Genomic DNA, 71,246 nt, shown 5'->3' with positions numbered 1-71,246 from the left:
ATCAGATCAAAAGTTATGACTTTATTGAGCTATCATTCTAGATTAACGCAACCAAACTTTCTCTTAGACCTAAACCTATCTCATTGATCTATAAATGCATTTGTTAAGCTATCCACATCATCTATTTAGAGCAAATCATCATTTAATTATGACAGAACCACATTTGACTGTTTAAAATCACTTATTGTCGCAAGTCTTACTACATCATTGACATTGAAAAATAAAGGATAACTACTGTATAAATAATAATTTTTTAAGATTTTAATTGGAGTTAATTTTTTAGTCTACAAGTTAAAAAAATAAGTATATTTTAACTAATAAAATATATTTAAAAAAATTCATAAAATTATGGTTTTTATGTGAAAGATCAATCGGGTCATATAATTAAATCAACTAGTTAACTAATTGAACCGAATGATTTGAGTTTTATCTTTTTACACTTCAAAATCTTAATATTTAAAAATATTATTATTCTAAAATATAAAAATTATCTTGTTATTCTTAAAAATAATATCATTTAGTAAATATTATATATTTAAACAGCTAAAAGGTTTATTTCATCGGATCTTTCTTAAATAGTATTACTCTACTAAAACTCTTAAAAAACTGTTCTAATTTTTTTTTTAAATAAAATATCCAAAAAATAGTGGGGGACAGATATGCCAATTAGCGGAATCGAGGCACTTCTATGCTATATTTTACAGTATATTTCTGAAATCCGGTCCTGTAGCTCTACTGTCTGTCCGACACGAAATTCGACCAAAGCGTCCACTCCAACTAAAGCTTAGTTGCTCTCTCTCTGTTCACGATCTCAGAGAGAGAGAGTCTCTTGATTCCTGTAGCGTTCCATGACCGTTGCAATCACTGACAAAAAGAGTAAAGTAGAAAACAAAAGAATCTCTTAAAAGCATTTTATCTAAACGAAAACAAAGCTAGTTCACTTGCAGGGTAATGGCGAGAGGAGTCGAGCAGCTTATCTTCTTAATATCACTGTTACTTACTCTTCTGGGTATGTGTTCTTCTTCTTCTTCATTTCTTTGTACTAATCATTGTACGATGTTTCTTTCAATGTATGTACTGAAAATCCTACCTTTCAATGTCTGTACTGAAAATTTACCTTTTCTGGTTTTGAAGAGCCAATGTGTATGAAGTCTCTTCTTTTTATAATGTGACTTGTTCATTTTTCGTACTGAAAACGGTTTTTATATATATATGCTTTTATTTAAAAAAGAACAAAAAAAGAAAAATTGGGTTGGTGTCTGTTTGTTCAAGTAATGCCAATCAAAACTAGTGTTTATTTATTACCAGGAGCTGTATTTGCAACATTTTCAGCCTAGAAGACTAAATATTTTAGTGTGAATGTATTATTGATTCATTACTATTAGGCACTAGATATGATTACAGTCAATCGAATTTATTTATATCGTGAGATAGATTAGCTAACCATGTGAATGTGTAATTGACTAAATGAATTAGCTCAACGTTATGTGACTGATCATGTTTTAGTGTGTTAAGGCTCTCATCTTTGGGGTTCTTGTGTTATGTATAAACTTGATTTCTTCATAAACTAAAAATGATCAACTCCTCAAATAAGCTACTGTTCTTCGTTCTACAAATTAACTTTCTTTTAAGTGAATGGACCAAGTTATAATGGAAGAATTTCAAAATCTTTGTAGGTTCACCTTTGTAGCATAGTATCCATTCAAGAGTAAATGGAGCTTGCTGAAGAATTGGTTCTAACAATGAGTTGCCACTTTATATCATTACATTTATTTCACCAGTCTACCTGCATTTAAGAGAAAGCTATAATGGCTAACCAGATGTTGTACTTTACTTTCATGCATTGAAGAAGAAGAATCATTTGGAGATTTATTATTTAAGATTTTTCCTCTTGTCCATCAGTATCAAGATGGAGTTTTTTAAGGATTCTAAAGTATTAAATTCAGTATTACCTTCTTATAACCTATATTAAGGAACAATTTTTGTGATTGAGGATAGAGAATTAAAATTTTTACCGATGTTGTTGTTCTCGAGCATTTTGAGGTGGATCCTAATGCTCTTTTGTTTAAGAAGTGGATTCCTCTTGTTGATCTCTCATTTGTCTTTCTTCTATTCTCTTCCAACTCGTTCTACATTATATAGTCAAGTTTTAGTCATAATGGAGGCTTTGTCTATATCAAGTTCATTAAAGATTTTGTTACTAGTGATAGGATTCCCGATACTAACAAGTTTGTGATGAATTTATATGTTAGGACAATATGTGAAAATATTACATTACATTTTTATTTAAACAGTAGTTGATTCTTAAATTATTTTCCGAATTGATGTTGGAGATAACATATGAGGACAGTGTGTCTTCAGTGCATTTAGTTTCATTTCATCTTGGTGAGTATCGAATAAAAATATGCAACCCCTACGGGACTATCCATTCTGGCAATGATGTGAACCAAAGCCCCAGCATATTTAGATGCCTGTCCCCATGAAGTAATAAGCATATTTTCCTGCCTTCCATTTTTTTTTCCATCTCCAATTTCCCTACATTAAAGCCCCAGCATCTAGTCATTGTAGTGTTATGTTGATGAGAAGGGTAATCCATCACAGGGTAAAAGTAGTTTGATCGATCACCTACAAGATGAAATCAACACAAGCAATTCTTTGCATTTGGCAATGTGTTTGAGACTGTTTCAGTAATTGCACTGACTCCTTAAAGCTCCCATTGATAGTTACAATAAATGATGTATGGTTGATTGTTTCAGTAGTTGTTAACATGTTATAGGAAAATATCCATAACTTATACTGTTGCTGACAATTTTGCTTTTATTTACATGTACGAGAACTTTCCAGCTTTGCTGTTCTAGCTTGCTGGTTGTACTTTCATTTCAAACACCTCCACAAACAAAAAATTTCATTTTATTTTGCAGTTTTGTGCAGAGGAAGCACAATTGGAGTTTGCTATGGAAGAAATGCTGATGACCTCCCAACTCCTGATAAGGTTGCTCAGTTGGTTCAACAACATAAAATTAAATACTTGAGGATTTATGACTCTAGTATCCAGGTTCTCAAGGCTTTTGCAAACACTGGAGTTGAACTTATGATTGGAATTACAAACTCCGACCTACTACCATTCTCTCAATTCCAATCCAATGTAGATACATGGTTGAAAAACAGTGTCCTTCCTTACTACCCGGCTGCAAGGATCACATGCATAACTGTTGGTGCTGAAGTAACAGAAAGCCCTGGTAATGCCTCTGCCCTAGTTGTACCTGCCATGCACAATGTCCTCATGGCCCTAAAAAAAGTTGGTCTGCATAAAAAGATCAAAGTTTCAAGCACCCATTCTCTTGGGGTTTTGTCCCGTTCTTTCCCTCCATCTGCGGGGGCTTTTAATAGTAGCCATGCATTCTTTCTGAAACCCATGCTGGAATTCCTCGCTGAAAACCAATCTCCTTTCATGATTGATATTTATCCTTACTATGCTTATAGAGATTCCCCAAATAATGTGTCTTTGGATTATGCTTTATTTGAGTCGTCTTCAGAAGTGATCGATCCAAACACGGGTTTGCTTTATACAAACATGTTTGATGCTCAGATTGATGCCATTTATTTTGCCCTGATGGCTCTGAATTTCAGAACAATTAAAGTAATGGTCACTGAGACAGGCTGGCCATCCAAAGGGTCATCAAAGGAGAAAGCTGCAACTCCTGATAATGCCCAGATTTACAACACCAATTTAATTCGTCATGTCATCAATAACTCTGGTACTCCTGCAAAGCTTGGGGAGGAACTAGATGTTTATATTTTCTCATTGTTCAATGAGAACAGGAAGCCTGGTATGGAATCTGAGAGGAACTGGGGATTATTTTATCCAGATCAAACAAGTGTCTATAGTCTGGATTTCTCTGGAAAAGGTGTCCTTGATGTGCCTGCAAACAAAAGTTTGACCAGTTTTAATGGCACAACTTGGTGCATTGCTTCAAATAATGCTTCCCAACTTGACTTGCAGAATGCCTTAGATTGGGCATGTGGCTCTGGCGATGTGGATTGCTCTGCTATTCAGCCTAGTCAACCATGTTTTGAGCCGGACACTCTTGTCTCCCATGCATCGTATGCGTTCAACAGTTACTACCAGCAAAATGGGGCTTCTGATGTTGCATGCAGTTTTGGAGGTACAGGAGTTAAAGTCAACAAGGATCCAAGTAAGTATCTAACATTCTCCATTTTGGTTCAAATCTCACTCCTTAGTTGGTTTTTCTTGTTTCACGTGCAGGAGTGCTATCCCTGTTTGCTTGGAAGTACTAGTGTTTCTCAGTTTGAAATAGTATGAATTGGCACTGTCAAATTACCCTTCCTTTTTCGGGGATTTGAGTTAGCAGGAGCATTAAAAGGCTTCTTCACAGTGCTTCAATATGGCTATCTTATTTATTTTTTGTTAGCCCAGTAAACCTCTACGTTTAACTCATAACTGCCTTTGGTTTGCAGAACTTATTAGCAAATTACATACCTGTGATTTATGTTTGACGGGTTGATATTTTCCCGGATCGTAAAACTTTTCTGCATCTGTATGCCTTTGTTGGATTGTCTGATTAGACTTCGATGTTTGTTTTATCATCTTTTAGTCAAGAGTCTGGATGAACCTTGAAACACTCACTTGAAAAACTGACTGTCTATTTTGCAGGCTATGATAATTGCATGTACATGATCACTGGGTAAGTTTGACAACCATCGTTTTGATTTCAACATCACTCCTGTTGTTATAACGTGCCAAAAATATTTTGAATTTATCACTCAGGACCAACAAAACAGCGGCAAGTAACACAACAGCCATTGCCTCAACGTCCTCCTCCGCCCAGAATGAAGCCTGTGCATGGATTTCTAGTTTTCTTCTAATGACCTGCGTTGTGTATTTTTTATCTTTTGAACATTAGTAATGGACATGGAAGCAGGATCATGTAGGCGCAGTGAAGTCGACCAGAAAAAAATGGACCGTTTGGTGAGGCAAGAGGCATCGTTTTGAATTTTATTTTTTTTGTTTTTTGGCTTGTGTATATCCTGAGAAAAAACGCATCTGTCAAGGAGCTATCCGCCATCCTAGTTTTGTATGATTTAGTACTTGTTTAGAGGAATGCAAGACTCATCCATCTTAACCCTCTGTTGTATGGTTTGTTCTCTTTATCATCTTGCAAGTTTGGATCAGTCTTCTTTTAACACTGCCAGTGTTTGTCAGATACCAGCTATTGAATCACAGAACCTCGCAGATGAAGCTCAAATGACGATGAAAGAACATGCAGTTGGTTTCTTTTTTTATCCCAATTCCCATGGCTGCAGGAGTTCCAGCCATTTCTTATCGACCCTTTTCCTGGCTGGTAGAAATACGTTTTTTGCTAAACTAGAAATACGTCCACATGGACCTGATATGTGGTCGAAAACGAGCTGGAAGCTACATGAAAGGTGGCGAAAAGCTCATCAAAATTAGCATCGATACATGATTCAACTCCACATATCAGTAAGGATGATTAAAGTCCATAAATCTGAAAGGAATTGGGGTGTCAAACAATATGCACGTGTGCGCTTGCATTATTGGCATCAAACCGACATTTATTCGCACGCTCGGCAGGCATTATTGGCATCAGACCGACATTTATTCGTACAAACTAATAATAGAGCTCCATTTTCACTCATGATGATAATTTAATTCAAAGAAAAAATGGATGTTTTTTTTAATAATTAATATAGTATAAATATTATCAAACCCAACCTGAAACATATACAAATTTAACTCAATATTTATTTATATTATATAGATATATTTGTAAATCATTTAAATTTTTTTAATATATATATATAAACACATGTATATATATACTATTCATCATTTAATATGCATATACATACTTCAAATATTATATTAACTATTTTCATTTTTATTAAATAATAAATATTTATATAAATATTCGAAACCTAATAAATAATTTATAAATATCTAAATTTTTTATTTGAAGTATAATAAATAAAGTATAAATATATAAAAAAAAAAAATCTCAGCCACAGTACAGCATTGTCTTCCCTGAACCCAGGCTCTCGGTAAGAGAATAATTGATGTCCAATAACAAGAAGATCACGTCGACATGCAAGAGAGATATATATAGATGTTAATTTCTATAGGTAATTGATGAAATTTTGGGTGTGGCTCGCTGATTCATGAATTAAAAACATTCAATATATTCCAAGACAGTATAACTTGGTACAACATGACATTACACGAGAAATATCTTCATGAGTGACTATCTTGGGTAATTCACAGGAGGTTCCAAGCTACCAACCAAAATTCCCAGATCAATGTCTTTGTCTTCGAACTTTTTGATGAAAGGGTGACTCTGGAAGCATAAAAGGAACAACAATCAAGATTCTGCTTCTTTTCCTCTTCGGTGAAAAGTTCTAAAACATGAATTTCCAAAATAGAGGAAACAATATACTAAGTTACTAACCAATAGGTCCAAAGATGACAACCTTCCCTGAGGATCCTTTTGTATACTGCAAATACCATAAAAGACACGATCAGGAACATTAACAGTGAGTGCACTTCGAGATTTACAAATAAAAGACTTTACGAAAAAGAAAATGTTAAATGTTCTTATGTATGTGAAGCCGATTGGTACGGTCTATTTTAGCCAATGGAACCGTGATATCTATTAGTTCAACCACATGAGCCATCCACAGTCCATGTAAAATAATGAACTTCAAAAGCTGAATTATAGAAGCAGATAGAATCCAGAAGCCACATAAAAGGTACAATAGATAAAATATATAAGACAGAGTCACGGCATGCTCTTATAGATTATTAAACTGTGAAATGAATTTATACAAGCTGTTACCAGGCTGATACAAATGAACAGAACTCAGGGGAGAACTGATCTGCTGGGGCAGATGGCGGTGGGCTGTGCACAATGGCTTCTAAAAGCTCGTAAAAGCTTGGCCAGCCTTGTTGATCTTCAGATTGCATGTAAGGAAAATGTCCAATTGCACACTCAAGTACTACCAAGCCTAAACTCCAAATATCACTGCTATAGTCATAGGCCCTCCCGCTGATTCTCTCAGGCTATCAAACAACAAAAGAAGAGGAAAGACTAGTGATATACAAATTACATCTCGAATCAGTGGTGTGCAGGAAAAATATGAAAGATATAGAAACCAATACAGGTGATTAAATGAAAATAACAATAAGATAGTAAACTGATCAACATAACCACCAAAAAAGAAACTTAGTGATATGAAGCAAGAACAGAAAATTAAAACCTATACATACCGACATGTAATTATAAGTACCAACAAAAGTATCCCTTTGGCCCATAGAGCTAGCTAGCATTGCACTCACACCAAAATCAGTTATCTTCACTTCCCCCTTTTGGTTTACCAACAGATTGGATGGTTTAATGTCTCTGTGTATGACATGCCGCTCATGGTGCAGGTAAACAAGACCCTGCAAAACCTGAAATGCATACATAAATGTTGAGCCAGGGGAAAAAGAAAACATAAAGCAAGCGCAAGAACTTTTATTTCGTGGTCAAATCTCTAAATTCCAAGAAAGAAGAATCAAACCTGCTTACAAACGACAGCCAGATAAGGTTCAAGGATTGTTTTAACTTGTCTGATCACATCTGCCAGCGACCCACGATCCATGTATTCTAATACAAGAGAAATGGCCCCATTGTGATAGAAGGAGTGGTAGCAAACAACAACATGTGAACACTGTGAAGCTTGGTTTATCTTAAGCTCCTGAACAATTTGCTTACGAATTTCTTCTTGTATATTCATCTGGATAACCTGTGAAGACAGATATGAGTTGTCGTTGATTTACTTTTTTAAGTAAAAAAAAAAAAGGAGCTGTGAAGACACAGAGATTTATGTGAAATGAAAAAAGTGAACAACCATGATTTCAAATGTGGAGAAAAGGTAAAAAAAAAAAAATAAGAAAGATTGTTGGGGGGACAATGACCTTCAAGGCAAATAGTGAGCCAGCCCATTTATGGCGAACCAGCTGCACAACACCTCCACTACCTTTACCAATGACTTTGATGGTCTCAAGGTCTTCCAATGAGAAATCAAAATTAACTTCTTTGCTGTCGAAAGGCTGCACAAATAGATGATTAACTTAAAAAAAATTAAGAAAAGATTAAATGATAGATCAAATCAACTGGAGAAAACAATTAATTACAAACTTACAACACGGGATTCCTTTATGTTTTCTTCAGAGATGAGACGCAAACCTTTCTGATTTAATAGCAAATCTCCGTCATGAAATGTACCACTTGCGGTCCTGATATTTTTAATTTAATTTAAAAATATCGAAATTAATACTATATTTATCATCAACAACAAAAAGAAAAAGAACGTTGATACTTACAAGAAGGAAGCGATTGATGTTTCTTGAGCTGGAACGGTCAGCTTGAGTTGCTGCAGTGGCTTCTTGCTCTTCATCTTCGAACTTAGGGTTTTCTTTCTTAGTTTTTTTTATTTTCAAAAGACAAGAGCGCTCCTCACCCTAATTGTGTCTACACAATAGCAGGAGGAGTATGTATCTATCAAATTCAAACAAACGGAAGACCGCGCACTGAAATTCGAAATTAGCTTCAAATACGTGGCTATTGCTGAAAATTTATTATTATTATCATTAACTTTTCAAACTTTTAAATTTTACCTTCCAATTACTTCTTTTAATATTTTATTAATTTTAAATTAATTATTATTATTTATTTTAATTTTTTTATAAAATTATCATATTCTCAAACAAACATCTTAGCATTTGATTGATATTTAATTTTTACAAGTGTCTATTTATATCATATCATTAAATAAAAATTAGTTAAAAAACAAAGTTATTAAACTCAGTAGAGTTCATAATCTGGGTCACTAGTTTTGCAAGTTCAGCCGCTAAACTTGGGTCGATTAAATATCTCTTCATCTCAATATTAAAAAAAAAAACATGTCATCTTGAAAAAAAAAATAAAGTCGAATTATGTTTTTATTGGTCGTTTGAGTTGCCTTTGAACCTGCCAAGTCAACTGGATCACGTAGAGTCAACTCTCATACGAGTTAATTATAAACTCGGGTTAGGCAAAAAGTTGGATCTGGAGGTTTGAAGGTTGACCGGTTTAATAACCATATCAAATAGTTTTTTAAAAAAAATTCCATCTTCTAATTTTTTTTTCTTTTGATTGAATTCTTTTTGGTTTTTTATTAATTTCATTCTTCAATATTTAATTAATTTTGAATTGGTCTTCATATTTTTTTTCAATTTGCTTTTTTAAGGTTATTGCAGTCTTAAACAAACATCATGATGTTTGGTTAGTGCTTAATTATATGAGTGTTTATTTCTGTTATCATATTGTTAAGTCAAAAATAGATTTTTTTTAAAAAAAACAAAGTTGTTAAACTCAATGAGTTCATGATCTCAGTCACGGGCTGGTAAGTTAAGTCGCGAAGCTTAAATCAATCTAATATGTTATCGTCTCAATAATAATAATGATGATAAAAGATTTCATCTTGAATTTTTTTAAAGTCAAACCACACTTTTTATTAGTCATCCGTGTTGTTTTTGGATCCGTCAAGTTGACTGGGTCACATCAAATTGACTCTCACAAGGTTAATTCTAAACTAGAACTAGGCAATGAGTTAGGTGGAGAGAATTGAAGGTTGAACCACTATATCAGATTTAATAACAATGACAAATAATTTCTTGGGATCTAAATATTTTTTTAAGGTTCAAATTGTTTTTTATCCAACCCGCAACATTGTGTGGGCCAGGAAACAAGTTGAACTCTAAATAAGTTAAAACTTAACTTGATTTATAAATTGAAGTTGAGCTTGAGATTAAATAAACTTAGCTCATTAAGGTTTATGAGTCAATTTAATTAAGAATGTTATTTTATTGTAAATTAATCATAATTAATATTAAACCTATGATGAGGCACTAGCAACCCCATTCCTCTACAAACTTGTGAGCCCTCAACAGCACTAGTCGTGACCCTTCACTGGTAGTTCTTGATCATCATCGTTAGCCACAATAACACAACAACTTCCTCTTGTTTTTCTCTTCCTTATAGCAGCGTCGTCAACCTCCCTCCACTCACAACAACCCTTGTTTACAACAAATAGAAAGGAGGAGATCTGATGATATAAGAACAAAAGTTATAGTAGAGAAAGAGAGAGGTAGATTTGAGAAAAAAATAAAAGCGACTGTTTGTGGGTTTTTCTTTGTTTTATAGGTGGCAGTACCCCTCACCGCTAGTACAGACATGAAGAAGAATAGGAGATCTACTTGATCCACCCATTTTTTTTCCTCCCCAATGACGGCGTGTGAACCCACACGCCGCGGGTGGTGACGACGCGGAAATCCATATGCTGTAACTATTCCAGCAGTCCTAGAATCTTTTAATATGCTTCTTGAGTTCCCATTAATCTCTTCAACCTGTTTGCAACCTTTGAAATGATCATTTTGCAAGTTTTTGAATTTTTATTGTGTGTTTAAATTATTGTTAAATTTTGAATTTTTGTGGTTTATAAACATGTACTTGTGGGGTGTGTAAGTAAAATATACTAAAAAGAGAATATGTGTGTGTTGCATTTTCTTTTTATTTTGCATTAAGTAGATGGTAAAAAAAAAAGGGAAAAGATAAAAAGTTTTAATTAACCCAAATGTTTTAATTGAATACGACCAAATTCTAAAACAATTTCATGCATAGTTTCTAAAAAAACAAAATACATTTTTATCATGTTTTAAAAAATACAAAAATATACTAAAAAGAGAATGTGTGTGTGTGAGTAAAATATACTAAAAAGAGAATGTGTGTGTGTGTTGCATTTTCTTTTTATTTTGTATTAAGTAGATGGTAAAAAAAAAAAGAGGGAAAAAATAAAATGTTTTAATTAACCCAAATGTTTTAATTGCATACGACCAAATTCTAAAACAATTTCATGCATACTTTCTAAAAAACAAAATGCATTTTTATCATGTTTTAAAAAATACAAAAATAGATATTGTAACCAATTTATGATCATCCATTAGGATTTGATCAAAATTTCAAAGATACCACAAAAATTAGTTTGTTTAGTTAATATTTGGGATATCAATTTTGCAACGTAACGTATACTCACGATATTAAATTAAATGAATTAATAGTAATAAATGTTAGAAATTAGTTGTATCCAGTAAATAATTATGATGCTAAAATTTGGGTCTTAGAACAGTTAGATTTAACCTGATAAGGTAGAAACCAACATTAGATGAGACCAACAAATAGAATTATGTCTTAGATTAACAATCAATCAATCATGCAAATTACTATAGATAAGGTGCACCAAGGGTGGTGCGTCTTCTCCTTGCACAACTAGTCCTCTTACCCAGACTCTCGCAGACCATTAGGTTTTTTAGTGACCATAATATTAGGTAATGACTCCCTCAAATTATAACTTCATGATTAAACCCAAAACCCCCTTCAATTTTATGAGGCAGTTCCACCATTCGACATCGTGCACGTCACGACAATGGGTATAATGCACGTGATTAAACCTTGAAGTAAAGGGATGGATGGTTAGGTCGGTGTCTCTCTTATCTAGGGTCGAATCATCTTATCATTCCTAATTTCTTTTGGGATAATGGTTTGTTATGGTACTTTTATCCCTTAAATGATTAGTGAATTGACTTATCTTTTAGTATAGCTATAGGAGATATGTATCTAATCGATGCTTAAGCAATGATCTTTTAAGCAACAAGGCATGCATGTGTGGGGTACTGTTGATCTATCCCTAAACCTAAAAGGGATGCTAAAAACTTGTTTATGAAATCAAGATTCCAGGATAACAACTGGTGATGATTCATTTATCCTCGATGAAAGATCATACGTATTTTGTTAAGTGATTTTTAATACCCTAGTTCCAAGTATCAAAATAGAGACTATTGACGGTTTATCTACTTGAAAGTAGGATCTAGAGGTACCTAAAAAAATAAACACTCTTATTGGACCAAAATGTATACACTATCAAGATAATGACCTATTAGGGTTTATTTATCCTAAAGCATATTAGTGTATTTACATACTTATGATTTATTTCTTTTAGCATATTGTCTTTGATCAAACATGCACATAACAATATGCAAAGACTCATTAATCTATATGTATGATCAATGGACAATCTTGAAGACCCAAGTATTTATGATTATAACTACTGTTATTATTTACATCATAAGTAAAACTTGACAACTTATGCATTCTTACTTTGAATAAAAAACTTTTATTTTTTTAAAACCAAAGTATTTTCATGAAAAAAAAAAGTGTTACCCCTAATATACCTAAAAGTAACAACCTATTACGGTTCATTTACCTTAGGAATTATCGGTGGATAACAAAATGAAAAATCATTTATTTTATTTTATTTTTTAAAAGAAAGGAAGCTTGAAAATTGAAAATTGAAAATTGAAAATTTTATGAAAGAAATTAGAATTTTTCCTTTGTTAAGCAAGGCGTTGTATTACAGGGTAAACCTTATTTATGATGTATCTCATAATCAAAGTTATAACATACATCACATGATACACATACATGCAATGAAATGAATCTGCTTTTTTTTGGATTATTCAAAATAGTGAAAAGTGTCATGCATGTTAAGATTATAAAAGGAAACCCAAGATGTTTATGTTTGAGAGTATGCTAAAATACCAAATATAATTAAAAAAACAAAAACAAAAATTAGAAGGAAACTACAAGTTTCAATTGTCGGCCTCCAATGGTAATCAACATGAACCACCAATGAGAAATCTCTTAAATTTCTATTTAGGAGAGAGAGAGATTTACTAAGCTTAAAGTGCTAACTCTAATTTTATGTTTACGTAGTTTTTTTGTAAAAGTTATCTAACATAACTTTTATTTCTCTACCAAAATAATAGGCTTAACTTTATATTTATAGGGAATTCTAAAAACCCTATAAATGATAAAATATCAACTTTCCTCTTAAATAATATCCATATATTATTTAAAGATAATTTTAGAAATTTAATCAATCAAGTCCCTACTTTATTATTCTATAACTAGAATTATAATCCCTGAATTAAATATATTCTAGCGCTTAATTTCTAAAATTATTTTCAATCAAGTCACACTTGATTAATTATCTAAGTTTGATTTTTGACTAACGGTTCTTAATATGTGTGACCCATTAGGTTCCTAGTATGTTAGCTCAGATATAAATTATAATTCTAAATAAATAGAATTAAATAAATTAAACAATTTAGTTTATTATCAATTCAATAATTGATTAATTTATATTTGAAGTGTACCCGTCTAGCAATGTGTCATGATCCTCTAAATATTAGAAAAGTTATAAGTGGTTTGACTTAACTTTTCAGTGACCAGTTTCTCAATGTAATTATTATTCATTCATCAATAATGTTCTAATTTAAATATTTTAGCATGAAGCATGTCTGCCATGTTAAATCATATTTGTCCATAATATTATAGTCATTGATCATTTGAATAAGATTTGAAACTCTTTTCAAATCTCATTCCACCTTGCGTAAGAATTTAACAATTAATACTATTTGAGAACATGTGGAACATTTTCTCTGATTCACCTAGAGTGATGAATCATCTCTTAATCACTCAAATACCTTCATATAGTTTATATTATATCCAATGTCCCCATTTATTACATTTATCAAGATAACGTGTAATGAGATCAAAACATAGCACTCCCTATATATAAGATAACTTAGTAATCTTAAGTCTAAAGATCACTTACACAATTGTCACGTTAGTCTTTCTATAGACATAAATGATATATCCATATGGAATTCTCATGCGGGTCAGTTCAGTGTGCATGTCATCTGACAAGTGCCTATTTATTAGTTCTAGATATCCCTCATACATCAGCTTATGGGATCAACTGTTTTCTTTCATAAAAGAAAAAACATAATATGTATTAGTCTCAACAACTCTAATAAATGTTTATTATTAAGAGTGAATTGACCAGGAACATTTAAAAATAATACTTTGATGCAATAAAAATCTCATAATTATAACATCTTTATAATTTCATTTGCAAAGTGTTTTTGTTCCATGAACTTTATCTTTACTCTAGATTCATTTATCAAACATCAAATTCATAAATTAAATATAAATGAATATTAAAGATAAATAATACCTTTATTTAATAAAATTAAATATGTTCTACGTGAATAAAATAGTGTCAGATATAACCAACTGATTGACTACAAGACATATAAATTAACAATAATGTTATGTTAGTTTTGATAACGACTTAATATAACATTCCTTATATATGCTTTTCTTTTTTGGTCACACGTTCCTTTTCCTGTATGAATAGGAAAACAAAAAAGATGCCTCATCATAAGAATGAGGTTATGGCTTATAATGCCTAATATTGACAAGTGGGGGATGTAGATAAATGTTCTATAAATATTCTCTTTAGAAAATAGAGTCTAGCTTTATCAAGATTAAGTTTGGAGAGGGAACTTAATCTAGAACTCTTATTTGAAAGAGTTCTAATAAGTTTATGATTCTCCATCAAAATAAGTATAAAATGATTAATAGGAAATTAACTCTTTGATATTTTTTCTATTAGCCAAGAAAAAAAAAATTTCACACAATATCTTTGTTCGTTTTCAACGACATCAAAATTCTAGGGATTTGTAACATGTTATTTATTTAGGTGACTCTGGTAGCCATCTAAAAAACAAGATTGGTCTAGTATACGATAAATTTTATTTTCAGTGAAAGTTTATGAAATTTACTCTTTGGTATACAGAAAAATTACATCTTTCTTATTGTAAAAATTAAGATCACTTTATTTTATTACTCTTAGAAAGTCATCTTCTTCTTTTTAATTTTCGTTTTTTTTTTTCCATAGAAGAGGAAGTGGCCTCTCTCTTTACCAAAAACCCAATGTGCTTGCCATTTAAAAAAGTTATCTCGGAACCAAATGTCGGAACGCCTCTCCACGCTTTTAATCAATTATTACTTTTCTACGGGCAGCCGGATTGATCTGAACCATACAAAGTGCTCAAATTACGATAATATGCTTAATTATCCTCACCTTTTAGTCCAATTAACTAGGTTTTATTCGTGCCAATGTCATGATACAGATAGAGGCACCTAATAGCCCCAGAAGAGGGTATGCAGGGAAACAAAGCCCATCATTCCATAACGAATATTCACCTCCACACACAAACAGAAGCTCAGGTTCACGAGCACAAAAACAAGAAGAAAAAGAATACGGGCTGTTTGAAATCGTATCTGTCCATTTTTTTATGACAAAAAGTGCTACCATTTGTGGCCTAGATTGTTCGCTCCTCTCTGTCTCCTAGCGGAAGCGCCGCCCGTGATCTCTTCCCTCATGTGTATGATTGTGGACACCCCTTTCCACGTAAAGTAAAACTAGTGGTGCCCTCCATAACAAAATAGTGGTTTGGTTTGGCGGTGAAAGAGCATAGATTCAAGTTATGGCACCATGTTATTGGCTGGTAGTAGTTCTAGTTCTAGGTATTATGTTTTCAAATGCAGAGATTCCTAAATGGCGTGGAATAGGCTACCCTCCTAGAAAACAAATTAGGTATATAAACCACACAGCAGCACCACACAGCGACAGCGACAGCGACAGCCACAGCCAGCATTAATATTCTTGCCATTGTTCACAGCTCACACTCTCTCATTCTCATATGCAACAATGTCAAACTGTCGATACAACTCTGTCCACCTCTTCGTTCTTACTATTCTCCTCCTCAATTCCGGCCAAACACTATGCCACACCAAAGGGTTAAGAACAAGAAATCCTCGGGGAGTGCAACCGATGATGAATGCGAGCAGAGTTCAATTCTCGGAGCAGCAATTCATGAAGTGGGTCACGTTCGTTGGTAGTCTTAAACACTCTGTTTTCAAAGCAGCAAAGAATAAGATATTCCCTTCTTACACCCTTATTGTCGCTAAGAATCCATCCGCCGGAGACTTCACAACAATTCAAGAGGCAATTGATTCTCTTCCCTTCATCAATCTTGTGAGGGTGATCATAAAAATCCGTGCAGGAGTTTACAAGTGAGTTTTAATGGGTTATGATAATAATTTATTATCTGTATCTTAATTTTCCTCATCGCGTCTTCTGCATTAGCCTTTACAAACTGGTCTGATTCTGCTGAAACATCTCTGGAGTTTGCCTGTGTATGTTCTTTCATGTTGTTATACCTTTTGAAGCGATAGGAAATCAATCCTTGTTTTCGCTTAGTTCTTTCTCCAAGGCAGATTTTCTCTCAAATACCAACATTAAATCTGCCTAACACTCACCAGGAAATCACTTATAAGAAACCCTCATGCATTGAATTGATGGTTCCTCCACAGCTGAATTTCTAAACACAACGGCTGTTCAAAGAATCGCTCCCTCAACCCACTAATTCAAACTTTTAGCAGGCTTCAGTTTTATATTTCTATAGAAAAATGATTTTGAAAGGTATCTTATTAGAAACTAAAATAAAACCATTTTTATAATATTATTTAAAAGCTTAAGTTTTTTTTTGTTGAGATAGTTATATTATTTAGTATTTAAGTGCTCATCAATATCCTTATTCTTTCTTGTCAAATTAATAAAATTAAGTAAAAAATAATAAAGGTCTATGAAAATTCTCAAAAGACTTTCATTCAAAACTTTATATTAAAAAAAACTATTCATCAAATCTAATCCAGTAAAAATTAAATTTTTAGATTTAGATGACTTTTTTATGTGTTTTTTTTTTTTACTGATTTTCCTAATTATTTTTTATGAAATCACTTCAAATTAAAACATCTCATGATAAATTATTTTTTTTTTACTAAAATTGACATTAATTATGTATAAAGATTATTTGGTATGAAATTTTTAGATATCCTTGTGGAATATGATTGTTGGACATGTGATTATTTATGTTTGGTTTCAATTACCAATTTTTAGTAATATGTCTTTAATTGTATTTTATTTATGTAGGAATTTGACAAGGAATTTAAACAAATTTACTATTTCATCCCAAGATTCAGAGTTCTAAAATCCAAAAAATAAATTTTACTTTATTAATTCATAGCTATAAAGTGAGATAGTAAATTCATCAACAAATTACATAATATATATAATCTTGAATTTCATAAAGTCATTAAATACATATTGTTGTTCGAATAAATTATAAGCCTATAACAAATGTATTATTTTCAGTAAAAATAAGTATATGTCATTCCACTTAGAATTAAAATAACAGAAAAAAAAAAAAAAAACTAACAATGTCAGTTACCAGGGAAAGTGAGATTCACCTAATTTTAGATGGAATATTGTTAAATTCTTTGTAATTTTAAAGCTATTGTCAATCTCAATGATTGGAATAAGGCCACGTGGCATGGGTCCCCCACTCTATATCTTGAATAATTATTATTTTTTATGCCTAAAGAATTTTTTAAACTTTATGGTTTTCCTTGATCAATATATTTTCTTACACATGTCCAAAATGTTAATTGGTATTTATTTTGTAATTTAATATAATTTTCCAACCGACTAACTATTAATATAAACATAAAATAAATTTTGATTAAATCATTTGTAAATGATAATTGGATAAATTATAATAACCCCCTTAAGCTATCATGAAATTTTAGATATCATCCAAAGTTTTTAGACTCAATATATATAATGTTTGATGTTGCTAATTAAAAGTGCTTGTTTATAAATGAAAAATATTTTATTATTTATCTTTTTATTTAAATGTAAAACTTGTAAAGAAAAATTGCGGAAAATATCAAAAATATATTCTTTACTAGAAAAATATTGTATTGAATAGGAAACTTCCATGTTTTTTTTTTACTTTAATTTTCTAGAAAATTATGTGGTTAACAACTCTTAAGCAACTATAAACTACCAGCATAGATATATAATAGTCTTCTTTTTTTCAAAATTGTCGGTATGAGTCTTGTTGGATCAACCAGGCACTGTAGCTTGTTTTAGCTGACAAAACTCCCCTTCAAAATTAATGAAAATTGATCAAGGATAGATGTTCTTGCATGCTTTTACAGAGAAAAGGTGAATATACCTCCATTAAAATCCTTCATAACCATGGAAGGAGCAGGAGCAGATAATACAATTGTTCAATGGGGAGACACTGCTCAAACACCAGGGGCTAGAGGACAGCCTATGGGAACCTACAGTTCGGCTACTTTTGCTGTGAATTCCCCGTTTTTTGTTGCCAAGAACATCACGTTCAAGGTAATATATATTTTGCTGTGAACCTACAAAATATATATTATATTTGCTCTGAGTGCTTCATGTTGTAAGGGAAATTGCGGTGCAGAACACGGCGCCGCTGCCGGCACCAGGAGCCATGGGACAGCAAGCAGTGGCATTAAGAATATCGGCAGATACAGCAGCTTTCCTGGGGTGCAAATTCTTGGGAGCGCAGGACACACTATATGATCATGTGGGCAGGCATTATTACAAGGATTGCTACATTGAAGGTTCTGTGGATTTCATTTTTGGCAACGGGTTGTCCTTATTTGAGGTTAGAATCATTCATTACTAATTAATTACTTTTAATTGTGATTTATTATTATTTTCTGAGGAAGGAAAATAGCTATTTAATTACAAATTAATAAATCTATATATATTATTCCAATTAAATTCGGATGAAATAAAATAATGAAAACTATAACTTACCATTTACAACACCAATAGATATCATTTCTAATTGTGATTCAAAACTATTGAATGTTAATTTGCTTCATAAAACAAGAAATAATCTTCAATCCTTTATTAAATTGAGAAAAATCATGATGACCAGAGGCAAAAAAAATAATAATTTATGGATTGTTTTAGATTTGGCGGTAGCTATGACTAAAGTCATAAAATATTGTCTTGAAAGTTGAATAAAGAAGAAGAAAATCATTACAACCTCTTGACTGAAATTAAGGATGCAAGGAGTTGTGTCGTTGATGTAACGTTGTCCTACATGGCAGTATTAAATAATTAACGATATCATATGGTGTGAATGAAGGGGTGTCACGTGCATGCAATAGCTCAATTCACTGGGGCCCTGACGGCACAAGGCAGGAGTAGTCTTCTAGAAGACACGGGCTTCTCATTTGTGAACTGTAAGGTCACGGGGTCAGGCGCTCTTTACCTTGGGAGGGCGTGGGGCCCCTTTTCTCGGGTCGTCTTTGCTTACACTTACATGGACAACATCATCATTCCCAAGGGCTGGTATAATTGGGGAGATCCTAACCGTGAATTGTAAATCTCTCTCTCTCTCTCTCTCTCTCTCTCTCTCTCTCTCTCTGCATTTCCAACTATAATTCAGTAAGAAATGCTAAGGAATTCACCACATGCATGGCATATATTTATCCTTAATCATTTAATTAAAAACGTTAATAAGTGTATATTATTTATGAGATATGACTATATCTAAAAAATAATATAAATCATATCTTAAAACATTACCTAATAATTCAAACTATTAGATTAAGATGGTTCTTTTATATGGTATCAGAGTTTTGATAAGCAAGTGGTTACAAGTTCAAGTCTCATTATCTTTATTTATTTGATAAAAATCAAGGATAATGTAATGTAGACTTGTGTAAGTTTCAAATTCAAAAGACTTTCAATCATATCTTGAAATTTCATTTAACAATTTAAATTATTGAATTGAGATGATTTTTTGACAAATAGAACAGTTAAAATCAGCAGTAAAACCTTATAAGCCATATAGAGAGGACAATATCAAACTTAACGTTGTAAGAGCTATTTTTTTTAGAAACCGTTTGGGAACGCGGTGCAAACCGCGTTCCCAAAAAATTTAATTTTTTTTTTTTACTAAAATTTAATATGGTTTGTATATTTTAGATCGTTTTGATGTGTTGATGTCAAAAATAATTTTTAAAAAATAAAAAATATCATTGACATGCATTTCAACACGAAAAATTATTTAAAAAAACATCATTAGGATGTAGGATGTGTTTGCGAGAGGCTGAAAGCCTCTGGCCACCGTGTCAGGGGGGAGGGGAAAACAAATGAAAGGGAAGAAAATGTTTATGCTAGCTTTTCTTGTTTGCCCATGTATAACTAGATGGTAATATGCGATAGAGTGTGTGTGTTTGGAAGCATATTGCTAATGACGTTAATTATTCGGGTTCCTTGCTATAATTTGTTTCTTGGCAGGACTGTGTTCTATGGGCAATACAAATGCACAGGGCCTGGAGCAAGCTTCGCAGGGAGAGTGTCATGGTCGAGAGAACTCACTGACTCGGAAGCTAAGCCCTTTACTTCACTTACCTTCATCGATGGTTCTGAATGGATCAAAATGTAATTATCAATATTATATACCTTTTTTCAAAAAATGTTACAAGCGATTTTTAGGAGAAATCCCAATGTTTTCTCCCATATTCAAGTCCCCTCCTCCCTATAGAGTCCTTGTCCGTGTCGGGTTGGTAGGCTTTACTCAAACATTAATCAAAAGCAACTTTGCTGTTGAGTTATAGTTCATCTGTCATCAATATACTCTTTTACTTCAAAATTATTTCTTATAGCAAAAAAAAAAAAAAAACCCAGATTCAACTCTCTAATACGATGATTTTTTAACATGTGCCCTAAAAGCACTTGTTAGTCATTCTATATATGAAAAAGCTATCACAAGAAGGAATTTATTCAGGCTTAGCTTAACTATATATCATAACTATAAATTTCTTAAATCTTAAAAATACCCTTTAATTTTTATCACAATAATGTGGAGACTCTTTAGCATACATTGATTCTAAACTTTTGAGACAAAAGCTGCCAACAATGAGGATTTTCGTAAGGAAAGATTACTCATGTGTATGAAAAGATTTGTATTATAGTTGTGTGCGTAATCGTTAAACTTGATATCAACAACTTATCTTATATAAGAAGTACTATGTTTTGACATTGACTATATGTTATCTTAATCAAGGATAACAAATGAATATATATTGGACATAACATAAACTATATAAAGGTATTTAAAAGATCAAGAAAAGATTCATTTGTAAGTAAATATGTCATGTAGCCAATCGGTTGGTTACACGTAATACTGATTTTATTCATGTAAAATATATTTATTATTAATAAAGGATTTTTTATCTTTAATATTCATTCATATTTTATTAATCAATCTAGAGTAAAGATAAAGTTCATGAGACAGAATGATTTGTAAAGAAAATCATAAAGTTGTTATAATTATGAGATTCCTGTGTATCAAAGTATTGTTCATAAATTTTCTTGGTTAATATGTTCTCTTAAAATTGAACATTAATTAGAATTGTTGAGACCAATGAATATTATATTTCTTCCTTGATGAAAGAAAGCAGTTGTTCTAAAAAACTAAGGTATGAAAGATACTTGAAATTAATATGTAAATGTTTGTCAGATAACATATACATTGAACAAACCTGCATAAGAGTTTTATATGGAAAGATCATTTTATGTCTATGAAAATGTTCATGTAATAGTTATGCAAATGATCATTAGACTTGAAATCACTAAGTTATCTTATATAGAGAATGTTATGCTTTGATCTTGATTGTATGTTGTCCTAATAAAAGGTAAAAAATAAGAAGATATTGGGTATAACATAAACTATCTGAATATATTTGAGTAATCAAGAAAGGATTCTTCACCCTAGGTGAATTAGCAAAAATATTTCAAATGTTCTCAAATAGTATTGATTATGAGATTCTTGATCAAGATAAAATGAGATTTGAAAAGAGTTCCAAATCTTATTCAAAGAGTCAATGACTATAGTGTTAAGAAAAAAAATGATATAACAAAGCGAACATACTTCATGCTATAATGTCTAAATAAAACATTATTGGTGAATAAATAATAATTACACTAAGAAAATAGTAACTGAAATGTTAAATCAAACTACTTATAATATTTCTAATATTTGAGGGATCATAATAGGTTGTTAAACATTGTACTTGGTCTTTAAATATAAATCAGTCAATTATTGAATTGATAATAAATTAAATTATTTAATTTATTTAGGATCATAATTTATATTTAGGACAAATTATCAGAGAACCTAATGAGTCACACACATAAGAACCATTTGTTAAAAATTAAAATAAGATGATTAATCAAGAGTGACTTGATTGTAAATAAGTTTTAGAAATTGAAGACTATAATGTAATTAATATAGGGGATTACAATTCCAGACCTAGAAAAAATCAAGAAGGGACTTGATTGAATAAATTAAAAAATTTTTCTTGAAATAATATATGTGATATTATTTAAGGGGAAAATTGATACTATATAATTTATAGGATTTTTAGGTTTCTTTATAAACAAAATGTCATACCTCATTTTCTATGCACTAAACTCAATAAAGAAAACCTATGTTAGTTACATAAACACCTGAAATAATAATAATAATAAAAAAAAACAGAGCTAGCACTCAATGATATAAGAATAAATATAGTACAAACTCAACATGGACTTTAATGTTTACATTAAAAAAAAGTTTATTGTTAACATGCGTTATAATTGTTATCTTAATTTGTGGTGAGTCTTGATTAGTGGTGAGTTTTGATTCGTGGTGTATAATTCTTAACACAACAAATACTTTATTCTTTCATAGCCTATCGTATAGAGAACCGACATTTGTGCTATGAAAAGATATTGATTTGTTGTTGACATAAGTTAACACCATGAATATTTGACAATATTTATAAGTGTTGGTGTTACTTAAATAAGATAATTAAAGATTATTACAATAATCATGTTAATAACTTAAACCGAGCCAATAATGATAAAACATCCATTTAGATCCTCATTTGCGAATGATTTCCAGTTGAGTAATTCTCTAACATTAACAATTGTTTTATCTCTATTAAATCCTTACATTAATATCAGATATTTTAGATCCTTTTAACTCTATTTCTTTTATTATTTGTGGTTCTATATCCTTAATCTCCACATGGATCAACCCCAGTCTTGCAAAGTTATTTATTACTTTGACACTCCTTACTTGAAAGAAAACATTAATTATTTGATTGTCAATTCTCCAAGGCATGTTCTTATTAAGTCAAGTTGCAAACCATTCAAATCTAATTTTAATGTATCTTAAGAGGTGTCTACATCATTAGGTCATATAAATAAAATAAGGATCACTAAGTCATATAAAAAAAGATATTTTAATCTATTTTATTATGAATCATATGAAACTTGTTTATTGGATACAATTAACACCCTTTATTAGAAATGATAAAAGATCTAATAAATTATTAAGTCTACACACACACGCACACATGTTTTTGTCAACCACTAACATTTATTGATAATCATTCTAGATATGATTATAATAAATTGTTAAGTATATATATATGTGTGTGGATCAATAACAATTCATGTCTTGAAAAAAATTGAATTTTTCTTTAACATTAAATTATTTTTTTATGTATTTTTGGATTGTTTTATTGTATTGATATCAAAATGATTTTTTATAAAATTTTATTTTGATATATTTTTAAACAAAAAATACTTTAAAAACTAATCTCTACTATAATTTCAAACATACTCTAGGTTTATAATGAATGGCAAGTGGCTTCACACTACTTGGCGGGCAGTATTTCATTTTTCTTTGTAGTTTTATTAATTAAAACTCTGATATTTCATCTATTCATCGATCCATTTATTTTGGTTCATAAAAATCATTTTCATGATATTTTTCACTGTTCATACTTAAGTTTATGGTAAAAAGATATATAGATAATACATCAATTAATTCCTAAACAAAATTTTCACATTTAATAATTATAAATAAAAAGAAAATTTTGAAAGCAAATTCACTTGAAAAAACCTGAAAAATACGAGGAATACGCAGTTCATTGATAGAAAATTAAAAAAGTCAGATTCATTTGTTAAAATATTCAATCAATAAAAAAATGGGTGAAAAAACTACAAAGCAGATTTTGGCTGGTGGATTAAAAACTCAAACGACACATGTTTCAATCTTGTAAACGACGCCTTTGGTTTTCAGGTTTTTTTTTTTTTTTTTTTTTTGTTGGGCCAATGAAATTAGCAAGGAGGGAGCCTTATCTGATGAGTCCCTTCCCTACCCTTCCCTTCCCTGTTCTTTCACCAAAAAAATAAATATTTGAAAATTGAAACGCACTTTCGCAAGAACTCTTCCATCTCATCCTCCTCGATAGCAATCTCTTCAGAATGGCAACCGTTGTGAATTCAACACCTCTTTGCCCCTCTGTTTCTCTAAAACGTCCAGGCAACTCTCTCTCTCTCTCTCTCTCTCTCTCTCACTCTCCTCCTCTCTCTTTCAAATAAACGTTGACAGTATTTGGGTTTCTATCATGCTAAGCAGCATTCATTGGGAATTCGGTTGCTGGGAAGTTTCTTCGGGCGAAGCCAGTGTTCCATACCTGTAGATTTCCATCCTTGGAGGTCAAGGTGAGTGTGCTTATCATAATTATGCTTTCTTTTAAAGATTCCTGTGTTTTATTTTTCTAATTTTTCATCGAGTGCTCTGTAGGGTAATTGCTATGTTAGAGCCTTGAAAGAGTTGTTATTGATCAAACTTCATACATCAAAGTAATAATCCCAAGTCTGATATAACTTAGCGAGTGTAGTTGGAGTTAAATCATCATTTTTGCTTTTGCAATACTTTAACTTGCTGTCAGAACCGCGACAAGTGCTTGTTGGCTCTTAATGTATATTAATGGAGAAACATGAGAAACCTTTTTTGGACAAAGGCCTTTCGGGGAACTATATTGCCATGTTTTTCTGCCAAGCATAAAGATTGAAACCATTTATTTTCTTATGGACTGGTTCAAACTCACAAGATAACAGGAGGTCATTTTTTCACTGGTTTCATTCAAACCATTTCAAAGTGAGAGTTTGTTAGACTCAATAGTATATTTTGGCATATCATGTCTCTTTCTCTTTATGAATGGAACTTTCCATTCATCTCAATTTAATTGATCAACAAGAATTGCTTGTCTGTTTTTATTTTATGTGTTCCCAAGTGTTCATTTTAGGCTTATCTTGTTGTGCGTATTGCTCTTCAACTTCACCTAGGAGTGCAATGCCTTTAATTTATCATAAAAAGCATCACCTTTTCAATCCACTTTGTACTGCATAATTTATAGGTCGAGCATTAGGGGTGGGGTTTTCTTCTTCTCTAAACCTCAGTCTGGCATGTTCGAGGATTTATCGTTGCCTTCCTAAATCTTCATGTGGGCTCTTATCAAATCTTGCTGTTGCCAAGTTTGATTAGTCTGACAGATCTTTAATCAAACGATCCTTAATGGGTATGTTAAAGTAAAACTAACAATGGGGGGAATGTGGGATGCTTTTACAGTAACATTGCTATCCCTGTAAAGAAAAGAAATGACCACTTGTTCAATTTAAGTTAAAAAGTTTTTTTCATACTTGAAAAAAGAAGAAGGAAGAGAGGCTTCAACCTGACCTTTTGAGGGGACGGGGGACATGGCTGCCAACAAGTGGGCTTATAAAGATTCAAATTCCTGAAAGAATATGCAAAACTAAAAAGATTCAAACACTCTAAAGTTAAAACACTAACACCAAACTGATATGGAGTTAAATGACTAACACCATGTTGAAATATATTTAGATTTTAGACATTTGTTGTAATATTTCCATGGCCAGCTGCCAATGTTAAATGCCTATGGTTCACATAATACTTTTCATGGTGACAATGTGTGAAGCTTGATTGTCTTCTCCTACTCTTTTCTTTTCTATTTTGAGATACTCTTTTCCGGAAAGTCACTTCAGATTTGTTTGACAGGCTACAGATGGTAGTAACAAAAGCTCCAAAGGCACCAAACCAAAAAGCATAGTCTGTGCTGATTGTGATGGAAATGGTTAGTTGTAATTTACTCCCTATATCTACTTTGTGTTTTCTTTTTTCATTTCTCCTTTATTGGATTCTTATATTTTCAGTGTCGTGTCTTCTTGTCAGTTTGACAGCTCGGCTGCAAGTTTCTTGCAATTGTACTTGCTGTATGTGGCCCTGTAGAAGTAGAGCTTCAATCTATGCATGCTTGTCTTATGATTTGCTGTTCTTAGAATTTCATTCTGTTTTAGCATCGCTTTCCTTTCCATTCCTGGTATGCATGCTGATGCTGATTTCCATACAAATTGGATGGAGCTTTCTTGGTCTTGATGTCTGCAATAAACCATTACTGATTGTTTAATGTGATTACAGATGTAAATTATCTATTGGATTTCCTGCTGGCATAATTAATCCTTCACAAAGTTTTTGGTCAATGAAATTACAAACAGAACTTTCCCATTGATCCAGACGGTTCCATAGTTCATTTAGAATATTGTACATTGGGATCTTGTCTTCCCTTTGATACCCTGCATGAGTTTTCTGTGAAGTGTCATCTTCATTAACTTGAGCCAAAAGCTTGTAATCGCTTGTTAATACTATCCTAAGAAAGTTTTAGCTCGTGTAACTTTATACCTTTCTATCACATTACCAGGTGCAATATCGTGTACTCAATGCAAAGGTTCGGGAGTTAATTCTATGGACCACTTCAATGGACAGTTTAAAGCTGGTGGATTATGTTGGCTCTGCAGGTAAAGGAAGCAAGTTGTCCTCTCACAATTATCTGCTAGCTACATAGTGATAAACCAGTAAAAGTACTACTAACAGTAATTGCTATATCATTCCGTCAAGCTTGACCACATTAATGTGGTTCTTTCAAAATATCTACCATTTTCAAAAACTGTGTAGGCTGTAGAGTTCAAAACATTTGCTTTCACTGAGAAAGAACCTTGAGGTATTCACGAGCTGGGTTCATAAACACCTGCCTTTTTTGCTTGCTAAACTAAATATAGGTGCCGATAATTGGATTAGATAAGGAAATGTATCATCTCATGCACCCTTCTCCCTGGGTGGATATGGTCCAGCCTGTATTTAACAAGATTTAAAACATTGTAGTCTTAGCTAGCTATTTTTCAAATTTCTGGTTTGACCAATCCACAAACAGATGAGCTTCCTCCATGGCTCTTAGTAAGCTGATCTCTTAAACGTGTATTTCCTTGCAGAGGTAAAAGGGAGATTTTGTGTGGAAGTTGTAACGGAGCTGGCTTTCTCGGTGGATTCATGAGCACATTTGATGAATAAAGTCTTGTGGGAATTGGATGTTGAATTATGCTGTGTGTCATTTCGTTGATTTGTTTGGGTTTTATCCTGCACTCCTTAAAGTTTTGACTGAGTCTGTGTTTCGTTTTAACCGAATTCATGTATTTATTCCACGTTTATAACTTGGCCCTCTGTCCAAGATGACTGTCACGAAATATTTGTTTTCCTTCTCTTTTTATTTTCTAGTCCTAAAAACTATTATGTAATCAAATTCTTTTTCTTATTTATGACTTTTTATTCGCCACATACCATATTATTGAGATGTTTTTAATTGTATCCTTGCATGTACTGATTGTGATGTTTTTAGTTTATGGTATGATCTATTTGCATATTATTGAGAGTTAAATATTTTGATTATATTTTTGAACTTGATTAGGGATAAGAGCTTATGTTTGTCCACATATTATTCGATGACTCTTTTGTCTTTTTAATTTTAGCATTTTATATTTTGATTAAAAAATTTATTTTGTTTATGTTTCGATTCTTGAGTTTGAGAGAAGAAAAAAATCTTTTAAAAATAAAAGAAAAGAGTGAAAGTTGATGGTAGAAACATTCTGACAATAAGAAAATTGATTTTGGTGTTGATGAGTTTCATGATTTGTTAACTTGAACCTTTTCCCTATGTTCTAATTGATTTTGTTTTTTTAATTTTATCTTTCAACATCAGATTGATTGAGAATTAAGTTTAGTGATTTATTTCGGTTTGTTTTCTATGAGGTTATTTCTATCTCATGAATTGGGTCACGAGTTTAGCTAGTTAATTGGAGTTAACTTGAGTTGTTTTTTTGTGTTTTTTTTAATCGATTTTTTAATTTTAATTACATTCTTCAACATTATGTTTATTAAATATTGAGGTTTATAATTTGTTTTTTTTTCTTTTTCTATTGGGTTATCTCAGTCTCATAACCTGGGTCGCAGGTTTAACAAGTTAACTCGAGTTGATTTGATTAATTTTTTTGTTCTTTTTTTAATTGATTTTGTTTTTCAATTTTACCCTTCAACATTGAGTTTATTTTAAATTGAGCTTTATAATTTGTTTTGATTTTTTTATGAGGTTCTTGTGGTCATATGACCTGTATGTGGATTGACAAGTTAACACAGGTTATCCCGAATCAATCTAATATGTTACCATCTTAATATTTATAAAATAAAATATTATCTTGAATATTTTTTTGAGTCAAATTATATTTTTACCAGTCACCTGTGTTATCTTTGAATCTGTTAAATTGACCGGGTCACATCTGATGAATTCCCACATAATTTAAATTTGATAAGTTACATGAATTGACTCGAGTAATTTTTTTTTTAATTGATTTTGTTTTTCAAGTTTATCTTTCAACATTAAGTTTATTGGAAATTGAGTTTCATAATTTATTTTGATTTCTTTATTATGAAGTTATCATGGTCTCATGAACCTGTATGTGGATTGACATGTTAATTTGGGTTATCCCGAATTAATCCAATATGTTACCGTCTTAATTTTTATAAAAATTATCATTTTAAATATTTATTTTAAGTCAAATTATGTTTTTACCAGTTATCTGTGTTGTTATTGAATGACCGAATCATATTGAATCAATTTCCATAAAATTTAAATTTTATTTTTTTATTAAAAATAATAATAAGAAAATCTAGATATTTTTCATATTAAAAAAACAATCCAATTCGTAGCATAACACAAGTTAATGATTTAGTTGAATACTATTTTGCTTCGGCGCTGAATAGATAGAAGTCGATAGGAGTCATATAGGAGTATTGTGACCAGTGGTGGCAAACTGGCAATTGTAGTTGATTGTAACACGTGGAAAGTTTTCAAAGCTAAATGGGGTACTGGTTTTTCCCATCTTCCTTAATTTTGTAATTACTATTTGAAAGGTATTATTAAAGAATGATAAATAAAAAAACTCCAACAAAATAAAAGTTCAAAAAAATACACTATACATTAGGGATGCATATAATTATCAATGTGATATAAATATTAAGAGAAAATTACCTTTAATATTTTATAGTTGATTCGTAATTGTATTTGTTTACCAAATCTTGAAAAATTACAGTTCGTAACTTGAGTCAAAGAATTAGAGATACTTAATAACAAATCATTTCTTCATCTTTCTCTCTCTAATAAATAGTGAAGAGAATATAATTTCTCCCAAATCAAATAACAAAATTACTATTAAATTGATTTTATGTATTGGGTATCTCCCCACCTAATCTCTTTCTCTCTCTCATTCTCTCTCTCTCTCTCTCTCTCTCTCTCTCTCTCTCTCTCTCTCTCTCACACACACACACACACACACACACACACACACACACACACACACACACACACACACACAACTTCTTTATTCTTTTTCCTTGCCAAAATACTTGACAAATTTATTTTCCTTAATATTTCTGTCAACTTCTCTGCTTCACATTCAATTTTTCATATGGGTTTTTGCTGTTTTTTTTTTTTTTTTCTCTCGTGGGCTAATTTCTGGCCAAAAGATTATATTTTTCATCTTTTCATGTTTTTCTTCAAATTCTTAAAAGATTGATCTTTTTTAGGTTCTTTAATTTATGTTGTCAAGAAAAGTAGATTCTTGATTCCTTGCACATGATTCTTAGACTTATTTAAAAAGCTCAATATTTACATATACTCTATATTTCTTCTTCTTCTTCGCCCTGCTCAACATCTCTTGATTCCAATAAGAGATCATATCTTTCCAAGATAAGTTTCCATGTCAAAGGAGATTTTCTAGATTTCTGCTCCTAGACTTCAAGGGAAAAATGGGGTTTCATCAAATTTTTCTCTTTCAAAGAATATGTATGGATCTGTTTAGCGAGGAGGGGACTTGAATATGGGAGAATTAGGAGCTTGAATTGTGTATGAGAAAGAGAGAGAGAGAGATACAAGGATGATTATATATATATATTTTTAATTTTTATAATGTGAAGTGTTAATGTGTAGATATGGATGGACGATGTAGATTTAGATTTGGGGTGGAGGTGAAGTATCTATTTTTATTATTTTAATGCAATAGGACCTCTTTAGTTATTAGATGAAATATAATGACAAATATGTAAAAACTTAGATAATTTTTGTTGATTTTTTTTTTGTTGCACTAGGTATAAGATGTAAACTATTATGCAAACATCAAAGTTTAGGTTGGAAATTATAATTATCCAAAACTCGATAAGTTCAATTCTGACTAAATTATAGGATGTTAATGGTAATTTTCTTAAATATTAATTTATCATGTAGGTTAAAACTTAATTATTATCTATAAATGATATATCTTTGTGTCATCCCATATGACTGACAGTATTAAACATTGTAAAAGTTTAAATTGTTAGAAAAAATATGTAAAAAATTATTATTGTCGCACGTGTGCGGCGTCTTGGCGAACGTCCTCCTAGTAAGTTCCAAGTGTATATGGTGTGGGGAAATGGACAGAATAATGAATTCTTGTCCTTTATCAATGGAAAGAGGGAATAAGAGTCGTCACCTAATATTTTGGTCACTAGGAACACTAACTGATATCAGAGAATCGAGCACGAAGACTAGTTGTGTAAAGAGAAGGTATTAGCACTTCTAATACGCCTTACCCAAGGTAAACTGCATTGTTTATTTATCTAATTAAACTAGTTCTCTAATTGTTGGGTTGTCTAAGGTTGAAGACAAATCCTTCTCAGTAAGTAGATCCTTATATTATCGGGTAAAAATTTAACCGTTCTAATGTTAATAAAAAAGAACTATCTTTTTAATATCAAGAATACATCTTACGTATAAGTTTGTAATCTCAGATACTAAAAGAAAACAAAATATTTTTTTGGTATTTTTAAAATATAGGCCTAGTTCTCATTACTTTAATAAACTGATTATTAAAACCCAAAATGCATGCTAACACATTTTTTTTTGAATTTTATTTTGTATGAAAATACGATATGAGATATTTTTATATTTTGAGAGACTTTGTCATATGCATGAAAACATGCTATATGAACAGTGGAGAGTGAATTAGAATTCACTGTTCACTGTTCACTAGTAGAACACTAGAGAAGGAACAAGAAGAAGAGGGGAGGCTAACCTAGTAGTGGCGTTGAGGGTGGTGCTGGTGGTGACTAGACAAAATAACGACAACGGTGTTTCAAACGGCGGAGAGAGAGATAGAGAGAGAAAGGTTATTGTTTTTCTTCTATTCTCTTATGTTCTCTTCTTTCTCTTATCTTTAGTGCTTCCTTTTCTTTTCTTTCTTATTCCCCTATGGTTCCTCTGTTTTTTTTTTTTATTATGTTTTGGTCTCTTTCTCCCCTGTTTTTCTCCTCTCTTTTTTCACTCTTTGTTTTCCTTTCTTCTTTTCTGTTTTTTTCGTCTCCTTTCTTCATCTCTCGTCTTCTCATCCCCCTTTTTCTTTATTCTTTATGTTTTTTCCTCTTTTTTTCGTCTCCCTCTTACCGTCTAGTAATAAGGGGTAGTGGGAGAGGGAGCTACCCTACCCTTGTCCAGTCATTGTGAAAGGGTAAGGTGGGTGGGTCTCTCTGTGCAGCCACTCGCAGGGCTTGTCTTCTCTGCCCCTTTCATCGTGGTGGTAGGCCATGAGGGGGTGTGGGTTGTGTTGGGATTTTTGGGCAAGTGAGAGGGAGAGATGCTGCAAAGGAGGGGAAGGAAAACCTTTTTCCCCTGCTTTTGCGCGTCTAGGGGAAGACGATGGCAAACAGTGCCATCAAAACGACATCGTTTGTAGCTCTTTTTTTTAATGAATAGTGGAAATGGCGTCGTTTCGAACAAAACACGCTGTTTCATTTTAAAAGAAAAGGGCACCAAAAAGTTTTGTTTTCAAATCAGTCAATTTTCGAGTTGTTCAATCAAACCCTCAATTGAGATTTTGATTTTAAGAATCAATTCAATTGCATCCCTGCTAAATTCGAATGTCCGCCTTGAAGTTGGTCGTCTTTTTCACTTTGGTCTTTGGTTTTGAATCTGTGCATTTTAACTCTTAATTGATCAACAAACTTCCAAATTCTTCAATTTAGCCCTTGATTCGATCAATTTCAGCCCCTATATTCGCGCGTCTTTTCCAATCTGGTCCTTAGTTTTGGATTTCTTCAATCAAGTCTCTAATTGCCCATCAAACTTTAATATTTATGCAATTAAGCCCATGATTTGACCAAATTAACTCTTAAAAATTGTATTTCGACCCCAAAATTTATTTTCTTCCAATTAAAGCCTAAATTGACTTAAAAATCAATTTTTCTTGCAATCAAACCCTTTATAAACTCAATTAATCTCTCAATAAAATATAATTGAGTTCTTAAATATCTTATTTTGAATTTTTCTTCCTCAAATTGAATTTTGTTTTGTCAATAAGGCCTTTATTAGTCAAAAATATATTGTCAAATTTCAATCTTTGTATTTTTGAACTTTCTCAACTAATCTTTGACTATTTTCTGGGCGCTCCTATATCTTCTTCTCACTGCTATATATTTTTTGGTTATTTTTTTTACAATTTTTTTTTCTTTTTTTGTGGGGACCTAAAAATAGGTAACAATAATTATATTATTTTGTTTTCAAGTTGAAAGCCATTCCATCAATAAATTCTCAAAAATGTAAAAACAAATTGAACAATTTCAAGGGAATGGAAGATTTGAAGAATAAATCCTTTTCCACGAAAATATAAAGAAGAGGTTACAAAATATAAATTAAAAATAGACCACCTATCAAAGTATTTTAAATGATCCACGTTCAATTAGCAATTTCAACAAGTGAAAAAGTTTTTCTTTTGGGAGTGAAATATTCATTCTTAGTTTTTTCCTAGATGACTTCATTGAGATTAGAGAAAGTGGTAGACACCTTCATTTTTTGGTATGCATAAATCTACTTCAAATTCTGCAATATGCTTGCACTGATTAGAATACACGACCTTTGAAATTTAGCAAATAATGGGCCAATAGCAAAAGCTAAAATGATGGTAATAAAGTGGGATTGATGATCAATTCTTTATAGAAATCTAATATTGAGAAAACTACATAGACAACACTACTCTACATGGTGGATTCGATGCAGCTCTAACATTCGAGAGGGTCATATGCTTATGTGATTTGTACGTCATCTCGTTATAAATGAGCTCACACAATGATGATAGTCATGCTAGACATGTTTGTACTCAATATGTGGTTGGGCATGGTATGATAATTACTTTGAATACAATACAACTATTGAAATGGTATCGTGGGCTGATTGTGCTTTGTTATTTATGCTACATCCTCCTTGCAAGTTGGTGAGTTTTATAGGTATAAAATCCACATAAAACACCAAGTAAAAAGAGAACATTTATAAAACAACACGCAATAATAGTATATCCTTTTTGATGCATATCAATTTATGACATCAATGAATCCAATTGAGGTGTTGATCAAGTCCATTGCAAGTCTGTTGGCCAAATTGACTAAAAAGGTTGCTTTGGGTTTAATGTTTTCTATCGTCTGGTTTTATGATATTGAGTATAAATCAAAATCTGACGGTTGGATCGACCTGAAACTTTACCAGGTGATTCCAGAGGTGTTCTATGTTAAGGCAAATTTCAGGTTAATTAAAGTTAGGTAAGGCTGTCTGATACATGTTAGAAGTTATTGTATGAAAATTACATTATTTTTCTAATTGATTTGGGATTCTCTTTCCTTATGATTTTTGGATTCTTTGATTGACAAGTATTCCTTATTTTATTTGGAGATATATATGGCATAATATTACTTATATATTTTTTAAGAACCAAACCTGAGTCTATCCAGATTATCGAACAAATAATGTTGTAAGGTGAAACTGTTAAAAAAAACAAAAAAATCCCTATTAAATTAGGTAAACTTGAAAATTTCATTTTCATTGGCATAATATTGAGATAATCTCATAGAAAAAAAAAGTTTGAAATAAATCAATTTTAAAAAAGAAAAGAAAAAATAAAAGTGAACCCATGTTAACCTTTGAAACCGGTGATCCTTGTCATGAACCCAAGGTTAACTTAATAGAAGGCAAACCGTAAAAAATAACAAAAAAAAAAGAAAAAACAAGAAAACATCAGTTTAAAAAAATAACAAAAACCAAGCAAACTTAGGCGATCCTTTTAAATCTGGTCTAATCTCTAAACCTCGTAACCCATAAAATCCTAGATACGGATTCAATCAAGAAACTTAATTCTTAATCAATTTAATATTGAAGGATGAAATGATGTAAAAAATATCAATAAAAAAACTTGCAAAAAAAAATTGAAAGAAAAAAACCCAAGGGGGATGAATTAAAAAAAAATTAAAAATGATTCCAAATAAAATAAATAGCAATTAGAAAAATTATGATCAAATTTGAAAGATTATAAAATCATAGGGATGGTGAAATTGAAAAATATTTGTAATTTGATAGAATATTTATAGATTACAAAATGATAACAAGTAAAATTGAAAATAATTATAAGAGACTAACCCAATAGAAGACAAATCTAAAAAAACTAACAAAACAAAATTGAAAAAAGGGATAAAAAATAAGAAAAAAATCAGTTTAAAAAAAGGGAAAAAAAACCCTAACGTGGAATTGATAATCAACAATGGTAGTTGTGAGAACATGGTATCATTAAAGGCAGTAAAGAAGTCATGCCTCAAAATAAACAATCACCTTAATCCCTATAAACTGACCTCATTGAAGTGGGATAGCAAGGTAATCATGGATAAATGATGTCTTGTTTCATTTTTCATTGACAAGAAATATTATAATAGTGATTGGTATGATGTTGTTTGTATAGATGCTTCATATATTATTAGAATGCCTTAACAGTATAATAGGAATGTATTGCATCACAAGTGACACAATGCATGCACCTTTAACATAAAAAGAAAGCATGTAGCATTGACATCCAGGAGAGGGGGGAATTGTTGAGGCTAAACCAAGTAAGGGTAATAATTGTTTTTCTTTATCATAGTTTATGGAGAAAGTAGGGAATGAAAGGGTAGTTCTTGCATTGATGCTTACGAGTAATTATGTTGCGGCTAAACCAAAATCCCTTGAAGTTCTATCATAGTTTATCATAGAGGTTTAAGGGATTTTAGTCTACTTAATGCTAGAAGAATTATCCCTAAGCTACCTCCTATATGAGACATCTAGCACTAGATCGACTTGATTTTATGTTCTAGCTTACCAAATGAACCAGTTTATAGACTTAGACCAGTAAATCTAAAGAGTTACAACAATATATGGTAGAGTTGTTGAAGAAGAGGAACACTTGAGAAAGTACAAGTCCTTGTATAGTTTTATCCCTTTCGGTAACAAATAAAAATGGAAAATGGGGCATATTTATAGATAGTAGAGCCATCAACCAGATTAATATGAAGTATTTTTAGCCCATGCCATAATTGGATGATATTATAGATCAATTAGCCGGTTTTAAAATTTTCTCAAAACTAATATTAAAAACAGCTACCACTAAATACAGATCAAGCCAAAGTATAAGTGGAAGACAACTTTTAAACACAACATGAGTTGTATGAGTGGATGGTGATATCATTTGATCTATCCAATGCACCTAGTACTTTTATAAGATTCATACACTTAGTTTTGAGATCATTTATGGGGGGTTTGTAGTGACTTACTTTGATGAAATCATGATCTATAACTCATACTTGGAGTGGAGCACCTATAGTCATGAGCAATTGTTTATAAACCATATAATTGTTTGTTCTTTAATAATACTATTACTTTTTTGGGATTTGTTGTATCTATTAATGATGTGCAAACATATAAATCTAAGGTGACGGCAATTATGGAGTGGCTCTCTCCCACGAGCATTCATGATGTTAAGAGTTTTCATGGGCTGACATCTTTTTATAAGTGGTTCTTCCACAATTTTATAGCACTGATTGGACCTATTATTGAATGCTTCAAAAGTCATGCTTTTCAATGAATGAAAAAGGTAGCTTCTGATTAGCAAAGCAAAAGATTATCGAAGCTCATGTGTTGGCTCTTCTTGATTTTGACAAGCTATTTAAGATGAATTGCGATGCCTTGGTTTGGGGATTGGAGGTGTTCTTAGTCAAGAGGGGCGCCTCGTGGCATTTTTCAATGAAAAGCTTACTAGCTTCAAAAAAAAAAAACTATTGCAAGTATCATATAGAGTTCTATGTTATTGTTTACTCATTGAAGCATTAACAACACTACCTAATGCAAAAGGAGTTCATATTTATTATTAATCACGAAACGTTAAAGTACATCAATGGGTTGTAGAAGTTAAGTCATTGACATGCCAAAAGGGTATCTTTTCTGTTAGAGTTCATATTTTTCTTAAAACAATAGTCTGGTAGCCTTAAAAACATAACAAGCTGATAGTCAGAATATTTAATCATTTTGATGTGATATTAAAAATAAATTTTATAAAATAAAAAAATATTATTTTAATACTTTTTCAAGTAAAAACACTTTAAAATATAATCTTTTATCTGATAGTCAGAATATTCTCAGATGAACCGCTTCACGGGTTTATCCACTTAATTGGACATGCATGCTGTCTACACTACACACGAATTCGACTGAGATCAACAAATGACAACAGCAACAATACAAACCCCTGCAAAGTTGCAGGCTGCTCGGCTCCCTTTTTCCTGTCACATTATCCACGCCAAATTATTGACCGAAGCAAAGCAAATTTAAAAGAGTCCAAATCCAGAAAACATCCGAATTTAATCTGGAAAGGGCAGAAGAGGAGCACAAATACATCTCTACAAAAATCCACCTACACAGGCATCCGTCCCCTCTAATTGCTATCGGTCCTAGGCAAGAAAACAGAATACAGCTAAAAATCCATACGATAAACTAGTAGTGTTAATTCCCATAATCATACAGGTCTTGTTCCAAGTCCATGTCAAGGCTTCGAAGCACAGGAAACCACATGTGACTTGAACTTCTCAAGCTCTGCCAAAACCTCATCTTCTGGCCTGTAGATCAAATCACTCATGCGCCATATCTGCACACATTTTATTAAATCAAATTTAAGCATTACCCCAATGACTCAAATTAGAAACATCTTTAAAAGCATTCTAAGAGAAAAAGAAAAAGTAATGACATCTCTAGAAGTTTAGATTAGTGATACAAAATTTTGAAACTCCATTCCCATCCTTCATGCTCTATGTTTTACCAACTTATCCATACACTTGCACAATAAGACATTTCCATGGAAAGCAACTATTACCTGCAGTGTCCCTCCCCCGCCAGTGGTATCACAGTCATCAGAGACACTAACCACCGTCCAAGGATCAGATGCATTCCAATGGAAATCAACAACTTTATCCCTAAATGACAGTAAAAGAAAATACATGATTACTTATCAGCCCATAAAGAAATACGGGAGAATTTCAAAAAAGAATCAAGGATTCAAATATTGAAGATGCGCTTTGCTATCAATCAAACATATAAAGTAGATTAAATATGACCAGGAAAAACACAATAAACATGTGAAGACCAAAGCAAAAGATGAGACAAATGCTTATTTACAGTGAATTTAGAGCTGTTAGTTGATTTCAATAAACCATGAGAATCTTTAAACCAAGGTAGATAAGACATTAACGAACACTTAAACACAAAAAAGTCGAGGCCATTTGAGCTTTCCTTAATTTGACAGACATGTGTTTTAACATTGTATGTAATCTTAAGTCACAAACATTTGTCAGGTTAAGAGTATGAATGTGGTTGGTCAGAGCTTTCACCATTCATGCTTCAGCCAGCCACACCTAATAGTGCATTAGCAGTCTAAGAAACTCAGGAGAGAAGAACCTTCAGAAAGCTAACATGATAGAGAGATCAGGTTCAACACATCTCATAAAAATATTTCTTGCAACAAAGAGATGTTGCCAATGATTCCTAAAAGCCAAATTCAGAAGTAGAAGAAAATAGTGTTTTTCACATATAGATATGGTAGGCATTCAAGGCAAAGAGACAATCAGGTGAGATGGCTGCATCCAACAAAGACCAGTCAGCAACTAGAGAAATTGAGGTTCATGTAGCTGCATGGAGAAGAAAAATGATAAAGAAACCATATAAAATGACAAATGCTAATGCACCATATTGAATGATGAGAATCTCCTTTTTTCAATCGCAAGTGATAGATGCTGGTTTGAGAAACATATATTCAAGGTATTCAAAAAGGAATCCTTAAGACAAATGAGAAAACAATTACAAACCATTGAGAATTGCTAGCAATTAAGGAACTGTTTTCAAGGAGAAAAACTATCAGGTACAAACCTGTGCCCAGCATGCTGGAAAAACAATCCTGCAGGAGAACTTGGAGCTCTAGTCGGACGCTCTGTCTTTTTGCCAACCTGCAAGAACAGAAAAACATAGAGGACGCATGCTAGTAAAACATCACCCAAGTTCCAATCACACAGCAAACCAAGCAACAATGCAACCAAACAATCAAAGCATCTTTAATTAGAACTTTTGAAATCTGAGGCAGAGATGGAGGAAAAGCTTTCACCAAAATGAGGTGTAGCTCAAAAGCACCATAAAGAAAGCTGGGCTATGCTCAAGAACAATTGGGATAAGAATCCCCCACCCATGCAGCGAACAAATAATGGGAAGCATCTCCGTACAAACTAAAAATTTCTTTTATCTCAATGTGAAGATCCAGAAACCAAATAAGACTTTTAAAAGACAAGTTACATATGTATTCAGAACTATGTGTTCTTGCAGAGGAGTCCACAGCGACTATATATCCTGAGTACATGCAATGAAAAACAGATGAACAGTTTGGTCTTTTCTTCAGCTTCTTAGAAAATAATTAGTTAAATATTTCTTACAGAGCATTTCAAACAAGAAAAAGGGTATGCAATCCTTTCATTTTCCCCTTCACTTGAGGATTCGTTAACTTTCACAATGATTTGTCAAACAGACCTACATTGCTAGAGACCTATTTTGCATTCAATTAGATGGGTTGATGCCCATGCACAGGCAATCCAGCTCATGTATGGATATTGGACATACAAACCTTCTCATAATCCCAAATATTTAAGAGACCATCCTCCGCAGAACTCCCAAAAACAGATGCCTTATCTGGAGACCACTGAAAAAGAAATGGAGATTAATAAAGTAAACATTTATAGCTAGCTTCCAGGGCCAACAAATGACTTCCAACTAAAATTTTGAAGAAAAAGGCTTGGGGTATGAGAGGAACAAAAGGAGGTTGGTGAGTACCTGTACACAGAGAACAGCAGCTTTGTGACCCTCAAATTTATAGACAGGCAAACCAACTCCATTAGAAGTGAGATTCCTTCGATCAAACATGCAAACAGAAGTATCTGCAGACCTGAAGAAAAAACAAGCAGAGCTTAAAAAAATCTTTGGCATTTAATTTTTTCCTTACAAGCACAAAACATCAACCAAACTAAAATTGTTTATCTTGTCCACACCTGGACAGCACAGCATAACTGAAGGAAGCATAAAATTGAAACATACCCAGTTAAAATGAGATTATCATCTTGAGGATTCCAATCAACACAGTGAAGATCAGCATTATGTGCCCTTTCAACCTGTTGACCAGAAACCAAAATCGGTGGAGAACAGGAAAACATAGATAGTCAGAGCTGAGCTTTTACATGAATGATATTTTAAAACTGAATAAGCACAATCTACAGAATACCACTGAATGGTGACCAGATAAAAAGGCATACAAAACATGAATGATACTTTGGTTCAATGAAGTAGATATTAAAAAGAAATAATTAAAAAAAAAGTTATAACTCAGTTTCTTGATCAAAACTCTACACCCAATCAATGTGAACAGATTATGGTAAAAAAAATAGATAAATAAAAAAGTCAATACAGTCAGGTGCAGAGAGTAAGGAATAGTACACTAGTATTAACATCATTCAGAACAATGAGATCAGGTTTTCACTTCATCAATACTGGGAATGCCTTCATAAATACCCACAAGATTTGTCAACCATAATCCAAGAAAAATTTACAAAGACAGATGCTAATAACAAGACCAAGAATATAAAGCAGAGGCAAATAACCTTTATAGCTGGGCTAGTACCAGCTCTAGCATCCCATAATATAAGGCAAGAATCATCTCCTACACTACAAAACTCCTGCGCACTTCAGAAGACATATAAACTCAATCAGAAATAAAAAGCCATATCATAAATGCTTTTCCAAAGTTATAATTAAAGAAAAGTATAAGAGCATATTAACGAGATTAATTTTACAGCCACATTTTCAATTATTTGCATAATACACTGAATATAATAACATAATATAAATGATGACTAAAAAAATCATAATTTCATGAAAGATGGATATTATACATTGAATACTAAGACAATAAACAATGAGATGACTACATGCATTTAACCAGGGCCATGTGAGATACCTGGATGGACAGAATGCCACGTCTTCAACTGTATCCTCATGCCCTTGGTAGATACCTCGTGGTCCAACAGAAGGGCCATCAGTGGCTTTATCACTGCCATCCCCAGTCTTTTTAATGATTGATCCACCAGATCCTGGAGACTTAGTGGCTGGATCAGAGGCAGATGATGTTATATGGTCCTGGATACTCCACAAAACTACCAACTTGTCCTTCCCTGCAATTAACAACCCATACTTGAAGAAAATCTTTGTCAAGATAAATCAAGTTTGTCCTAGTCCCCATCCAAGCAATCTAGATGTGCCTATAAGAATCATGAACATCCAACCAAACTAAAGAGACACAGCATAACAGTACACACCAAGATACATATTTCAACCAGAAGGAAAGAAATATGTAATAAGACAAATATGCTGTTTGGTGCAAGTAGCAATCTAGTCCTAACTTTTAAGAAAGTCATTTATTAATAAGTAAACACCATAATACGTATCCAAAAGAAGAAGAAAATTGACAACAAAAGGAGAAACACAGAATAACACAAATAAGCTGCTGGACAAATTTCATATTCTAACCAAGCACAAGTAGCAATCCACCCCAAATTCATCCATCACAAGGAAAAAAAAAGAAAAGAAAAAAGAACTTAAAAATAGATTTTCAACCTCCAGAAAGCACATAGGGTTCAGTTGGGCACATTGCAAGGGCAAACTCAGCATTGTCTTGATGTCCAGTCAAAATCTGTGGGAAAAAGTTCCAAGTTGACATGGTTTAGCACGCGACACAAAAAAAAGGGTCATTTTGATAGAAAATTATGAATCCCTAGAAATATAAAAAGGGTGTGCAAATGCATGATGATATGCCTGGAATGCAGCAGTAGTACAAGAAAATGCTTTATGGAGAGGATCATGTAAACACGATAGCATTTGCATATGATTGTCCACAATTTACAACACTCTTTTATATCTAGAAGGCAAACATCTAAACGACCCTACTTTCCATTGTAGCGAAACCAATAAAAAAACAAAAACTACTAAGAGTGCTGATTATAAATATAAAAAGAGAGCCTTGATAAATAAGTAAATAAACAAAATGCAGCATCCTGCATTTCAAAATCAAATTACCAAATCTGGACGAGAATTTGTAGCTCCAAGAACAGCATGTCGGTTAGGCTGTGCTTCAACATCCCATATAAGAACCTGAAGTTTTACAAGTACAATGCTGGCAAAATTAAATTATGGGAACTAACAAAACCGTAAAAACAATCAAAAACAGAATAGGTTCAGCCTAAATAAAGAAACCAATAGGTTCCTAAGACACTCACATCAGGGCTGTCAGTATGAGTAGCCACTATCTTACTATTCTGGGGGAGTTCTCTGATTCTGTTTACCTGAAAAAGTATATCAAAAAAATCTATGAAGAAGAAGTTCAAATGGGATTTCCTGCCTTTTAAAAGCAGAGCAAAACTTTAAGATCAGGGTGGACATGAGTAAAGAGCCAATGCAGCAAAAGTACAAGTCCATACTCCTTTTTCTAACAGGAAATGTGGCATTAAAATTTTACAACAAACTTAATAGAGAGATCAAGTAGATACCTATTTTATACCAAAAAAAAATGTCAAAAGTTTATAATCAGCTGATGTATCTGCATCACTGCATGCAACTGTAATAACTACATATATTATGGCTGTGTACATTCTGTATGTGAAATCTATACCTCTCCAGGATGTATGATGGTCTTGTACTTCTTAACAAATGGAGAGCGTGCTTCTTCGTTAAACTGAAAAGATAAAGCAAATGGTATTAAGTAAATAAATTAGATGTTAACCACATAAACTTTGTAGGAACAATTGAGGAACTTGACAAAGTAATTGGAGGATAGATATGAGGGAAAAGAATTCAGGGGAAAGGAATGTGACGGGGTAGAGTTACTTAAATTTGTTTGGGCAAGAGAGAAAATGAGGGGAAGAGATGAAAGTGGAGTGAAAATTTTCCTTGAGCACCAAAAATCTATCTCCAATTTAGAGAGAAAATGGAAAGATAATGGAAAAAGGTTACTCATTCACCCTTATAATAAATTTTCTATTCCACAAAAATGAAAGGTAAAAAGGATTTTATAAACTTTCTCTACACATTAATTCTCCTCCAAATTCCTTCCACCAAAACAACAAGAGAGGAAATTACTTCTCTCCTGTAACTTCATTTCCCTTCATTTTCAATGATTTCAGTTTCCTTTCCCTCATATTCGGCTCCCAAACATTGAATAAAAGTTAAGAGCATGTAGAAGAAAGAACACAACAGAAAATAATTAATCACCTGAGATATGTGTTCCGCAGCAGCAACTCTAGACTTGACAACATCACAATTTGCAATGACCAAAGTATTTGGAACACTACCATCAGTCTGGCCACACAAAAGAAGTTGGATAAAGAAAAATAACCAGAAAAAGGAAAAACATTTGTTATGAGAACAGTTCTGAAGAAAAGTGACCAAATAAAGTCTAAATTATCATGGAAGGTAATATTTATTGGCACGGTTAACATTGGAATGGACACAAAAACAGTAATCACGACATTATAGAAACTGTCTTACAGGAAAGATATTAAGAAAGTAAACACATCACCACAAGTCATAATCCATCAACGGAGTAACAAAATCTCTAAAGCACCCAAAATCTCACATTGCATCAGCTAGAAAGAGATGTCAGAGGGTAAATTAAAATGCCCTTTCCAAGCTAAAAGAATGACCAATTGCACACCAAACCCATAGGCTCCAATTATTACCATTAAAACCTTGAAGTTTCAATGTTGTTTCAGTGTAAGGATGCAATTAATTGTCTATTAATTGGGATGGGACAGAATCACAAAAAAATCAATGTGCATAGCACAATGCTTATTTCTTCAGCCTTCAAGACTCATTTGAGCAGTAAGATTTTAGCCATCTTGCTCAGATTAAGCACATGAATAGTTCTCTTCCGTAATTTATCTATTGCTGAAAAATAAATTAGAGCATTTCGTTCATTACCATTACAGAAGTTTCAGATGTTTGACCAGAAAGACGCTCATATAGTATAAGCAAAAAAACTTGCCTGCTCGGAGAGATAGAGGCGCTGGCGATTCTTGTAAGTAGCTTGCTCAAGCTGCGGGCCCCACCTAATCACAGCATCATCGATCGATTAAAAAAAAAACATACTGAGCTTCAATCGTGGTAGAGCCATGGAAATGGAGCAAAGTAACCAAATTGAAAAACCCTAGCTTTGGTTCACTCAAAACCAAAGGTAAAATAAAAGCCCTAGACAAGAAAGAACGTTAAAAAATACAGAGCAAAGGGGAGAAAGCATTTGACAATCAAGAAATGTAAGGAAAACCTAGTAAAAAGAGAGAGAGAAACAATACCGGCAAGAGAGAGATGGCCAGACGAGGTTGTGATTGGCTAGCCAGTCATAAAGAACAGGAACCAAAGACTTCCACTGAGTGTACTTGTCATCAATAGAGGGTTGCTGTGCCTTCCTTCCCTCTTTCATTCGGGCACCAGCACTTTGCTGCTGCTGCTGCTGCTGCTGCTGCTGTTGATCTTCTTTGGGCTTCGGTTTTCGGCCTCTCTTCTTTGGCACTTGAGCAGTAGTGGCAGCAGGTTCCATTTCAAAGACACAGTAATTCTCTTCTGTTATGGGTGAGAACTAAAACCCTGAGAAGATGGACGGCCTGCCCCTGTCTAATAGTAAAGACTTGATAGTTGTCTAGTGATGTGTCGTCGGCGGGTCAATTTTTAAACTGGTGATGGCAGTGTTTTGTTTTTCTAAATAAAAAATTATATCCAGTTAAATTTAATAATATAATTAAAAATAAATAAATGATAATAAAAAAGATATTTTTCCATTTTATAAGAAAATATCTTTTACAAATTCTAAAAATATTTCTACAATCTTATATAACAAAACAAAAACTAAATACAAATAAAATAACATTAAAAATAAAAATAAAAAACATCTAAAGTTTAATTATTAATAAATCAAACATTGAAAGAGAAACTAAAAAAAATATTTAAAAAAAATTAAAAAAACTTGACTAGAGTCTGCATGTCAAAGTCATGGCTCTGTCATGAGACCGATATAACCTTGCCTAAAAGAATTGGAATAAAATAATAGAGATCAACTTTTAAGCCAATAAAATGATGACAAGCGAAATCAAAAAAAAAAAAAAACTCGAGATAAATCGGATTAACTCGATTAACTTGTGACCCGGAATATGAGATGAAGATGACCTCACTAAAAGGAAAGCATAAACATCATGAAGTTTAATGCCTAATAATCTTATGTTGAATGATGAAATTAAAAAAAAAATCAGTTTTTTTTTTTAAATAAACAAGTCAACATGGGTTAATTTAATTAACTCATAATCTAGTATATAAGATTGGGATAAGTCCACAAAAAAAAAAAAAGCAAAACAATCATGAATTTTAAGGTCTAATAACCTAATATCAAATAAAAATTGAAAAGAAAATTAATTAAAAAAAATGTAAAAAAAAAAAACACAAGTCAACTTAAATTAATTGTTAACTTGACTAATATGTGACCTAGGATATGAGTTCGGGATGAATCCATAGAAGCAAAAGCATAAAAAAAAAATCATGAAACTCAATACCCAATAATCTAATGTTGAAAGTTAAAGCTGAAAAAACAAAATCAATTTTTTAAAAAAGAACCTAAAAGAATCCAAATTTAAATCAGGCTAATTTTCAAAACCAGAGATCTAAGACATGAGACCGAGATTATCCCATAAAAAATATGAAAAAATCACGAAGCAAAATTCTTAATCATCAAAAAATTAAAAACAAAATAAATAACAATTAAAACAATGAGGACCAATTCTAGTATGAAAAATAAATGAAAGAGAACAATGATGGACTAAATTGAAAAATAAAATAAATCATGAAAATGAGAAAAGAAAACAACAATAAAAAGAATAAGGACCAAGTTGGATGCAAAAATTAAATGTTGATGGATGAAATTGAAAAATAAAACAAGAAAGAGATAAAAACAAAAAACAAAAACAATAGCAATCAAAATAATAAGGATCAAATTGGATTAAAAACTAAATGAAATAAAATGTTTAGGGATGAAACTAAAAAAATAATCAACTTCAAAAAGTATTAAAAGCAAAACAAACAGTAATAAAAAAAATAAGGACTAGAATTTGATATAAATACAAACTAGAAGGCACATTTATTTTTGGGAAGGGTTGGCAAGAAATTCAAAGCGGGGATATAAAAAAGAAGGAGGATAAGGAAAAAAGCCTCACAAAACCCACATATTGCTCTACCGTGCTCACGCGTTGACCACTATGAAGAGCATAGCACGACGCTTCCAACACCATCATGAAAGGTAGCGTTTGACTGCTTAGATGCATCGCACACGCTGCCTAAAAAGCATGGGAACCTTCACGTCAACCCCTTTTTTTAATTATTTTTATATATGTGAAAAGACTAGTTTGTCACCATGGGACCCAATGGTTGCTCTACTATGCACATATGTTGACCACCATGAAGAGGATGACGTGGCACTTCCACCACTGTTATGAAAGGTGGCGTTTGACCGCTTAGAGGCGCCACATGCGCCATCCAAAAAGCTTGGGTGCTTCCGCGCCAACCCGTTTTTGTTTTATATTTTTTATATATATGTGAAAAGATTAATTTACCCCTCATTTGCTTATAACTAAAAAGTCATGATGAAATTGTTAAGAAGCCTCTAGACATCTATTTTTATGTTTTTTCTTCTAAAGATAATGTAGTTATTTCATTGTGCTAGAAAAACACCCCTAAACCATAATTTTAAAAATTTTGTTCATAAGAGTAATAAAGTCATTTTACTATGTTAACAAATATGTATATATTAGTTTGTTCTCGATCAATTTAGTAATGTTCAATGGATCTTGTGGAATAATCGGTACTACCCCTAATAGTAAGCTTTGTTATTTTTTTTAGAATGACAAAATTGTCATTAAATTGTTCCAATCTACATTGTAATAAGTCTAGGGTCATAATGTTTTACTGATGACTTTTAGTTTTTTTTGTAACTAACTAGTACTTATGCTAGGCTGCAAATAAGATTTAAAGCTAATTTTTAATACAAGAGAAAAAATAAGTTGGTGTTGTAAAAGCCTTTTATGACTCCATTAAAAATTTTAACTAAAAATTGAAAATTTCATATGAATTGAAAATATATGACTAAAAAATTGTAAAAACCTAATTACAAGAGCTCGTTTGTTTTGTGTAAAATATTTTGCAAATATAAAATATTTTGCATTTAAAATATTTTTCAGTATTTAGCTTAAAAAATATTTTCTCATAAAATATATTTCTCAGTGAATGCGATGGAAGAGGAGGTGGTAGCATGATAATTATGGTGATGGTGAAAGAGGAGCTAGTGGTAAGGGGATTGTCGTGGTGGTATATGGTGAGATTGAGATGGTAGTTAAAATAGTTGGATGATATTATAAATGAATTACTATTCGGAAAATATTTTATGGAACTTTATGAGTTGAAAATATTTTTTAGCAAATGAGCTAAGTTTGAAAGTTGATTGTGATATTGTATAAATATAAAGTATTATTTTTATATCCATCAGGATATATAAAGTTGGATCTGAATGACTTATTGGAATTTCATTTATAAAGTTTATTTACAAATAAAGTACTTATGTTAAAAAATAGTGTATTGTAATGCATACAAGGAAGTATTTTATTGCAAAGTATAACTAGTATGATTTATATATTGTATTCTTGATCTAAGTGTAAGTGTTTCTACTCACTAGCTTTTCTGGATTTTATAAGAAATTATCACTTTTCAAGTAGTGTCATAGGAGCCAAAAGGTAGAATGTAAGAAATATCAAGAGAGTCATATGATAAGTTATGTCTTTAAATTAATACCATATTTTTTTCCATATTATTTGTAAGTGGCAATTAAAGTCTTATATGTTTGGTCATAGATGTGCATTCTCTAGATGCTTTTATTTTATCAATTTATCCTCCTTTTCTTTTTACATCCCCATATCTCAAATATTGGGGACACAACACTACTAAAAAAAAAAAGTTACGAAATTGCCAATGAAAAATAATTCATCGTTTACCGATAAAAATTGTGATGGAAAATTTATGTCTGTAATTTCTAATGAAAACAATGATGGAATAAAAAAAATTCCATCAGCATAACTGACATGTCGAATTACTGATAGAATTGCCAACAAAAATTCCATCAATAATTTTAAACTAAATTAAAACCTAATAGTCCTCTTCTTTCCCAATTTCTTCTTCTTCTCCTCAAAACATCAAATTAATTACTACCGATAGCCCCCCTACAAATCTAACACCAACAATACATCTCTCCCCATCTCAAGTTTGATTTCTTGTTTACTTTCACTTCCTAGTAAATTTGTTAATTACTTTGCACGAGGCTTTTTATTTCTTTTTTTTTCAATTTGAGTTCGGACTGCAACAAATAACTTCGTATTACTTTTTCAAAACGTTTTGATTTTCACTTTTTGTGTGTTTGCTTGCATTGGTTTGGATGGTGTGTCATGTGAAAATCAAAGGGGAGATTGATTTTGCTTAATGATGACACCCGCATCCGTTGGACCTTGAGGATTGTTCTTACTAATTTGGTTGACATAAATATGATATCTGGGGGCTGAATTTTGAATGTTTTATGTGTGTTTGAAAATTTTCTCAAATGTATAGGGTTTGAGACCTTTATTAAGCTTCTCAATGATGGATTCATGTTTGATTGTTTGTCTAAAGCACGTTAGAGAGTTGTTGCTACATTCTTTGTATTTTTAGTGAGTTTATGTTTAAAAATTTTGTTGAGAATGGTTTTAAGAAAACAAAAATGCTACTATATTTTTCTTATGAGCTTTGATAAAGTTGATTGTTTTAGTTTTCGATTTTTCTCATGTTTTCGTTTTAAAAACTTGACTGTCATTTTCTTTTGATTTTGCCTTTGCTTGAGTTTGGTTGAATATTTTATGCTTTAGCCTTGTAAGTGTAAAAATATGCCTTCCATTTTACTACTCTTTTTTCTCTGTACAATTTGGGTTGAAAATATTATGTTTAGGATGTTTTAAATATCCAATTTTTTTGGATTTTTAATTATGTATTAAAAGGGTCAATAAAAGCTACAAGACACTAAATATTTTCAAAACAAGCAAACTTATCAAATTTTTAAAATGATAGAATCTAGTGTGTGTGTGTGTGTGAATCATGGTTGTGTGTTTTAACACTCTCGCGCTTGTGTGTTTAATGACTACATGGTTGTGCTCAGTTTATTAAAAGGACATGGTTAAAATGGTTATATATTTGTGTATAGCAAGGTCATTGCCTACCAACTTTATGATTGGACATCAAATAAGCATAGTTAGTAATATCTTTGTAGTAAAGATAGTTAAATTCATGATCACTCTTCTTTTTGTGCACTTTAATATTGTAGATTCATAGACTAGATTTTGATTACAATTATGCCAATAACAAGAATTAGTATTGTCATTAGGAAGTTATGTGCCCTTTCTTGGATGGTGTTGTCGAGACTAAAAGGTCATGAAGGTAAATGATTGTTAATGACCAGAAAAACTAGACAAATAAAACAACCACACCATAGTGCAATTGGTACCATAAGTGCTGCCTTCTTTGATAGTGGAATTGTAAAATGCAAATCTAAAATACACAAATATGAAAATGGGTTTTATCGGTTAAGCATCAAGTTCTAAGTTCTAAACTACCATTAACATAATGTGTTCATTGTTTCCTATTAGATACCATGTATACAAGAAAAAACAGGTCCAAGTCCAACAAGAGCGTTACTACTTCATCAAGTAGTAGTGTCTGTGATCGTGTTGTAAATCTAAATGATGATTATGAAGAGGCACCATCTAATGTAAAAGTTATCAACCAGACTAAACCAATAAGGAAAATAGAGCAATCATCCTTTATTTTATAAAGCTTATTTTAAGCAAAATTATTGCAGAATAGAAGGACAACCTCTCTATATAATTAATGTTTTGTCTTAATATTGAAGTTATTTATTTGTATTAAGTTATTTTAAGTTTTATATTTCATGAAAATGACATTGATGAATTGGTTTTCAGATTCAATAGTATTAAAGTTGCATGTCCAATCACCCTTACGATGAAGTGGTCATTTGAAGAACCATTGTTTTAATGGAGTCATCTTTATGAACATTCTAAATGGATAACTATGGTAAATGGTTGGTGGATAAAACTTAAGGCTAGATAAATAATCTCTAATTTGAGTTACTAGTTTTTAAAATTTTGAAAACTAATTAATCTATGAAATCAATTAGGGAAAAAATTTAGTAAGACGAGAGCAACAAGACGTTTATCAAGAGAGTGTGAAAAAACAATAGTGCAACTAGGTAAATTTAAATCAAATAATGTTATAATATTATAAATTCATATTCTTTTACTTTCTCACTTTATTCTTGTTTAACAAATTTCTATACCAGGTTGAGGGATTTATGGTACGATGCCCACAAATAAACAATTAGGAAAGCCAACTTTGATGATGTTGAGAAATAAAAAAGATATAAACCGAAACATGTCATAGAGAGTAATTAGGTATTATTTCAACAATTTGTACAAACAAAAAGTTCTAGAAAGTTCTCCTGATTTAATACACAAAATAGAAATAAAAAAACTTATGGTTCAATGAGCAAGTATACTAGATAAGTGATTCAGTTTGTCAACCATACAAATAACCTAGTAAGAGTTTGTTGTTATATATTTTATTTTTTTTCTTTAAGTTTTAATTAAATGTTTATTTGTGAGGCTTTTAACAAGCTATTTAATTTAAAAAAAAACAGCTTGGGCGTGAACCGACTCTAATGGAGTTATATGAGGAAACTCATATAAAGAAGGGAGATAAGAAAAAAAATAAGAAAATTTTTATTGATACAAGAGCAGAAGTGTTCGTTTGTAAGTCTTTTAATAGTTATCATAACTTTAATAACGTTTGTTTCCATCAATAATATAAAATGTAATTGAATTTATGAATTTAACTTACTTTTTTCTTGTTTTGTATAAGACATATAACGTTAGCATGAATACAAAATTTGATAAGGACACTTCCGCTCATCCTCCTTACAATCCTCAACTGTGGTTAAAAGCTGTTGCAAGTGATGGACCTGATAAGAATCAACTTTAGGTTATGCCTATAACATCAGCCCGAGAAATGAGGGTAGACTAAACTGTTTTAATTGTAGGCACACCACATTCTGACCCAAGTAATGAATTGCAAAACTTTGATAAACAAGTCAAGAAAAGGGTTCATGAACAATTGTCCATTGAGAAGCAAAGATGAGAGAAAAAAATGATAGAAGATCTAAGAGCAGATCTCAAAGCATAAATGATGACAAAAATGAGAGCATAACTCCAACAAGAAACTAGGATGTATTGGGCTTAGAAAATTTTATATATGGGTATACCTTTTCCTCCACCTCTGAATCTTCTAATTGAAGATTTTAAAAATTTTAATGTGTTATTAATATATACATTGTTTAAAAATTAATTATGTATAAAATATTGTTTATCTTATTATTGTGAACTATTTAAATATAATGTGAGCTTTGTATAAGTACATTTTGTTTTAAATATATACTTTTGTTGTAATTTATTGTGAATTGTGGTTGTGGTTTATTGATTGATTGTTGTTGTTGTTGTTTAGGTAAAAATTGTAGGCTTGACAATAATAACATCCAACAAAATAAATAGTGAAACTATCGATGAAATCACCGACATAAAGGTAATTTTGTAGACATCTTTGTTAGTAATTTCACCAAAAAATTCGTATCATTTTGAAAATTTTGACAAGACATGTAGAATGTTTAGGGCTTCTCAAAGAATCAGCAATGAAAATTGTTTTTAGCAATTTAGTTGCTAACAAAAAATAAGCGGGAAAAACTTATTTTTTTGACATGATTATTTTGTTGGTTTTTTAATTGCGGATAAAAGCAAAACCTCAACAAGATACTTTTCAATGACATGTTTTAAAAATACCAACTAAATTTAACCTAAACATTAACAGAATATTCCATAAACTTTGTCTAATTTTCTGGTAGTAAGCATTAAAAAAGGTATCCTATTAAGAATTATGAGTTAATGTATGAACAATTTTTCAATATCCTGTTAATTCACAACATTTTTTTTTATTTGTTTACATTTAATAATTCACGAATCAACAATATCATCTACACTAGATGGAACCCTAGAAGAAAGCAAATGAGCAACTCTATTGCCTTCTCGTTTAATATGTTAGAATTGGGAATATGTGAAGAACCAACCTTCTGATTTAAAAAATAAAAGAAAGTAGTGTTTGTCAAAGGAGTTTTTCCCAAAAAATACATTTTTTCTCATAAATTTAAATTAATTAAATTCATATAAATTTCTATTTTAATTGCTTTAGATTGTTATTGAAAAACCCCTACCATTCATGAAAAAAGTCATGGCTATGTTAAAAAAAAATACATAAATAAGAAAAGCTTTTGACTTCATAAATACACTTTTACTCTACAATTTAAATCATCGAAATTCTTTCTAATAATTATTTGAATAATTTCAAAATTATATAAAAATAAGTTTTCAAAATAATCAGGCATCTTCGCACGGGAAAAAAAAAAAAAAAAAAACTATTTCTAACTAGTAGAATATTGTTAACAATGAAATATTAGTTGTAGAAAAGGTTAGACGCCTACCGGGCTTTTAATATGAAATCGAAGATTTTAAAAGCTGTAACATTGTATCCTGGAAGTGCTGCCTTCCATTGCCAGTGATGTAATTCGACCAGGAGCTTCAACAAGTTGAAATATTACTTGTGTATCAGAACGGGATTATACGAACATAGGACATTGCTTGTTTCTTAAAAATTACAGCTTAAAGGAGCACAATGAAGGTCAAGAGTAAATTTCATGAGCCTCCAGACCATTAATCCAAGAAGATGTCTCCAACGTTGCTGGAAAACTGGAAAGAAACTTATTAAACTACTATATGCACATCCCAATTTATTTTTATTTTTAAAAAAAGAAGCTGAATATTTCTACAGTGAAAGTGAGAAATGCTACCATGTATTTTAACTTGATTTGATGAAAAAATCTTACAAACGGGAAGGAAGGAAATATCCTGCTGCTGATGCCTGGCAGACTTGAAGTATTAAATATGTTGATACACCATTGAATTCAGATATCTCCATATCATCGTGTTACTGCCGCCAGTGCAATTGAGTATAGACAACGAAAGCCTTATATGGGATCACGTCCTGTTATCTTCGAACCTTCCTTAAAATTTAATTCATTTGGAGCGAGATCAAAACAAATGCTGCAACTGTCCTGAAGTGATGGATTTTGGCATTCTGCATTCCATAATAATAGCTTACTTCGTTGTCCAGGCTCCTGCGAGACCGCAACCAATTCTTGTTCTTATGGAGGACTGAATGCTTGCTTGCAGTACAGGATTTTAAGATTGAAAAACGGGAAGTCAATATTCACAAAAAAGAGGGACGATCTAGCTCTTAATGTGAACCTGGCCACATTTTGAAGATGGTTCCACGTTCACTCACACTTTCCCCTGTCAATCTCATTCTCTGAAACAACTCTCTGCCCCTTCCTGTTTTCAATGGACCTGACGAGCATCTCCTCAATGATCCAGAGCCCTGCCTCCCACACCCGTCTGATGTACTGAAAAAATATGAATCCACGAGTCCCCTTTCTATATCTGGCTCGGAATCATAATTATGTACTAGGGCCTGACTTCGTAAAGAATCCCGAAGCTGTCCTGAGACTGCACTGACCTCAGCATCCATGTAAATAGATAAATCTTGGCTGGAACTCCTGGAATCCAGTTCCTTTGCCTCATCACACTCATTAGATACTAGTTTTAAGGCCTGAACAACCTCACTCATAAAAGGACGGTGTGATACCTCTGGTTGAACACACATTGATGCAATAGCTGCTACTTTGGCCACACTATCAAAAGGTACATCAGTTGCTAGAGTCGGATCTATAATTACTTCAAGCCCTTCTTTAGTTGTTAGAAATGGACGAGCCCATGCAACTAGATTCTCTTGACCAGGTGGCTGGGACATATCCACTGGTTTTCGTCCTGTTAGGAGCTCAAGAAGGACTACACCATAACTGTAAACATCACTCTTCACAAGAAGATGGCCAGTCATTGCATACTCTGGAGCGACATACCTAGATTAAATATTCATCAGGCAAATAGATACATCAAATTCAATAAACTCTAATACAATTCAAATGAAGGAACTTAAAGCAAGCCTATATCAGCTTGAAGGTTGCCTAAATGTTAAAAAGGTGTCTTGTGTGTCCTCACTATCCTTTTTTCTAGAAAAAACATAATAATACTGAACTGGTCCAAGAATTCTTTATCCCCAAAAAGGAGGAGCAACTACATATTTATGATTTTATGCAGGTCCATATTAGCACTGCCAACCAAGATGTCTAGGTTGAAGAATATCGAAATTCAAAAGTTCACCTTGGCATCATTTCAATGAGCTTTAATTTCATTTGCAACCGATACATATAATTGAAGTTATGGACTTTCAAATTTATATTGCCATAAACATATTTTAATTTTATTCTGAATTACAAATGGATGTTTGTATGCATGTGGTTTAGGATGAGCATTGAGTCATTAGACAAGCTTAAGAGAAGATTCTGCACAACAGAGATCTGGACAATGAGCTATGATTCATGGATGTTCCTTAACAGTCTAATTAGAAGACAATGTGGTGGCAGCTATTTTACTTTCTAGAACAAGGAGCAGGAGCTAACTCGGTTGGTACCTTCTAAAACATCATATGGTCATATAAAAAAACTTCAGTCTGTGTAACCTAAATCTGGGACACCCAGCAACATCCAGAATGCTGAGCAATTATGCAGGTACTTGGATCTACTACACAGTGAGCATGCCACCTCCATCTATTGTTCTCCCAGAGATATTTAGCGCTTAATACATGATTAAGGTATGACAAGCAAACAAACATGGGCATTTCCTTGTAAGGAGTTGGTGTTAGGTGGGGAATCATATAACAAGGGATACAATAAGACTTCATGAAGCCTGAAAGACAAATTCTTACCCAAAAGTTCCCATGACCTGCGTTGATATGTGCCTATTTTCCTCATCCAAGGCAGTCCTAGCCAAACCAAAGTCTGAGACTTTTGGTGTGAAATCATGTTCCAACAAAATGTTGCTTGACTTGAAGTCCCTGTGTATCACACGAGGGCTTGAATCCTCATGTAGATAAGCTAGACCTCGAGCTGCACCAAGTGCTATCTTGATCCGAGCATCCCAATTAAGAGCAGATTCTTTATCAACCCCTGGTAAGTAAACAACATACAGACAAGCATATTCATGTTATAGAACATTGACTCCTTATCTAAGAGATAACTTTCTTGATCCAAACAGATTCTTTATCAACCCCTGGTAAGTAAACAACATACAGACAAGCATATTCATGTTATAGAACATTGACTCCTTATCTAAGAGATAACTTTCTTGATCCAAATATGAAAACTCAGAAAGAGCAAGGCTACTACCATGTAGATGAGATTCGACACTGCCATTTGCTATGAGCTCGTAGACCAAGCTGCGTGAACATTCCTCTGTGCATATTCCAATCAACTTGACTAAATTTCTGTGATGAAGGCGGCTAAGCATCTCAACTTCTGCCAAGAATTCTCGACCACCTTGCTGATCATTTCTCTTTAGAACTTTTACAGCAACTTTGGTCCCGTCTTCTAAAACACCACTGTAAACAAGCCCAAAGCCACCCTCCCCGAGTATTCTTGAAGCATCAAAGCTACTAGTGGCCCGCTCTATGTCACTTTTGCTGAAGGTCTTAGCAGATCCTGTGTACGCTGGAATACTAGATGCAAAGGACAATGAGGCAGAACTAAGACCACTTCCAATCAATGACCCAGCAATACCTGCAAATTAGTTTTCCTTTTTCATCGCAAAACAAAGCAAGACTTTTGAATTGTTCAAATTGCCAGATATTACTAAATCAAACATATTAGAATAGAAAGAAAATGGTTATCCAACAAAGCATGTTAAATACAGAAGGACAACATGGAAATACAAAATTAAGACAATGTTAAGTCTAATATATACATATCATATTTGTACAACCTTAGTATTTCACAACATTCCAAGACAATGTTAAGTCTAATATATACATGCCATATTTGTACAACCTTAGTATTTCACAACATTCCACAGTTTCTTTTTCTTTCTATTTTACCTTGCCAAGTTCAATCACTGTGCTAGCTAATTAGTCCAATTCTGTATGTTCTATAAGCTTAGTGTTTTACTCTGTAAAAACATTGATCCATCAAGCAGATAGGCTAAACTATACAAGGCTTTAAATACTATTACCTGATGGTTTCACAACTGAAGGTGGCAATGGCTGCAGGACTGATGCCGGTTGACTAGCATGATCTCTATGTTTAAACAGCAATGCCAAAGCAACAGCAGAGAATAAAACTAGTGCTACAAAACCAGACACAGCAATAATAGCAATGATGCCACCAGCAAGCCCATCTTTACGCTTCCTTTTATGGACATCAACCCCTAGGGGCTTTATCATCCTTGCGTTGTTGTCATTGCCAGAATATGGCCCATCATCGATTATTGCAATTCCAAAAGGTGCCATAGGTGGAGGTGGAGGTAAACCTATAAATGTAGCACTTCTATAAATATCCAGGAAAAGAATAAAAAGAAAAGGAAAAAAAATAAAATTCTTCACATTTAGAAATTGTTTACCTAGATAACGCACATATAATACTTCATAGTCACCAAAAAAAGAAGGGTTTATAACAACTTGTTTTTTCCAAAATCTTAGATAAGTCAAAAGGGCAGTTGAATTGTCAAATCTTTCTCCAAGGGGAACCAAGTCAATAAGGACGATTGTCTTCTCTAGCTGCTGGCTGGGGGCATTGGCCCCTATAATGCGAACTTGACCTTGTTTCATAAAAACGCCAGCAGCAATTTCCTGAGCAAGCTCTGAAACTAAAGGGAAAAAGGTATACAGTGCAACACTAACGCCCAGTCCTACTTGCATGGGCAAGACACAGCGACATGGTGACCCAGGAGGAGTATTTGTGTATGGCTCTGTGCACACAGTCGTTGAACAATCTGCACATTCGATGAGCCTATGCATTACATTTAGGAAGACAAAGAACATCGAAGGGAAAAGATAAACAAACTTCAAAGCAAGAGAAGCATGGATCTGTGTACCTTCATTAGGAGGTGGAGGTGGCAATGTGTGGAGTGGTGGCAGGGGGGGCATCTTGGGAGTTCTTGAAGAAAACCCAGAAGGAGAAGCTTTAGGGGAAAGAGCTGGCACTTGGAAACGCAACAATAATCAAAAGGTAAGCTATTAAGTATGTAATGAATGAAATAAGTAAATGTAATGCATAATCAACTTGGAAAAAGGGGAAAACGAAATGTAAGGACTATGAGCTTTCCTTACTTTTTGTCCATCCAGATGCTGCAGTTTGAGTGGGTGAAGGAGTGGGTGAGACAATGATCACTGGTTTAGGATAGCGGTAGTGTGATGCATTATTTGAAGAATCTACCATAGAGGAACTGCATTAGAAACTGAAAAGACCTTCAAGATAAATGCTCCAAATATGAACCACTAAAACAGTCACTATTATGATACCTGGAGTACCAAGGGGTGAGAAAGCATATTGTTTATGCCTGCTTGTTGGAAGAAATGATGGAGGCATGACTGGACCTGTAAAGAGCATCAAAATAAAACAAAATCATATATATGAATGTTAAGTACATAGCAAACCAAATGGTTATCGATTGGGGAACTTCTCAAGCACAAAAGAAGGACCTTGCTGTTTTGAAGATGGCGGAAATGTTGGATTTGAGGATGCAGGAGCAGAGTCACTGATTCTGCTGCTTTCATGGTTCTGTTTATGAAATGGGATAGAAGGTGAAGGCGCAGAAGAGTGATGCTGTTTAGCCAGAGGAGTTTTCGGCAATGATGAAGGAGAAATGGGAGAGTCATTAGAGTGCCTCATGGCATTGTGCGTGGAAGGAGCTATACCAGAAAAAGAACCTGAATTTTTTTTTGTTAAATTCCAAGTCTTCACACTAGTGCTTCATATAACTGATCTTGGTGAAATTTTCAGTTTAATAATGCATACCTTTAGCTGGAAAATGGCTCATGGGAGATAAAGGTGTGGGTGTTTCATTTGGCGGTGCAGAAACTGGAATTTCATCTTTCTTATCATCAATGCTTGGGGTAGGAGCAGATGGATGGGGGACATTTGGACCTGCAATGTCATATGAGAGCCAATAAAATCTAGCATTACCTAAGTGTAAAGAGTTTGCATATATGAAAATAGTGCCAGGAAAACAATATGGAAATACCACCTAGTCTTGTATTCCATGCCATGGTCATCAAATCATACATTGCCACACCCACACAAAAAATAGTCATTCAAATGGAAAAATGAATAAAATAAATGAAGGAAAAAAGGAAATGAAGTTTTCATGATGCTGAAAACTGGCCTTGTTTAAGTGTTTAAAAGAAAAAAGAAGATAATCTAGTGGCTTTTTCCAAGTATGCATCAAACGTTATTCAAGACCATGGTTATTAAATCATAGAATGCAACACCAACTGAAATAATTAGTTGCTTAATTGGGAAGAACAATTAAAAGAAAACACATAAGAAAAATAAGAAAATGAGATTTTCATAATACTCAAAGTGACCTTTTTGAATGTAAGTTGAAAAGACCAAGGAAGATATATCTAGTGGCTTTTTTCTAAATACAGATCATGGAATGAAGCTGCATTCCAACAATTTTGTGGTTTGTAATGGAAATTTTCAGAAAATATTTATAGCATCATTATTGTTTCAATCACTTTGTCCATGTTTTATAACAGGCCTTAGTGAGGCATCACTATAAATTAAGTAAAAGAAGGTTGCAGAAAGGAAAGTTATGTTCATTTCTTCAGCCATGGACTATCTATTGACACATCCATTATATGACAAAGTTTAGAAGACATTGAAAATGAAGATGTGGAATGGTTCGATGCTAAAGGAACAGCTTCATAACCAACATGAATTTGAAGTGTTTTCTCTCGAGTAAAACCTGATAATATAGCAGGGGGTTCTCCAGGCATGACTGGGTGGGTTGCTGATGAATTTTGTGGCATGGCTCCCATTGGTGATACAACCGGAACTGCTGTTATCAAAATAAAAAAGATCCAACATGATTATTTAGTTTGAACTTTTGAAAGGAAAAAATAAAAGAAAGAAGGGGATTATCCACATATATAGAACATATCAATGCACACCAGATGGCATCGTTGCTGGTGCAATAGGGGGGGCTGCTGGTTGATTTTCTTTTGAAGTCCTTGATGGAGATGCAGCTGATATTGTATTTTGTAAAATAAAAATGCAGGAAAATAAGAAAAAGAATTAGGAACCTGTTGAAATAGAATCTATCAGAAGAGTCACAGAAGAATAGAACACTAATTCTATACCAAAACAAGAAAATGAATTAGAAACCTGTTGAATTAGAATCCACCAGAAGAGCCAGAGAACAATAGAACACTAATTCTATACCTGGAGAAACTGAATTTGGGACAGGAGCCCCACTGAAGGATACATCTTTTTTATGAGTACTTAGTGATGAAGCTTCAGGTGCATTTGATTGGCTGACTGGTGAATTTTCTGGTGACTGTCTCGAAGGTGCTGCAGCTAGAACCAAACATTGTAACAAAGGCACTTGTTATAGAACAAAATGTCAACTTGAAAATTACTAAAAAAAACAAGCATTAGTAAGTTATGCACCTGGCGCACTTGACGCAGAGACAGGAGTCTGTCTAACTGCTGCCTCTCTTCGATGAGCATTTGGTGGCTTAGGTGGCTCATGCCCTTGATTAAGTGTGGGTGGAGGAGCTGTATTATACGTTGGAGATGTAACTGAAAAACTTGGTGACAAGGATGGTACATGTCCTTGAGAAATCAAGGGAGGAGGAGCTCTATTATGTGGTTTTGTTACTATCAGAGGACTAGGAGAATATGATGGTACATGCCCTGTGATTGTTTGGGGCACTGGGGCAGAGGTGAGTGGTGGCAATGCAAGTGGAGGGTGCAAGTTTGACCCTGTATTTTTAAACCAGAATCATATTAAAACGATCTCAAGATTAGTAAACAATCTACAGTAACAGTTTATGCAAGTTACCAGTTGACAGAGACTCTGAGGCTGGCACACTGCTTCTGAATGGCTGGAGTTGGGGACCAGGCGTTCCTTCTATTGGAGGAATGTCAGAAAAAATTGTTGGAATTAGGGATATATTGTCAGCTGAAAATTAGATATAATACCAGATTTAAAACCACATATAAATGCAACTTGGTATCTATAATAAGTTTCAAACTAAAATATATCAATCAGAACAGACGTAAGGGCTGTGTCTTTACAAAATTAGCATTTATGATTTGCTTCTGCTTATATCAGTGGTGGAGAATTGTCTTTCTCTTATGGGGTTTAGTATCCATGTTTTCTAGTCTATGTACAGGAAGAGTTCAAAGACAACCCATTAGATCTGCTCTCTGTTGAATTTAAAACTCCATAACGAAATATCTTTAGCAAATCAGACTGTAGACAATGGAATCAGAGCAAGATGAGATATCAATGCAGTGGCAGAAATGCGGCTGGATTGTATGAAGTTCTAAAGAAACATAGAATTATATAAGCAGCTAAAGATACTTGTAATAACTGACAATGTTAGCTAGCCGTCCGTCCTCTAAGAGAGGGAGAAAGATTTGGCATAACTATGAGCTCCCTTCATTGTCTCAATTACTTGAGCTTTTTACCAACAAGCTCTGATCTATGGTTACATAATTGAGGGGGAAACATTTTTTTAGTTTCTGGTTCACTATTAGTAAACAATCCCAGGTCAACAAAGACACCACAGTCCAATTTGGCTCGTATCAACTCGTACATGTATTGTCAGCTTCTTCACATTAGCATTGGCAACATGAAGTTAGATAGGCCCAGATAGCAAAATGATTGATTAATAAAAAAAAACCCTTAAACAACATAAATTTCTCCTAATTCAATCCAATCCTAACAAAGAAGAGCTAGCATCATAAATTTACCAGTAGATCCTTGAACTGCGAAAAAAAAGCCAATGGCAGAGAGTTTCCCCAGCAGCTGAAGAATGGGTGGCACCATCACCAGCCCCATGACATCAAGCACCAAACTTTCAAAAACCTTTGGAAGACCCTCCTCGATACTAATGAAGAAACCACAAAACAATTAAAATAATACTACATAGCAAAGAAAGAAGAGGTTTTTCATTTCTTTTTTTCCTTCCGTTGTCTTTTAAATAACTCGAATCAATAACAAAAAGGAGGTTAAACTGGATTAGCACCCGCACACACAAACAGACACAAAAACTGTGTAGAAAAAGCAAAGACAAGGTGATTCTTATTGAGAAAAACCCATAGAACCTAGTTTTATTTGAAGTTAATTACCATGTAAATTGCCAATGAAACTGTTTTCACTGACATGATTCCAACAAAATTAAAAAACCATAAATAAATAAAAAAAACCCCACAGAACAGAACAGGCGACTAACAGCGACTGTGCTGTGTAACAGAAGGCATAAAAAGGTATGGACAGTTAGGTGGGGCAGAGAGAAAGAGAGGGTGGTGGTTAGAGTATAAAATATAAATTAATGGGAAAGATTAGATTTAAGTGGTGTGTTAATGGAAATAACTTGGTGGGGTTGAATTTACCCTGGGATTGTTCACTGGGGTTGCTCGACTCCATTTTCTAGGCTGCTGATTTTCCTGTTGATCCTTTGAGAATAAGGTGCTGCGTGTGTCACTAAATATTCAAGAATGTTGACACTTCACTTGTGTTGTCTGGAAAATTTATTACTTTTTTTCTTAACAAAAGACGGACGGATGAATCAACAAGATAAGTTAGAAGCAATTAAGGAATAAAGTGTTGTTCAGTCAACTTAAACATTTAAGATGGGTGAATTACGTGTGTATCAGTAACCTACGTAGATAATACAAATTACTTCAAATAAATATAATAATTAATTATATAATTAAAATATTTTCAAAAAAATTATAAAATTATTTTTAACGTGGTTCAATAAACCTACTTCCACATCTTAAATACAAAATCATATTTGATTATTAAATTCTTTCACTAGTGCAAATTCAAGAATATAATAGTCTTTAATAAATCTACATCAAGATTTTAGATATGCTCTTTTCAGGATTTTTTCAATTAAAAATATATTATCTTCAAAAAAATTTCTTTGATAAAATTATCTCACCAATACTAAGAGTTTTTACCTAACTCTTAAATATTTACAAGGGTGATTTGTTTTCACAACGGTATCTCTTAATATAGTATATATTTTAATTGAAGTTCTAATATCTTTATACCTGACTTAATAGCACTTATAAGATATGAAAGTGTTTAAGTGTAGTGAAAATGAGATTGAATACTATTGTGCTATAATATGAATGTTTAATAGCACAAATTATAGTATGATCAAAGATTGATGATTTTGTAATTGTTTTTCTCTTAGAATAACTTGTATATATATGTTCATATTCCTCTTTTTAAAAGCTATGTATATATATTTTTTTTTAAATAGTTCAAATGATCGACTGGTTCAGATTAGTCAAGCCAATCGGTTGATCGGTTCCTGCAAAATTCTCAGGTGTTCATCACTGATGTATAAGTTTAGTCACATCAAACGATCATCTGGTTCATGCAAACTAGATTTATCAGTTTAACTTAAGTGAATTCTTAGAACCGTCTATCTTAGATTTTATTATCAATCCTTTAATACATACAGAGTACAGTGTATAGTTTTATTTTAATTATGTTATCATGTAAGATATAAAGATTTATATGAGCACTAAATGAACACTTAATCTAAATCTTCACTTTACTTTTTTCTTGAACTTTTTGATTGATTTCTTCACAAAATTCATTATGCTTGTTGATATGTTCTTTGTATAAAACATGTTTAAAGTTTATTCTCAACCAAACATATTATTAATTTATTTTCTATTTTATTGTTACCATTAGTGTATATAAATATGTCAATACAAAAAGCTCTAAAAGAATATTTTGAGTTAATGAGTCATGGAAAATTTTGGATATTCATTTAACTCAAGTTCTAAAAATCTCTTAAAAATTTTGAACATGAGTGTCATTTCACTTTAGTGGTTTTTTTAGAGTAATTTAACTATTACAAATGTTTTTTTATTTTCTTTTTTAAGCATGTATAATATAATTATTTTGTGGTCATTACAAGATTTGTAATTGAAAACCTATTTTTAGGATGCAAATGAATTGTTGTAAAAAACATTATTTAATCGTCCTCTAGAATATAACAAACATAACATTATAATAATAAGACAAGAATATATATCTTCTAATCTAATTAAGTTCATTTCTATCTTTTTTTCTATCCTATCTTATTCAACATACCAAATGCTTCCTTGTAAATTAAAAGATTCAAGACTTGGTGGTGCACGATGTGATCCTCTTTCATTGTGGGGGTGGAGGAGAAGTCCAAATTTACTTTTTATAGTGACATGTGATGCGTAAATAGTATATTTTAAAATTATGATTTTTAAAAATTTATTTTTTTATTTAAATTTATTTTTTAATATTTATAGATTGTTTTGATATATTAATATCAAAAATAATTTTAAAATACTTAAACAAAAATTATTTTAATATATTTTTAAATAAAAAATATTTTAAAAATCAACTTTTACTTTACCCTTATCCGAAATCAGCCTCATAGTCAATGGCGTCAGTGTTTTCTAACCGGTCATTATTTGCCTTCTTTAGTGCATTTATTCCTAATGTAATCAATCGAATGGTTGAATCTCCACAAAAAAGGTAATGAAAACAAGGATAATTACTAGAAAACCAGGATAATAGCTAAATCAACGCCTCATCCGAAGAGAACCAGCTAGAAAGAGGGAAAACGAATTAGATATAGCAAAAACAAAAACAGAAAAGTACCATTGCAAATAGATGTTACAAAATTGAGCAAGTTAGTAAAGACAACTCATATCAGTGCATAACTGTAAGCAATAATCAATTACTATTATTATTATTATTTATTAATATGGGTGTTCGGGCAGCTTGCATGTATCTCGACTAATCTCACGGACCTTGAAATTAACGACCATATAAGTTTTAAGTAACTCTGAGGTTTGTAGGACTCGAAATGGTGATCTCTAAAGAGTAAATTTAAAATCTTAGTAGTTGAATTATACCCTTTAAATTTTTTTTATTATTATTATTATTTAGATTACAATGATTTCTGCGGCTTACACGTATTTTGAATAATAATAATAATTATTATTATAACTGATAGCTCCCAAAGAGACCCTATTCCCAGCTAGAGATTACTGTACAAAAAGATGCAACTATGGAGCAAAAGGACGTCATAAGAATGCAAATGGATTTGAAAGAATTGGAAAAATGCTCGTTGGTTTATTATGTTCTTGACAATCCCCTCTATCCCCTATATAATAAGGAACCAAGCCGCCATAACTAATTTTGAATTAAGAGAATTAATTCTGTCAATTTTTAATTTATTAAAAGCATTGAATTTTTTTTATAAACAATTGATATTTTAATACGAATTTTTAAAACTGTGAGACTATCGATGTATTAAATAAAAGAAGCTAATCAGATAAATTCAATTAATCTGGTATTGTTTATGAAAAAAATAATAATATTTTTTTAAAAAAAATTATTGTATAATAAATTCAAATTCAGGCTCGTGTCGGGTCAAGCGCGTGTGGCTTAAGTCTAAGACGTACTTTTCCCAGATCTCTCATCTTTAAAAATTTTAATATTCTACGAGACTAATTTTAATTTTTCAAGTTTCCATTATATAAACACAAGAAAATCTTATAATCTTAAAATCTTACATTCTTTTAATATTAAATTGATATTTTTAAATTTGTAGGATTTTTTAAGATTAATTTATTATTCAATCACAATTAATTTTAAATTTATTAATTTTCTATGTTAAAATATTTATGTTGAAGAAAAATTTCCAACAAAATCTTAACCTAAAATATAATTAGACCTCTCTCTTGATTGAGGACTCATTTGGATGACAAAGTATATGTCTATTTTCAGGATTTAAGGTCTTATGTGAGAGTGAAATAGAGGAGACACTAGCGGGTCTAGTTGGGTAACAAACTAAATATGTGAAGTTTTAAAGTAGAGAACATAACTTTATTAAGTTGTATTTTTATTGGAGCAATTACAAGAAAGACTAGCCCACTTGCATTCATAAAGCTTTAATTGGAATTGAAACGGTAGTTAAATGGAAAGGAGTATCCATTGAAGTAAACTTGTCTCGTCATGGCTACCTTATAGTTTTTTAGTTAAGGAAATTACAAAATAAACCGAAAAAGCTTGGGGTTTTCTATAGTGCAAGCTTATTATTTACCATCTTAGTTTTTACTATGATTTTTTTTCGTTTTGGTCTTTAATTTTTTTTTTTATTATTTCATCCTTTTGTGAGTCATTTTAGATGTTTTGTGAGTTTGTGGTCTCCAAACTTCATGTCTTCAAGACATTTAAAGGTTTTTATTAGATTTTAAAACTTAATTGGAAGCCAATTTAATGAGATATAATAATAAAAAGACACAATTAAAAAGAAATAGGAACAAACTGAAAAACATAAGCAAAATACATTGCCAAACTCAAATTCATACAAGAAAGTTTTTTTTGGTCCTCGTACTTTCCTTTTTCCTTTAACAATCCCTTTAGTTTATGGAATTTTAGTTTTAGACTACAACTTCAATTTTTTAGTCTTTGAATTTGAAAGAAGAGAGAGAAACTTGCTGAAAATAGTGAAATAGTGAAAGAGAGAGAAGGTTGTTCGTCGATAACATTCTAGCAATTAAAAAAAACTTAATTTGGTGCCAACAAATTTTATTTAACAAGAGAAGTTCCATTAAGGTACTTAATCCCTCGTCTTGTCAAAAAAGCATATCGTGTGAGGTTTCTCGAAACACATAGACATAACAAAAACAATAAATCTTAAAAAAGATTTCAAAAATCTCGAGAATTCTTTTAGACAATCAAGGGTCATTTAAAGTTTAAACAAAGGTTATCTAAAGATCAAATTATTTTTAGGTTTGAACAATTTCTTCAAGGTTAGGTTGTCACAAACCACAAGTCTGTCAAGTGTCTGACCACTAACAATAATTCACATGAACCACTAATGAGAATTCTCTCAAAACCCTTTTAAGAGAGATAAACTATTATATCTTAAGTGCTAAATTTTCTTTTCTCTACCCTACCTATTCGTATAGGTGGAGTGTGTACAATAAGTTATGTATCATAACTTATAGAAAATATAAGACATAATGTTTTATTTATAGAGAAAACTTAATAACCCTATAAATAAAAAAATATCACCTTGCCCCTTGAATAATATAACATTTATTATTTCATGACAATTTTAAAAACTTATTCAATCAAGTCCATACTTGATTTTCTAGATCTAGAATTGTAATTTCTTGTATTAATTATATTATAGTCCTTAATTTCTAAAAATGATTTACAATCAAATCACACTTGATTCATTATTCCAATTTAATTTTTGACCAATAGTTCTACATATGTGTGACTCATTAGGTTTATAATAAGTTGATCTAAATATAAATTATAATCCTAAATAAAATATGATTAAATAAATTAGAAAATTTAATTTATTATCAATTCAACAATTGATTGATTTATATTTGAAGATCGAATACAATGTCTAGCAATTTGTCATGATCCTCTAAATATTAAAAAAGTCATAAGTGGTTTGACTTAACCTTTTAGTAAGCAGTTTTTCAATGTAATTATTATCCTTTCATAAAAAATATTCAATTTTAATATAGCATTTAACTAGGAACATTTAGGAACAATACTTTAATGCAATATGAATCTCATAATTATAACCATTTTATAATATCATTTCCAAAGTTTTTCGCCCTAATGACTTTATTTTTACTTTAGATTTATTAATAAAATATAAATGAATATTAAAGATAAAGAAAGCCTTTATTAATAATAAATATGTTTTGCATGAACAAAGTTAATGTCATATTTTTTCAACCAATTGGCTATAAGACATATACATTAACAATCTTCCACTTGCGATAAGGCTAATCACTCATGTATCAAATATCATACTGCTCCATATGGTGATAATGTTTTTGTTGAGACAATGACTTAGTATGAAGATCTATAAGATTATCTTCAGTGGGCACTAGTTTTATCTTTACATCTTTCCTTCCTATGATTTATTAATCAAATGGAATTACCTAAGTATATGTTTGGATTAATGAGAACTTGGTTTCTTTACTTATGTGATGGGCCCATTATCATCATAATACATAGTTACTAAATCAACAATACTAGGAACTAGATCTAGTTCATAAACTTCTTGATTTAAACAAACTTTTTTGCCCATTTAAATGCAAAGGTGTACTTTAACTTCAGTTGTTAAATCTAGTATGATCTCTTGTTTGGAACTTTTCCAACTCATAACAACACCATTTAGAGTAAAAATATATTCAGATTGGGATTTGCTATCTTTAATATTAAATTAAAAATTAACATCTTAATAACTATGAACTACTAGTTTATCTTCTCTATAGACCAAAAAGACATTTTTAGTTTTTTCATAAGTATTTAAAAATGCTTTTAATTATTTTCCAATGATCCTCACATGATTAGATTGATAGCTACTTGTTATGCTCAAAATATAAGTTACATATGGTCTTGTGGATAGCATCACATATATAATAGATCATATAGTCGAAACATATTGTATCTTTTCCATCTTATCTCTTTCAATTTATGTCTTAGGACACATGTTCTTGGAGAGACGTATCTCATATAAAATTGGTAAGTATTCTCTTTTGGATTCTTCAATGCTAAATTGTTTTAGCATCTTGTCTATATATGTGAACTGAGACAATAAAAGCAAACTTTTAGATCTATCCATATAGATTTTTATTCCTGGTATATAGGTTGTTTCTTCCATATCTTTCATAAAAAAATTCTTAAACAACCAGATCTTTACTGACAAGAGTAAAAGATTATTGTTTCTTATCAATAATATGTTGTCTACATATAATATTAAAAAATTGACTCCACTTCTATTAACCTTTATAAACACAAGACTCATCCATTATTTTTTTTATAAAATCAAACTATTTAATTATCTCATCAAAACTAATATCACAACTCTTTGAAGTTTTTTTAAGTCCATAAATAAATTCTTATAACTTGCATACTTGTCATAAAAGTTTTTAGATTCAAAACCTTCAAGTTGTGTCTTATACACATCTTCATGAAGATTTTTATTCAGGAATGCAATTTTGACATCCATGTTTCAAATCTCATAATCATTATGGATTTTAACAAAGTTACTAGAGAGAAAGTTTTATTAAAGTCAACCTTTTGTCTTTATTTATAATTTTTAGCAACTAGTTTAGCTTTATATGTTTGTACATTGCTATCCATTTCTTTCTCTTAAAGACACAATAAAATCCTATGGGTTTTATCCTATTTGGTGGATTAACCAAGGTCCATACCTTATTGATGTACATGTAATCTATCTCAATTTCATGACCTCAAGCCATTTCTCAAAATCAATATTAGATATTGCTTCTATATAGTTGATAGACTCATCAAATATGAGAAATTCATCATTTTCAACTTTTATGAGAAGTCTATATCTAATTGGTATATGACGTGTCCTACCAAATCTATAAAGTTATTATGCTTTTTGAGCTTTAGGATGAATATCCAATGTTATAGCCTCGAGCTAAAGTTCCATTTAGATGTTAATTTATGGTTCTTAAACTTCTTTAAGTTTTATTTTTTTTTCGTTGCTCCTTTTATGAATAAATTTTTTCTTTAGAAATGTAACATGTTTTGAGATAAACACCTTTTACTTAATGTGATGGTTGAAATTATATTTAATAGTTTCTTTAAGATATCCAAAAAACTTATATTTATCTAACTTAGCTAATAGCTTTTTAAATACAGTAGCTTCATATAAACATCACATCCCCAAGTCTTTAAGTATAATGAATATGGTTTTCTATCGTTCCATATTTTATATGAAGTCTTATCAATAGATTTTGATAGAACCTTATTTAAAAAGTAAGTAGCGGTTAATAGGCCATAACTCTAAATACAAGTGAAAAGTTTGTATGGCTTATCATGTACCACACCATTTCTAATAGGGTGTGATATTTCCTTTCATAAACTTTATTATATTGTGGTGTTTTAGGAGGTTTTCATTATAAGAGAACCTGATTCTGTTTTAGATAATTTTGAATATTTTGGCTCAAGCATTCATCACCTTAATCAGATTGGAGTATCTTAATACTCTTTCTAGTTAGTTTTCCAACTTCACTTCTTAATTCTTTGAATATTTCAAATGATTAAGACTTATATTTCATCAAATACATATAACCATATCTAGTGTAATCATCAGTAAATGTGATGAAATATGTATATCTAGTAAATGTGATGAAATATGTATATCTACTTATGACATGTATTGTCATTGGTTTACAACCATCTTATGAATCAGACCTAACAATTCTTTAGACATTTCACTCTTTCATTAAAGGATATTTTGGTCATTTTATCTAATAAACAAGCTTCACAAGTTTCACACGATTCATTATCAAAAGGTTAAAAATATTATTTTTTATGTAACTTAGTTATTTTTGTTTCATTGATATGACATCATCTACATTGTGTAAATATAATGGATATTAATTGTTTAATCTATTCCTCTTGCTTTTTGTATTGAACATGAGCATTTCTAAATCAAGTATATACAAACAATTTGTATAAGTATTATCCATAATAAACATCATTATTATAAAATGAACAACATTTACCCTTAATAATAAATTTAAATCTATTTAAAGCTAAGTAAAAAATAGATAAAATGTTTCTAAAAAGTACTGGAATAAAATAACAATTATCAAGTTCTAGTACCAGCCTACTTAACAAAGTTAAATAATAAGTTCATACAACTTGTTGCTACCCAATTTTTGACCCATGTTTTTGATAAATTTTTAGAAAAAACCAAAAAATAGCAAAAAAACAAAGAAAACCCCAAAAAATGTATTTTTGATATATTTGCATTAGTTTTAGCATTTTCAACGCCATCTCAAAAGAATTTAAATTTTCAAAAGTATTTTGAACGCGTTCAACTTTTAACGCGTTAATTTTACAATCATTGATTTTTTGAGTCGACATTGATATTGCTCGCTTTAAAAAATACAAAAAAAATGAGAAAAATCAAAATTACAAAAAAAAAAGAGAAAAGAAAAGAAAAGAAAAAGAAAAGTTGAGGGACCAGTTTGGAAACCTAGAAATATTTCTTCTATAAATACCATGCTACAGTGAAATAGTGAAGGGGGGAGAAAAATTTACTCACAGGGAGAGAAGAGAAAAATTGAGAGGCAGGGGGGGAAGAAAATTTTTACAGGGGAAAGGGCAGCCAACAAAAGAAAAACCCTAAACCTAAAAAACCTTCATCCCCTTGCAGCCGCCTGAAAGGTAAAAAACCCAAGCTTTCATCTTCTTTGCAGCCGCCACCCTTGGAAACAAAAAAAAAGGCCGCCCCCCTCCTTTGGCCTTGGGAAAGCAAACCGGAGAGAACCCCACACAAAGAGAGGGCAGCTAGCCACCCTTTCTTTGTCGGGGGACCAAAACCAGAGAAACCCCTAGCTGAAGGGGGTTTTTGATTTTTGGTTTCTTCTCCCTTCAGCCGGGCAAGTCTTCCTCTCACTCACCTAAAAAGCCAACACTCCCTCATCAGAGCTGCCACTCCAAGCCACAGACCACTCTTCCCTCTGAAAACCAAGTGGCCGCCCAAAGTCTTCCCTTGTCCTTAGCTAGCCGCCTCCCAGACTCACAGAAACTACCGGCCAAGACTGCCCCTCTGCACACCACAGAGCTGCCCGTCTTCTGCCTTCCGCAGCAAAGCTGGCCCCGTAGCAGCTCCTCCCCCACGCATGGCAGTGGCCATGGACGGCCTGCAGATGAACCACTGAACCGCTCCCTCAGCCAGCAGCAGCGGTCAGCCTCTTGAGTTGATCTCTCCCGAGTCTCATCGTTGCGTGTGCCAACGCGCCACCAGCCACGACAGCTTCTTCTTCGATCTGCAACCATCCAGACGGCAACAAGCAATGACGGCGTTGAACCCAGAAGAAGAAAGCATTAATGGAGGGAGATAATGGCAGATCTAAAAGAAAAAAGGAAAACAAAAGTGAAATCTACTACTTGTGTTGTTGGGTTGCTTTGCAGGTGACTGGGGGATCAACCGCTGGTACGAACGGGAAAAGATGAAGGAGACGATCCTGATCCACTAGTTTGCTGGTCTTCGCTGGCGACGGCACATGGATCAACGCGCCGCCAGTGGCGGTGGTGCGTGAGGTCCACGCGCCACCACTGTTCCTGCAAATTCTAGAAGGCTTCCCTGCAGTTTCTTGTTATTTTTTAGGAGTGTCTGCTG

General features: G+C 32.2%; 6 protein-coding genes across 19 annotated transcripts; 3 read left to right on the top strand and 3 right to left on the bottom strand.

Moving 5' to 3' along the window:
• The first annotated feature begins 717 nt into the window (after window positions 1-717).
• Window positions 718-5,149, top strand: LOC18107671 (glucan endo-1,3-beta-glucosidase 13). Of its 2 annotated transcripts, XM_006371907.3 has the most exons (4): window positions 719-1,009; window positions 2,922-4,196; window positions 4,676-4,706; window positions 4,790-5,149. In XM_006371907.3, exons 1-4 carry the CDS (start codon window positions 952-954, stop codon window positions 4,923-4,925), a joined length of 1,500 nt encoding a protein of 499 aa, XP_006371969.2. In that variant the 5' UTR covers window positions 719-951; the 3' UTR covers window positions 4,926-5,149. The 2 variants fall into 2 exon arrangements, with proteins under 2 accessions (XP_052305166.1, XP_006371969.2); XM_052449206.1 differs by lacking the exons at window positions 4,676-4,706; window positions 4,790-5,149 and adding an exon at window positions 4,268-4,669 and having other exon boundaries at window positions 718-1,009.
• Window positions 5,150-6,166: 1,017 nt separating this feature from the next.
• LOC18107672 (mitogen-activated protein kinase kinase 6) lies at window positions 6,167-8,590 on the bottom strand. 2 transcript variants are annotated; one of them, XM_006371909.3, is made up of 8 exons: window positions 8,402-8,585; window positions 8,221-8,314; window positions 7,994-8,128; window positions 7,597-7,821; window positions 7,304-7,486; window positions 6,873-7,096; window positions 6,486-6,531; window positions 6,167-6,374 (listed from the first exon to the last, which is right to left on the bottom strand). In XM_006371909.3, exons 1-8 carry the CDS (start codon window positions 8,473-8,475, stop codon window positions 6,282-6,284), a joined length of 1,074 nt encoding a protein of 357 aa, XP_006371971.3. In that variant the 5' UTR covers window positions 8,476-8,585; the 3' UTR covers window positions 6,167-6,281. The 2 variants fall into 2 exon arrangements, 1 of the variants encoding a protein (XP_006371971.3); XR_002978987.2 differs by having other exon boundaries at window positions 6,273-6,374; window positions 6,863-7,096; window positions 8,402-8,590.
• A 6,893-nt stretch (window positions 8,591-15,483) lies between these two features.
• LOC18107673 (probable pectinesterase 53) lies at window positions 15,484-20,542 on the top strand. Its single transcript, XM_024589934.2, has 5 exons — window positions 15,484-16,100; window positions 18,090-18,279; window positions 18,365-18,571; window positions 19,064-19,299; window positions 20,224-20,542. The coding sequence occupies exons 1-5, from the start codon at window positions 15,736-15,738 to the stop codon at window positions 20,369-20,371; spliced, it is 1,146 nt and encodes a 381-aa protein (XP_024445702.1). The 5' UTR covers window positions 15,484-15,735; the 3' UTR covers window positions 20,372-20,542.
• Window positions 20,543-24,127: 3,585 nt separating this feature from the next.
• LOC18107674 (protein BUNDLE SHEATH DEFECTIVE 2, chloroplastic) lies at window positions 24,128-27,454 on the top strand. The gene is made up of 5 exons (XM_006371912.3): window positions 24,128-24,304; window positions 24,401-24,486; window positions 25,844-25,919; window positions 26,544-26,640; window positions 27,112-27,454. The coding sequence occupies exons 1-5, from the start codon at window positions 24,247-24,249 to the stop codon at window positions 27,188-27,190; spliced, it is 396 nt and encodes a 131-aa protein (XP_006371974.1). The 5' UTR covers window positions 24,128-24,246; the 3' UTR covers window positions 27,191-27,454.
• Window positions 27,455-36,781: 9,327 nt separating this feature from the next.
• LOC18107675 (WD-40 repeat-containing protein MSI4) lies at window positions 36,782-44,340 on the bottom strand. Its single transcript, XM_024590686.2, has 15 exons — window positions 43,973-44,340; window positions 43,666-43,729; window positions 42,894-42,980; window positions 42,295-42,357; window positions 41,903-41,968; window positions 41,703-41,777; window positions 41,244-41,319; window positions 40,588-40,801; window positions 40,232-40,313; window positions 39,672-39,745; window positions 39,411-39,522; window positions 39,205-39,279; window positions 38,463-38,539; window positions 37,414-37,513; window positions 36,782-37,188 (listed from the first exon to the last, which is right to left on the bottom strand). Exons 1-15 carry the CDS (start codon window positions 44,215-44,217, stop codon window positions 37,087-37,089), a joined length of 1,512 nt encoding a protein of 503 aa, XP_024446454.1. The 5' UTR covers window positions 44,218-44,340; the 3' UTR covers window positions 36,782-37,086.
• An 8,285-nt stretch (window positions 44,341-52,625) lies between these two features.
• Window positions 52,626-61,577, bottom strand: LOC18107676 (receptor-like serine/threonine-protein kinase ALE2). 12 transcript variants are annotated; one of them, XM_024590255.2, is made up of 17 exons: window positions 61,423-61,577; window positions 60,781-60,917; window positions 59,864-59,983; window positions 59,470-59,784; window positions 59,242-59,376; window positions 58,971-59,045; window positions 58,766-58,858; window positions 57,814-57,942; window positions 57,498-57,725; window positions 57,318-57,392; window positions 57,126-57,227; window positions 56,891-56,998; window positions 56,417-56,788; window positions 56,030-56,326; window positions 55,192-55,581; window positions 54,732-54,972; window positions 52,626-53,826 (listed from the first exon to the last, which is right to left on the bottom strand). In XM_024590255.2, exons 2-17 carry the CDS (start codon window positions 60,866-60,868, stop codon window positions 53,145-53,147), a joined length of 3,450 nt encoding a protein of 1,149 aa, XP_024446023.2. In that variant the 5' UTR covers window positions 60,869-60,917; window positions 61,423-61,577; the 3' UTR covers window positions 52,626-53,144. The 12 variants fall into 12 exon arrangements, with proteins under 12 accessions (XP_024446023.2, XP_052304960.1, XP_024446022.2 ...); XM_052449000.1 differs by having other exon boundaries at window positions 59,864-59,932; XM_024590254.2 differs by lacking the exon at window positions 61,423-61,577 and adding an exon at window positions 61,159-61,399.
• Between the last annotated feature and the right edge of the window lie 9,669 nt (window positions 61,578-71,246).

Source organism: Populus trichocarpa, chromosome 18 (genome assembly GCF_000002775.5).
Source record: "Populus trichocarpa isolate Nisqually-1 chromosome 18, P.trichocarpa_v4.1, whole genome shotgun sequence".
NCBI lineage: Eukaryota > Viridiplantae > Streptophyta > Magnoliopsida > Malpighiales > Salicaceae > Populus > Populus trichocarpa.
The sequence above is the reverse complement of the archived record's forward strand: the minus strand, read 5'-3'. Positions and strand labels throughout refer to the sequence as shown.

Bases quoted from the DNA above. Each gene is read 5' to 3' on its own strand.
- LOC18107671 (XM_006371907.3), top strand. From the start codon at position 952: ATGGCGAGAGGAGTCGAGCAGCTTATCTTCTTAATATCACTGTTACTT. The intron at 4,197-4,675 runs GTAAGTATCTAA...TCTATTTTGCAG, and splicing joins TAAAGTCAACAAGGATCCAA to GCTATGATAATTGCATGTAC. The intron at 4,707-4,789 runs GTAAGTTTGACA...TTTATCACTCAG, and splicing joins TGCATGTACATGATCACTGG to GACCAACAAAACAGCGGCAA.
- LOC18107672 (XM_006371909.3), bottom strand. From the start codon at position 8,475: ATGAAGAGCAAGAAGCCACTGCAGCAACTCAAGCTGACCGTTCCAGCT. The intron at 8,315-8,401 runs GTAAGTATCAAC...TAAAAATATCAG, and splicing joins ACATCAATCGCTTCCTTCTT to GACCGCAAGTGGTACATTTC. The intron at 7,487-7,596 runs GTTTGATTCTTC...TATGCATTTCAG, and splicing joins TGGCTGTCGTTTGTAAGCAG to GTTTTGCAGGGTCTTGTTTA.
- LOC18107673 (XM_024589934.2), top strand. From the start codon at position 15,736: ATGTCAAACTGTCGATACAACTCTGTCCACCTCTTCGTTCTTACTATT. The intron at 18,572-19,063 runs GTTAGAATCATT...GTGTGAATGAAG, and splicing joins ACGGGTTGTCCTTATTTGAG to GGGTGTCACGTGCATGCAAT. The intron at 19,300-20,223 runs GTAAATCTCTCT...GTTTCTTGGCAG, and splicing joins GGAGATCCTAACCGTGAATT to GACTGTGTTCTATGGGCAAT.
- LOC18107674 (XM_006371912.3), top strand. From the start codon at position 24,247: ATGGCAACCGTTGTGAATTCAACACCTCTTTGCCCCTCTGTTTCTCTA. The intron at 25,920-26,543 runs GTTAGTTGTAAT...TCACATTACCAG, and splicing joins TGCTGATTGTGATGGAAATG to GTGCAATATCGTGTACTCAA. The intron at 26,641-27,111 runs GTAAAGGAAGCA...ATTTCCTTGCAG, and splicing joins GGATTATGTTGGCTCTGCAG to AGGTAAAAGGGAGATTTTGT.
- LOC18107675 (XM_024590686.2), bottom strand. From the start codon at position 44,217: ATGGAACCTGCTGCCACTACTGCTCAAGTGCCAAAGAAGAGAGGCCGA. The intron at 43,730-43,972 runs GTATTGTTTCTC...TGCTGTGATTAG, and splicing joins TGGCCATCTCTCTCTTGCCG to GTGGGGCCCGCAGCTTGAGC. The intron at 37,514-38,462 runs GTTTGTACCTGA...ACTGTCATTTAG, and splicing joins TTCCAGCATGCTGGGCACAG to GGATAAAGTTGTTGATTTCC.
- LOC18107676 (XM_024590255.2), bottom strand. From the start codon at position 60,868: ATGGGGCTGGTGATGGTGCCACCCATTCTTCAGCTGCTGGGGAAACTC. The intron at 58,859-58,970 runs GTGTGCATTGAT...TTTTGATAACAG, and splicing joins ACCAGCAACGATGCCATCTG to CAGTTCCGGTTGTATCACCA. The intron at 56,999-57,125 runs GTAAGGAAAGCT...TGCGTTTCCAAG, and splicing joins AGCATCTGGATGGACAAAAA to TGCCAGCTCTTTCCCCTAAA.